This window comes from Amblyomma americanum, chromosome 9 (genome assembly GCF_052857255.1).
Source record: "Amblyomma americanum isolate KBUSLIRL-KWMA chromosome 9, ASM5285725v1, whole genome shotgun sequence".
Lineage (NCBI taxonomy): Eukaryota > Metazoa > Arthropoda > Arachnida > Ixodida > Ixodidae > Amblyomma > Amblyomma americanum.
This window is the reverse complement of record NC_135505.1, coordinates 126,258,821-126,330,909: the sequence shown is the minus strand read 5'-3', so window position 1 is coordinate 126,330,909 and position 72,089 is coordinate 126,258,821. Positions and strand designations below refer to the sequence as shown.

Below are 72,089 nucleotides of genomic sequence, written 5' to 3'. Positions count from 1 at the left end.
TTCTACTGCATATGAAGACAATTTTTCAACTCTTTTTAAAATAAACTTTTGTTATTTATTGATTTACGTGCCTAGCTTCATTTTATTTGTTTATATTTTTTTCAGAAAGAGCACGAAAGCTCGAGAAAGTCCTCATACGCGTCACGACTGAGCTGTCCTCTACGTTGTTGGCTCGGACAAATTGTTGAATCAGACGAGAGAATGTCGCACCAGTTTTCTTAGCAAGTTGTCGTCCCTATGTGTAAATTTCTGTGCGTGAGAACCAGCAAACAAAATACCATGCAATAACATGTGTTCTGCAAAAGGCAGACCTGCGCATCTCTTTGTCCTTATGAGATTTGCGCCGAAGCGAACAGACCGTTCCAACAGCCGCACGAAAGCAGATACTACAGAATGGCGCTGAATAAATAGACGCGTATAAATGTTTTAGCTTTAGCGCGAACACTCCAACAATTTCCAACCGCTCCACCCTTCCGCGTATTGAAAGCGGCAATACAGACGGTTGCGTCGCTCAGCGTTTCTTTTGCCTTAACCACAGGCATTGTTGCGCCCAAGTTTCGCTAGGGGGCGGCATTTTGTGCTTCTTTTTCATTTGTATCAGCTTTGCATGATCACTTGTTTGATTCTGTGAGAATAAATGCGGAGTCCGCATCGTATGCAGAGCACGAAGATTCACAATTATGAAGTAAAATATATTATCAGCGTCCGCTTTGATTCGGGTTGGTGGCGGAAGCTACCTTGCTTAACAAATTAACGTGGCTACTTTATTCATATGCACCCGTTTTTTCCTTAGTATGGGTTCAATTCCTTTTAACTTGAGAGCGCATGGAAATCGTTCGGTCGAAACGCCTTCGGCGTCGTAGTGGTTGTTGTGAGCACCGCGCGTCGGAATAATTCGGGGGCTGCGTAAAAATCCACTTGCACTCAATGCATACGGTCGAGGCTGGTACAGCAAATCGCTCTTACTCAAACCGCACCTAAAAGGTAGTTCACACTCAATGAAAGTTACAACCAGAGGGTCGGAACGCTGAGCGGCTCGCTGCTTCTACAGTGATTTACAATGTTACCTCTTCGTTTTATACCGCTCTTTGTTTTCGTTCAAACATTCACTGAGGTTTTGAGAAGATCAAATGGTACGTGGCGGAGGTATATATGGTTTTGCGGACAGAGTATTACCGCAGCCTCCGCAGCATTCACTGCTATGTATGAAACAGAGTACGAAAGGTATGCACTCAAGCCACAGTGGTCGCTATTTTGGCGTCCATGCAGCATTGCGAAAGTCCACATTGTGTTTCTAAACAACTTACCTCCATCCTCCTCCGGCCTGCCCCTCTGAAGCTGGGCATTGGACGCCGAGACGGCTCTCAGGACGCGACGAGAATACCTCCTATTCACTGTGTTTTCTGAAACACGGGTTTACTTTTAACTCGAGAAAAAAAAATTCTAGGACGCTTAAGCTTCGTTTTTAAGTGTGAGACGCGACAGCGTGTTGCAGCGCTGCCAAGGAGTCCACGGAACGTCTACGTCAGTTCGGCGCGACGCGTGGCCCGTTGGACAATTTAAGGAAAGGACGCCTGTCTCACATTTCTCGGTGGACACCCAAACCAGGCCGTAAGGGAAGGAAAATGCCTTCCCTTACGGCGCGGTTCAGGTGTCCGCCGAGGTGCGCCATTTTTCGCTCACGTCCAAAGATGCCGATGATACCGGCTTTTCTGCGACACGAGCTCCTTAAAGCTGTCGCGTTAATAGCGCAGTTTACAAAGTGACAAAACTGTGTCAATAGTTGACATTGAAAAAAAAGACTTGAGAAATTAGTTATCATAAGCGAAGATAATGGCAGGAATTCAAAGGAACGGTTTGGCAAAAAATGCTACGCCTGCCAGTGTATATTCATGGACGGAGTATCAGAGGGATGGGGGGGGGGGGTGCGATAAACATTAGCAAACTCTCTCTTCATGAAAACCTCCCGGGACCTCTAACAGCGGTCGTACACAGCTTTCTATGTCCTGCTTCTAAGATGTCTGCGCTGAAAGAAAAAGCTGTGTGGTTCTCGAAACCCTTGGTGTCAGCAATCAGGGATCGATGCAGTTCCACTAATTGGTGAACCGAGATACATAAAGGCACCTCGGGACTTACTCGGTGAACCAACCGTCCATTGCCCTTCTATTTCTGATGCTTGCTTTCCCTTAGCTTGCAAGTTTTCAAGGGAGTGATAAACGTGCATCCAGTACCTCCCTCTAAAAGCAATTTGAATGACATTCATGTCATTCAATTTAAGTCGCGCGATGCATCCTGCTATGTGTATAGGCTTGCGTCGAACCATTTTACCGCACCTTAATGATCGTTCTCTCTTTAAATTACATTATTACTTCTTTTTCCACCTCTGCAAAAAATGCTTTGTTTGACGGCTTTCCCTCGTTGCAGAGAGTATCCTTTTATTTGGTTAAAAAGCATGATTCATTGAATAATGTTCAGCAAACCCCCAATCGCATGCTAGTAAAGTTGCTAGAAATCTGTGCCATAGGATTTCCTCACCGCTAGCGTCGAGAGCTCCAGTTAAAGGAGCAAGTCGAGCTAGCTTCCCAAGCGAAAAATGGTCAAATTCGGCTTGAAAGCGGGGAACGTTGTATGCAACTCCTCGACACCGTTTTCGGGCACCGCTTGAATATTACATTTTCAAAACTTAATGCCCTGCAAATTCTTTCATGTTATAGTCGTTTGGAGAACCTCATGCTCATCACTATCATCAGCCTAGCAACGCCGTTCAGAGGACAAAGGGCTTTCGAAAATGTTGCCAATTTACCCTGCCCAGTGCAGATGCGACCATCATACCGCCATGAACTTCCTGATATCAGCCGCACAACTGACTTTCTTCTGCCCCTGCTGCGCTTCTCTTTTCCTGAAATTAACGAGTTGGAGACCTGCTAACTGGCCGTGACTCATAGGTAAACCGTCAAGCTCATGCTGGTGTACAGGCCGCGGCCAATGTCCAACGAACGGCCAACGACCACGCCTACCTCGACTTAGGACGCCACCCGCTAGGGCGAAGACACCACTTTCGCGTCCTCGTTTGAGCAAATGAGTTTAGTACGACTATTACTACTAAAGACCATCGGTTATTTTGCCTTCGCACCAACATCATTCAGGCGCAAAACCAAAAGCGTTTCTTTTTTTTTTGCATAGCGTACTTGCTTACTGTAATACAAGTTGAAGTGGCCAGGAGAATTAAAGGTATTTGACTGTAGGGCATGGTTTATAAGTTATAAACTATCATGCACCCAATGTAACCACTATCGCAATTGCGTAGGCCGGCAAAAATAAATTCACAAGTTTTTAGGCATGATTCGGTAGATCTTATCCACGCCACAGCAGCCAGATTCAAATGGAAGTTAACTGTGAAAGCAGCAGCTAAGGTACTGATACTTTCATGCACGTTGAGGAACCCAAAGCTGCAGAAAGTAGTCAGGCGGCCTTCAATACGTTAAGTATGATGCCCCACAGTGTCGATTTGACGAACAAATATTCATTAACATAGGCACTACCGCGAATCTTGCATCTGCTGTCTGCTGATTTAAACACGTTTTCAATGAACATTATCTCCGTGCAATCTCTAATTTACAATTTACGTGAGGCGGCATGTGGTGTGCGTGACTATCAGTTAGTTTCGGCCAAGCTTAAGCCCTGTGGTCCATGCAGCAGCTCATCCGCCGAGAGATCTGTCTCTTGTCCTGTGAACATGATTATTATTTATTTAATATTTACTTACTACTGATATCCACAGGGCCAAAGACATTTCAGAGCGGAGTGGTTAAAATGATATCAAGAGAACAAAAACAAAAATTCAACACACAAGCGTCATGTTCCTGGTTGTACAATTCAGTAAAAGAAGTAAGCATAAGTTGTATGTGCAAGATAAGAAAAGAAACAAAGGTAACAGATGAACAATGGTAATGGAGAATAATCAGTATATTTGTTGTGAGCCTTAGTATACAATTTTAGCAAACTGTTACGGATGCGTAGGTTGTCTTTAACGCTGGCTGTCGATCCGGCGAGGTGGTCCCAGTCTGCTTATGTACGGGGAGTGAACAACTGTGAACAAGCTTTTGTTTCGTATGATGATATGCCGACTTTGTGAGCGTGATGCAGCCGTAAAGAGCTTAAAGACGGAGGAAATATGAGTTCATTGCGTAGATTGGGTCAGTTGTAAAAAAATTACGAGATAAACACAACCATGAAAATTTTCGATGGGAGGCTACAGGTGGAAGGTTACGCGTGTTTTTCATGGAGGTGACACCTGCAGTAGGGTTAAAGTTAAGCAGGATGAAACGGGCGGCGTTATTTTGCACGAGCGCAAGCGCATTAATTTCATTTGTGTAGTTCGGCTTCCAAATTTTAGGTGCGTATTCTAGTTTGCTACGGACAAGGGTTTTATATAACATGAGTTTTAGGGAAGTAGGGGTATTGGAGAAATTCTGGAGTAGGAAGCCTAGCATGCTATTAGAATTCTAAATTACGGCGTTAATGTGGAGCGATAAATTTAGAGAGGAAGATTTACGAACTCCAAGGTAGTGATATCAGTTGACGGCCGGTAGTAGGTGTAGTAGGTGATATGCGGGAGTCCCGTAAAACTTCGCGTTTAGAACAATTAAGTTGCATAAGCCATAAGTTGCACCATGCAGATATAGAAGAGACACTGTTTTGTAGAGCAAACACGTCAGTTTGTCGTTAATTTTATTAAAAATTACACAGCCATCACCAAAAAAGTGTATATTAGGGGATATGCAACTAGGTAGGTCGTTCATGCAAAACTGCAGACTAAAATGATTAGCACAGATGACTGATGACCAACTGGGTGGAAAAAACCAATAAAAGTTATATGTAAGATGTGACTTCCTGTTGAACCTTCCGGAGGACTAACGATTGGGGAAGGTGTGCCGTTCTCGTTATTATCGTTTTCAGGAGCTGCAACGCCGGGAATGAAGGTTATTTCGCACCAGCCACGTGCACTAATATGTTACCGCTGCAGTTTCACATCAGTGTCTCCAATAAAGAAACATACCAGACGCATGTAGCACTGGCGGCGACGGGAACAAAAACCGAATAGAAACAGGGATTCGGACAGCTAACAATGGCGTCTTTTCATACCTAGGACGGCAGGGATACAGCGCCTAATTTGTGTAAAGCCTCCCGCGCACTGCTTGGATAAAAGAGCAGAGGAGAAGTGCCCTACGTTGGGATCGTCAAAACCTTGCCTACATATTACCACGCACGTTGATCCGCACTCTACTGTTGCTGCAAATTCCAGAAACGGGATTAGCAATCAGACGTATCCAGTGCTACTTGCGTTGCTGCTTTACTTAAGGTGGTTGTTCCATTGCCGCCATCTTGCGAGTAGTTCAGATTCTGCCGCCAGGCTACGACACTCATCGATGACTGAGGAAGTGTCTTCTCGTCTTGCCCCCGAGCGACACGACGCTGGTTCTGGTTGAGATGTTTTGATATGTGTCCGTCCTTTCTTGACCCGCGATGCGTGAAGGCTTTTCTTCTGTTGCTGCGCCTGCCTTCAGAGGATTACAAACGAACCATGGCGAGCCCGGCTGCTTGTCCTCGTCGTGCGTGGGGGTAGGTGATGGCTGGGGTGGTTCGGCATGCTTTTTTCTCTGCCTGCCCCTTGCTCGGTTTTAGAAAACCACACGCGGTAGCTGAACTGCGGCTTGCTAGCTTGCGAAATGCGCGTAACACAATTAAAGGACAAGGATCACCAACCATAGTCGGATACAACTCAAGCACAAAGCAGCATATTCCCTTCAAAAGCGGCCCTCCAGCAGAGCGCGTCGACTGAACCGCTTTCGGCGGCTATGCAGCCAAGGCTAAGCTAAAGGGGGAAGAGGGCCCTTTTGTCCTTGTCGTCGTGAGTGGGGCTTCCTTTATTCGGGCTATGGTTGTGGAAGGGTGAAGGGGAAAAGTTAGAGAGCCGGGACAAAGAGGGTACTACCGTCTTTGTCCAAACAGCATCTGAGGTGGGGTGATCTTTGTTCGGGATAAGGATGCGCGGCAGGGGAACAAAGTACCGTTTCCTTCCCTCCTTTGTTTATCCTTGGCTGCATAGCCACAGAGAGCTGTACGGTCGACGTTACTGGCCTCCTTTGAGGGTATGTCACTTCGTTCTTGAGATGTACATATATTAGTGTGGGCAAAGAAAAATAAAAAAATATTGCTGCTCAGCCTGCACCGCCTAAGGCACAACGTCGACGCAGTGGAAACTTGGGAGAGTTAGTGCTACAATGTTGACATATTTTCACAGCGCAAATTACTAAGTAAGCGAAAAGAGAAAGCGGCCGCCAAAAATAGGAAAAAAGTGATATCATGCAAATTATTTATATCTTGTTTATGTCCCCGGTGTATATTTCTGGCGTTTTTTTTTCAGTCAACCTTATAGTGCAAGTCGGTGCCCTTCTTGTGTCCCTCTTTCTGCCCTCGTCTTTTGCGCGTGCAATCAATTCGTCACTGTTGATGCATAGTAATATTAGTAGTAGTCCGAACACTCCTGGTCTAGAGTGTAACCTCCCAATTCTAGCGCTCAAAAAATTATTTTTTATCAAGTGATATTACATCTATGATAATACAACTATAACAAAGACTGCTAGACAACTTCAGTCAATGCTCGACGGTTGCCTCTCTAATCTTGGCAACTAGGGTTGGTAAAGAACAAGCTATAGAGAAGTGGGGAATTGTCAATTTCTTTTTACCCTTGAGATGAATCGACATTGCGCAAGGGACGTGAAATTTCTGCCGAGAGGGTTAGCACCGCATGGTGTCGAAATGTGTTAACCTCAGAAAAAAGTATTCGTCGTACATGTTGGCGGCATTTTGCAACCAATTCCGATCAAAAGAAAGAATTCTACCAAGGTTCACAAAAATGCAGTATAGACGCATATCATTCACGACGGGGACCCAGACTAAACATTTTACGAATGGGGGGGGGGGGAAGTGTACAGGAACGTTTCCAGAAAAGGTGTCGGATACAAAGGGATAGTTCTGTAGGCACTTAGGACATGCCCCTCCTCTCTCCCACTTGGACCCTCAACTGCGTGCTCTTATTTATGTTAGATGTACGTCCTTCTTGCACGGCAGTTAACATCATTTGGTTGCTTATTGCCTCGAGAATTTTCCATCGCGTGCTGACATGTACATCTTAAGCGCTTTGCGTCGATTTGCCCCCATTTGGGTTGAATCAAAGATGGAAAAAGCGCGCGCGCATATGTGCGTGCGTGCGTGTGTGTGTGTGTGTGTGTGTGTGTGTGTGTGTGTGTGTGTGTGTGTGTGTGCGCGCGCGCGCGCGCGCGCGCGTGTGTGTGTGTGTGTGTGTGTGTGTGTGTGTGTGTGTGTGTGTGTGTGTGTGTGTGTGTGTGTGTGTGTGTGTGTGTGTGTGTGTGTGTGTGTGTGTGTGTGTGTGTGTGAGTGTGTGTGTGTGTGTGTGTGTGTGTGTGTGTGTGTGTGTGTGTGTGTGTGTGTGTGTGTGTGTTCGCGCGCGCATACCTGTAAATTGAAGGAACAGCTGTTATTCTCACACTGTCTCTTGTCAGGCAACTATAACATGCTTGTAATCATTTTCAGACATTTTTCTCCCCGCGGTATATTGTTCGACACTAAAACGCGATGTCAAAAGTGGCACGCTATGGAAGAACGTTGGCAGCTACTCCCCTGTCTTGCTTCAGCTTCCCGTGATAATCCATGCGCTAAAAGCAGAGCATGTCTTCCTAGTTTTTGAACCCATATAATATGTGGACTACTGTTCATTATTTTATTGTAACCAGAATGTATTGTCGTATTTATTACAAAGAGAACACGCAAGAAACGTGTGTACCTTCGAGTTGTGCCCGCCCTTTGGTTTCATGGGTCGGTAGCAAATCATTTTGAAGTGGGGCAGTTGCCATGCATTCACACATTCGCACCAAAATAATCGACTTCCGATTTTTATTGCATACAACACCGTCCTTTTCTTACAAAGCAACTTTTTCTGTAAATACTAAATGATTAGACGCATCGACCAGATCGCATTCTGTCGGATCAGGAGTGTGCCAATTTTTCAATGAATTTCTCCTCACAAATGCAGTACAGCGGCTATGCATGTCGTATGCGGACAAAGAGAGAAACGAACATCCGCCTTAATTAGCTCTCGCATGCCAAGAATTGCTAGCATGTTTAGACGACACCTTTCAGAAAACAGCAAGGCGACACGCTAGAGTAAGCTTCAAATGAAAGCGGAACAAAATGGGCGCTGACACGACGGATGGGTCTGGCACCCGGATAATAATAATTGGTTTTTTGGGGGAAAGGAAATGGCGCATTATCTGTCTCATATATCGGCGGACACCCGAAACGCGCCGTAAGGGAATGGATAAAGGAGGGAGTGAAAGAACCCGGATGGCGCGAAACCGTTCTTGGTTGAGGTACGGGCCCGATTCATTCTCGAAACGCACCACCTGACGACCTCTTCGTTCGCTGCACGATAGAGATAGGTGTCAAAAAGCAATACGTTTCCCGTCTGTGCCTTTTGTACCTGGCGCTACCAGTCTACCCAACCTGCAGGATGGGCGCGCAGCTTTTGGCTAAGCTGGAAAGGGAAGGAGGCGGTCCTTTGTGCCAGTTCCGGGGAGGGGACTTCTCAGCACTATAGTCGGTTACAACTAAAGAGCGAAGCGGCACATGCAACTCAGAGGGGGTCCTCCAATCAATCACGTCGTTTTATGTGGCGATGCATGCAGCCAAGTCTGCGAAAAAGAGGGAAGGAGACGGCGCTTTGTCCCCGTGTCGTCGAGAGTGGAAGGTTCTTTGTTCGGGATAAGTCTTCGCGTAGCCTGAGCTGCATAGCCAGTAGTAATTTATTAAAAGAATAATAACACAAAAAGAAAGGAAAATATTTTTGCTGCCCCGGCATCTACCATCGTCTCTAGGACCACCTAAGCTGGGGCAGCAGAAAGGAAAGGGATAGCGAGCTGAGAGGTAGAAGGGAAATAAAAATTGGGTGTGGTTTAGCTCTAGTTAACACTAGTGTAATTGCGAAAGCTTCGCTTCCTCGGCACGCCGTCTATGCAGCGTCTTATTCCCTCCATCTCGCGAACTCAAACCGGTCTGTTCCGCATTTGAAGAGTCACCCCGGGACGTGGCACGACTTCTTCTAGCCGCATCTTCGTTACGACGCTTCTCAAGTCGTGAGGCGCGTTCTTCTTCGCTCTCTTGAGCGCGTTGTCTCTTCCTTGCTTCGTTCTTTCGCTGTTGCCTTTCTTTCGTGCTCTCCGTAACGACTAGAATCCACTGAGGTGAAGCGCATATATATATATATATATATATATATACATCCACCGCGAGGCGACACCTCCTCTCCCTCTACCTCAGCGGAGCACATCTGGTGGAGCGAGCGGTGACGGCAGCGCCATCTGTTGGAGCGCGGCTGCGGCGTTACTAGGCAATGGCGGCTCAAGGTCGTTCGTGGGCAACGGCATACGGCGGAAGTGCGACCACGCGACGAGCCGAGCTGGTTGGCGTAGTGTTGATTTCAGAACAAAATGTGAAAAGACAGGAAGAAAGGAGAGGGTAGTAGTAGGTGTGGCGCCCCCGTCTATTGTCTCAGCTGCACTGGCCATTGCAGGGGGGGGGGGGGGGGGGGGGAGGGGGTGCTCATCTTTCGCACATGTCTGCGCAAAAGCGCTGAATGTTATCGTGGAGTCGTGTTCGGCATCAGCCGGTCTTGGCGGCTTCAGTCTCCACCGCTGCTGTCGCGGCGCACCGGTTACAACGCGCTGGTGGAGACCCTACAGAGAGCTGTTCGGTTGACGCGCTTGGCTGGGCGTCCTCTTTTGTTGAGCATGTGCTGCTTCGTTCATGAGTTGTACCCCACTTATAGGTCCGTTCGATTCACCTGCACCACATGAACTGGTTTTCGCTGCGCTGCACCTCACATGGATTCTTTTCAGCCGTGGAACATGGCGCCCTTAAACCACGGCATTCATTTGAAAGAAGTGCGAGGCTAGTTCAGCAAAACTGCGCACCTTCTCGGTGGTTAGTGCCGAAATAAAGCAGCTGCAGCCGCCATGGAGGCAGATGATGGTTTGCGCGTTGTGATAAACGGCGGAGGCTGAACTAATTCTACTCGTCGACAATCTACAACGCTGCTCGAGTTCTCCAAAGAAACGGCTACGTGCAATTGACACCACTGCGAAAAGCAAAGACGCCACGGGGTGAACATGCACGCACCGAGGCTGGTTCATGGCAATATTTTATTGTGTTGTGGTGTTTGAACATTTCTTCACGAGATACGAGATGTTGGCAGCCGTTGATGTGGGCTGTAAACAGCTGGCTGCAATTCATTGGCGTCGCAAAGGATAGCAGACGATTAGGCCTGCACTCGACCATCCGTTTTGGAAGCACGCTGTGCCGAACTGCGCTCAAACTGGCGGAACTAGCGCTACACACTCGCGGCACCGCCGCAGAGCTTTGCCGAACTGGTGCAGCGAGTGCAGGCGAATCGAGCGCTCTGCAGCTCCCCCCCCCCCCCCCACACCGCTAGCAAGAACAACAAACAACCGACGGCACGAAGCAGAAGCCTGTCTCCTTCCCTTTCCTGCCTCTTTAGCAATGCCAAAGCTGTCCTCGAAAAATAAGACGACGCCCAGAATGCGTTTCATCGCGTCAGGTGAAAGAGCAATCCAGCAAAGCACTAGGGCGGAAATCTGCTTGTAAGTAAAACACATGCTCAATACACAGTACAAAAGGCAAAATGGAGGACAACGTGCAAACATCGTAGCATGGAGGAAGGAAAACTCCGGAGAGGCCCTTTCCATACAACAACATGGGAGAAAAGTGTGGAGGAAATCACGTGGTTTTTTCTCACTCATGAGGCCATCTTGTCCGGGCAGCTTAGGAACGGCGCCGAAGTTGCTGTTTACAAACCGGGCGGCAGCAGTGGGCCGCGGCGTACCTTTTGAGGTGCGGCGTTGGCGTACTTTCTTTAACTACTCGAGTTTGTGCTTTTGGTCGTCCTCACCGGCTGACGTTGACGGCGTTCAACCATATCTTTCTTAGTGCAAAAGTCTTTTTACGTGCCGGGATTTCAACGCTTTCGGCGACAACCATTCAACCACAACGTCTACTGCAGTGCGGCTCGGAGCCGTCGGGAGACCGCCGCTGTTCACTAAAAGGAGCAGTCGCGCTGTTCATTCACCAGTGATTTGAAACGGCGTGCACTACAGAGCGGTCGTCGGCGTATTGTGCGAACGTTTCGTGTCTTGTGCGTGAAGAGTGCTATTCGCGTTCCCGTTTCGATCAGTAGTGAAACCTCGTTGCTAGATATGTGTGTTCTTGCAACGCTCCAGAGATTGCAACTGGTGTTGGTTATAATACAAGAGGTAATTTTGTTTTACGACGATTGCGCTTGTGTGAGCGGCGGGGTTCATGACATGGGCGGAGAGCGATATTGTAAATGAAGCAGCTGCGCCCGCTTTGTTCTTAGTATGTAGAAACTTTGTCGCATGCCTGTTTGAAGTGTCGTGCAAGCTATATTTGCCTTTGGGACGTGCCGGGCTCGTGTGTATTCGTTCATATCGAGATCAAGTCTGTATTTCTTGTCGCGCGCTGTTTTTAGATCTGTTTCCTGTAGCAGGTTCAGCAATTGCTTTGTTGAGGTCATGGGAAAGAAGTGCGAAAAAGGCGAAGCTTTTTCACCTTTCATGACAGCGAAAATGTTTCAACTCCCCATATGGTTTCGTTTGCCACCCTTAGCGTATTAATACTATGAACGTTATTGCTCGGAGCTTTCACTGTGTAATGAAGCTCGAACTGAATTTGGACGCCTTTTCTCACATGTGTTTATTTTGCAAATGTCCTATGACAGTGTCATTTGTGGTAAAAAGTACTCAGTGAAATGAGAATGCACATGGGCATTCAATTTCAATGATCCCTGTGGTTATGCTGAAGAAAAATAATTTGATGTGTTCAATACATTGACTCATTTTCTGTATGGTGGATCACAAGTAAAGTGTGCTACTCCGCAGTGACATTACAAGCTAGTGTTTCAACAATTAGAGAAAATTTATGTGTACAGCTGCAGCTGTGCACGTTAAACATGAAACACAGCACTGAAATAATGCACAGCACTGTGAAACCTGTACTGAAGCCACTGGGTACTCCTAAACTTCTAGAAGCAGTCTGAAAAAGTACGGTCATGCATATTAATTATCACGCACTAAACTAGATCTTTGGATGTAAAACCTGCCACGTGGCAATGCTAGAAGGTTGGATTTATGGATCATTCTTAAAGGGGGGAGGAGGAGGCTGTCTCATTTGAAACATGTATTTCCTGGAATTTTTTGTTGAGAAATAGGGGTTCGGCACGGTTTTCCTATGTAAAATTTCAAGCTTTGGGATGGGGATGACATTCCGCCTCATAAATCCTTCCCTGCCGTGCTACTATAGGCACTGTCGGCACTCTATGTTTCTGATAAACTGCAATCTCCAACCAAAAATTTTAACTTTAACCCAACGTTTCGAAGCCCACTCGGCTCCTTCATCAGTGGTGACTGAGGGCAGTAACTAGCGTCTTTTAAGTACGGAGGGGGGGGGGGTGAAAAGAACGACAGCTGTGTCGCGAAAGGCGCGGGGGAGGGGGTTTAGGCTTTTAGTCACGCTGGCGCACTGCTGGGAGGTGCTGAATGGCGACTTTCTTTTTTTCGTTGAGTTGAAGAGCGAAGTCCCTGGGCATATATTGGGGGCAGGTTTCCTTTTGTGCGGTTGATATTGTTCGGGGTGGTTTGGATATGCCAGGATTCCAGAAGGCGCCTTTTGTGGTAATTTCTTTCGGTTCCGAGGATGCGGGTTTCTTCGAAGTTGATTCTATGGTCGGAGTCGTCGGAATGTTCGGCTACTGGATTGCGCTCTCTTGCGAATTTGCGGACGTCGTTTTTATGTTGTCGAATCCTTTCTTTGAAATTTTTGGTTTCGCCGATGTAGCTTGCATCGCAGTCGGCGCTTGGAATTTTGTAGACATTGCCTTGGGCACTTTCTCTCGGCGGCCGGTCTTTGGGAACAGGTAGGCAAAGCGCAACAGTGTTTGTGGGCTTGTGCGCAACCTGGAGACCCGACTTTCTCCTGGCATATCCTGGCATATCCAAACCACCCCGAACAATATCAACCGTACAAAAGGAAACCGTATATGCCCAGGGACTTCGCTCTTCAACTCAACGAAAAAAGAAAGTTGCCATTCAGCACCTCCCTGCAGTGCGCCAGCGTGACTAACGGCCTAAACCCCCTCCCCCTCCCCCTCCCCCACGCCTTTCGCGACACAGCTGTCGTTCTTTTCACCCCCCCCCCCCCTCCATACTTAAAAGACACTAGCTACTGCCCTCAGTCACACCTGATGAAGGAGCCGAGTGGGCTTCGAAACGTTGGGTTAAAGTTAAAATTTTTGTTTGGAGATTGCAGTTTATTATAAGTCTTCAGACCCAACCAGACAGGCAAATCTGTCAAAATGTTTAGTTTTCAATCTATGTTTCTGTCACCTTTATGAGTGGCTCTTGAAGTTGTGGATCAAATGTCATTGTTGGCACGGTCATCATTATGAATATGTTATGATGCTAAGTTTTGCATTCAGGGTCAAGAACTCAGACTTCTTGGTATATTTGCCAATCCTCGCTGCTGCATGAGAAAGCATTCCTGGCATGGCCAGCCACACGAAAACTTGTTACGAAGATAAATACAGTATTCAAGACCAAAAACAAAATACTGCAGGATTCTTTTTGTCCTCACTGCTGCAGCAGAAGACATTATTGAAACAGCCAGCTGCCCAAACATGCAATATAAAGATTGAAATATTCATCAAAAAGGACAGCATTAAAAGGCAGGTTGGACACTAAGCTGCGGTGTTACGATGCATGGAAACATTGTTCATGACCTAGCCAAAAGCATGGAAGTGTACACTCATTCAGCATAATACTGGGAGGGTTGTGCTATCCACCAGAGAGCGTGATTGAAGTGTGGCCAGTATACGGACCACTTTTATGCGAGCACAGCATGCAAACAACCCGACATCAAAAACATTGCTTAGGGATCTCGGGCATGAAGCTCTAAATTCATTTCAGCAAAGATAGATTTTTTTTTACAACCTTTTGAGCACGTTTGACAGCTGTCCAATTGAAAGTCATGATGCTGTCATGTACAAAGTGTTGCAGAGGGCCATTTAAATATAAGCCTCGTGCCAGCAAGCTGGACAAAGAAAGCTTCCAGGGTAGCCATGCTATAAAACTTTTCAGGAAGCTAAAATTTAAAGGCAGTACTTTACATTGCATTAAAGTGGGATAGTTCTTTCAGAAGTATCACGAAATACACAGCGCGATCCAACGCACACAGCATAAAAAAAGAATGAAAGATGACACACGGCACAGACTAACAAGTTCTATTTCAGTGCCACCATGTGTAACAGTTTATATAAAAAAGAAAACAAAAAAGCCTGCTCTTCAAAGTATATATATGCAAGATTTGTTTTTGTTTTCTTCTGCTATATTTTGGCTGCAGCTGTGTATTTATACACAATTTCACTGAACTAAATTTTTTTGTCCTTCATCTTATCTGGCAAAATTAACCTTCTAGCCCTGCTATTAACACGTACGGGTCTAGGATGAACCGGATATAAGTATACCAGTATATTTCGCAAACTGCAGCCTGGAAGGAACCCAGGGACACTTATCTCCGTCTTCGCAAAACGACGCAGGCAAAAGCGGCAAAGCACACGGCGTACCATGGGGGGCCACCGTAATAAGTTCCTTCCTGCGCTTACCAGAGTTGCGATAAGTGCTTTCGCCGAATGCTATTTGGATATGACCATGCAAGCCGGACTGTTTCGTTCGAGCGAGAGAGCGGGGACGGCGCGGAGACGGCGCGGCAAAGAGCAATGACTGGAAGGAGCTGGATGTCCCGCACGAACATTTCCGACGCCTCCCGTACATAAACAACGGCCAGAAACCAAGCGCCACTCGCACTGGAGTCTCTTTAGGCTAGCTCATTCACGTGGTTTGCAATGCGCGCGCGGAGAATCGTAAACAAGAGCGCGGATAAAAATAAACAAAAGCGCGCCCAAACCATATGGCGCCGAGCTCGTTTCCGACTTCAAAAAATCTCACTTGATGGCCTCTCCTTAAATTTTCCTTCCTCCATGCATCGTATAGACATAAGACGTTTTTAGCATGCGGATACGTATACCGGTTTACCGGAAGCCGGCGAAGTGGCTCCGCCTCACCCCAATAATACCACTGCGCATGCGCAAGAGGATTCCGGTAAACTGGTATACTTCTCCGGCAGTACGCCTCCGGTATGCTCATGAACACCTTCCGATTTTAGATAATTTTAACTGTTTGGCAGCCCCACACTCATCATTTTTCTGAACTGTGATCATTTAGTACATGAGCACTAATATAGATGGCGCTACTTACTACAATTATCGCTTGTCGCTGCGTCGTTGCTATTATTGTTTGTATTTGGAGTACTTTGTAGTTGGTAGTTGCTACAAGTTTACTAAAAGAATTAGAGCCCAATATTTTAAGAGTGTATTTACCAGAAAAAAGAAGCGGCGCAACGTTTCAAGAGCTTGTGCCCTTCATAAGAGCAACGAGAAAGGTAGCTAAAATCAACTATACAGTGCACGTTCCCCAAAAGCTATAGAGTAAAGGCGATGCTTAGCCATTGTTAAGATCGGCGCCAGCGGGTCTCGTCATTAGCAAAGGAGACAGGAACTCTCACCTGCTGGAAGCCAACACCAAGCTTCTTCGGGCTGGTCCCGAACCATGCGATAAGGATCGCTCCCATCATCCAACTCCTTTAACTCGTCGGCAGTACTGTCCTGGTGGCGGTGGTGGTCGGAGCATGCGTCCTTAGTGGCCGTGTTCCCGTCAGAGTGCGACCCCGAGCCCCACATCCAACACCATGTAGAGCGAAGTATTAAGTTTCTTCACGCAAAATCTCAGAATTGCCAAGTGCTGGTTACATGAACAGTATACCATCTTGTTTTCAGCTATTTCGAAAAAATGCTTACTTTGACCAAGAATAACTTTTAAACTAACTGAGGCCGATGAATGATATTTTCAGAAAGAAGGAGGATTACACGGTCTCAAACTGCGCGAAAAGTGGCCGCAGGACAACGCATATCCGAAAAGTTATTGCATATTACATTATTCTGTTTTCTACGTTTTCCAAACATGCGTGGCTAATAAACTATCCTATACATACATTTTTAAATGCTTAAAAACGTGTGTTAGCATCAGATCTCAAAATATGTCGAAATATTTTTCTCTAGGTGCAATAGGTTTTTCACAACATTGCATTTCCTGAAACAATTTGAGCTCAACTGCCATTTTTCATCTTTGCGTTTTCTTTTGAAAGAAGTTTGAAGCTATCGTTGAATTACATACATTTTTTGAAAGTAGAGGAAGTTCGAATTTTGCAGATACCTTTACCATATTTATGAAGCTAACCAGCGAGGTATAGTCGACGACAGCCGCTGATACGACGGACGATATGACGACCACCGCTGCATACACAGGAACACTGTTCTCAGCACGTCCTCCCTATTAATCCTGTCAGGAGCTTCTGGTCACTTCAATTTTTTATCCCCACACCCATTTCCCCCGGTGCAGGGCGGCAAACCGATTATTCTTCCGCTTAATCTTCTTCTTCTTCTTCTTCTTCTTCTTCTTCTTCTTCTTCTTCTTCTTCTTCTTCTTCTTCTTCTTCTTCTTCTTCTTCTTCTTCTTCTTCTTCTTCTTCTTCTTCTTCTTCTTCTTCTTCTTCTTCTTCTTCTTCTTCTTCTTCTTCTTCTCAAGTAATATGGCAACCTCCCTGCCTTTCCTCTTCTTCCTCTGCCTCTTCCTCCGGTCACTGAAGAAAGAAGAAAAGTACAGATTTTGAACTTCAGGAATTCGGTCGACGGCAGTGAAAAAATATCATTCGCAGTCTCATCAGCGTCGTCAATATTACAGGGGATCATTAAGACATCTCTCACCGAAATTCCTGGCGCCAACGTTTACCTGAAGATATAACCGTCTGCGGAGAAATGCTGCAGCAATGCGACGTACGGCTTCAGCAAGCAGTGTCAGAATTGGATAAATGCGGTTCTGCGCCTTCAGAAAGGCGCCCCGCCGCTTTGGCTCAGTGGTTACGGCGCTCGACTACTGATCCGGAGTTCCCGGGTTCGAACCTGACCGCGGCGGCTGCGTTTTTATGGAGGAAAAACGCTAAGGCGCCCGTGTGCTGTGCGATGTCAGTCCACGTTAAAGATCCCCAGGTGGTCGAAATTATTCCGGAGCCCTCCACTACGGCACCCCTTCCTTTCTTTCTTCTTTCACTCCCTCTTTCATCCCTTCCGTTACGGCCGGTTCAGGTGTCCGACGATGTATGAGACAGATACTGCGCCATTTCCTTTCCCCCAAAACCAATTATTATTATTATTATTCAGAAAGGCAAATGTCGCTTTAGGGTCTGGAGTGTGCAGTCGCTAGAAAGCCGCTTTGGTGAACATGAAAAGGAATGAAGAGGTGATGTAGTGGAGGTCCCCGGAATAATTTACACCACCTGGTTATCTTTAATACCCGCCGCGGTGGCTCAGTGGTTAGGGCGCTCGGCTACTGATGCGGAGTTCCCCTGTCCGAACCAGACCGTGGCGGCTGCGTTTTTATGGAGGCAAAACGCTAAGGCGCTCGTGTGCTGTGCGATGTCAGTGCACGTGAAAGATCCCCAGGAGGTCGAAATTATTCTGGAGCCCTCCACTACGGCACCTCTTTCTTCCTTTCTTCATTCAGTTTCTCTTTTATCCCTTCCCTTACGGCGCGGTTCAGGTGTCCAACAATATATGAGACAGATACTGCGCCTTTTGCTTTTTTCCAAAAACCAGTTATTATTATTAAACATGGTGGGCTTACAACAGGAGGCAAGGTTAACACCATTATGCATGTATTAGCCTCGAGAACAAAAATTATGATCCAAGCATCCTTAAGGCTGTTTGCTTTCAACGACCGCTTCTTCAAGCAAGAGGCGCAAAGTCCTCACTACTGCACATGTTTTTGCGCCAGCAAACGTAATGGATACGGAGGAAGGAGCGCCAAAAGGAAATAGTAAAGCTAAAGAAGTTACTTCGAGAATCCACGCATCTTGCTGATTGCGGCAAACGCAAGCATCTTTTATAATTACGAGAGGCTTTGCCCTGTGGTGTTGTTGCCATGTTGCAACAATTGACGCGGGTGAAAGAGGAGCGCCCTTTCCTTTTGCCTCCTGAAAGATAGGCAAAGAAGAAAGAAATTATGCTCAAGTGAACCGCGAAGGACCGGTAGTAAAATTCAGTATGTTGATCATTTTCAGAAATAAATAACTGGGTGACCTGTGACGGGTCATCACGGGTCATCACTGATTACAAGGCATTACTGAGTTGTTTGGGGCCGAAAAAGCCGCTTTCCCGAGTCCTATCACCTCACATGACGAGATGGCGAGTGAAGCTGTCCGCTTACAAATACGACCCTGTTTACAGACAAGGCAGTCGCAGCAAGAATGCAGATGTGTTAAGAGGACTGCCACTTCAAGGAGATGGCGACAAGCCATTTTTTTCTGGCGACGTGTGATGCTATAAAATGCGAAGGATCCTTAATTTCCCCCCAGTGCATCACAAGGCTAACGCGCGAATGCCCAGTCGGCAGCTTTTGAAGCTGCCCAACAAGGACAATTGCGGGCACTGAAAGGGGATGACTTTGGTGGGCCAGTATTTGCAAGGGCTTTAGGCAGGCTGTTGAGAAATGCAGACTATTGCAGAAAACCCGAAGGGCGCTATTGAAGCCGGCATTTACAAAATGGCCAAGAACAATGCAGCCATGGAACACAATTTACGTAGATTTTGCGGGACCCATCAAGGACTGCATGATCTTGGTTGTCGTCGACTCATTCAAGAAATGACTCGAAGTGCGACAAATGCGAGTATACAGTCGAAGAACCTTATTAGACATAGTTTAAACTTCTTTGCGCCCTTAAGAAAAGAAAATTGTTACCCACAACGGACGTTCATTTCTCTATTTGGAAACACACTTTTTAAAAAGAAAGGGTTTTGAAAACCACACGAACTCCAAGCTATCCTGCAATGAACTGTATAGCATGAGCGCATAATCTTTAAACTCAAGCAAGACGTTGCAGAAGACACAGACAACTTAAATCGCCTGCCATTGTCACTATTTATTTTGAGGATTGCCATAACAGTGAATGCTGACACTAACAAAACACCGTTCATGATGATTTGTGGCGGCGAACACCGAATTAATTCGCATACATGAAATCCTCAAACACTAAGCCAAAGAAGGGAGAAAAAGATGATGCACTGCGCATTCTAAACAGTAAAATCATTCATGTGAAGAGCTTCGCAGTCTACCGAGCCTGGATGAAAAGGAATAGCTAAGAAAAAGATCGTTCGTAGGTCTGTGTTGGTCAGCACGGGTAGAGCCGTCATGACAGGATACAGAAACGCATTCACATTACGAGGTAGCAAGCAAAACATGAAAACGCCTCTACACCAGAGCCACCCAGCAGACACCTTCACTTTTTGCTGCTCCCTCTATTTCTCCCAGACAGCCAGACTGACCATTAGAAAGAGGCGCCCAGTACAAGTGCTCCAGAGGGCTACGGCGCACCTGAGTCACCTCCATTTGGGCACGCTCTACAAGGTACACTACAAAGGCCGTCGAGACACAGTGGCCCCCTGGACCGCTACGGAGCGCGGTTATGATTTAGTTTTAGTTCGGAGGGATGTGTGGTGTTCGTCAGTTTCGTTTTGAAGTGTGATGCAGGCGACTTTTGTTCTTGGCAACACAAGGGCCCATAACCAAAGATCACAACAGTGTGTCATGAGCCGAGAGCATGGTTCCCTCTCCTGTAAGCACACGAAAGTATCCTCGGCGTGTCGGTAGTAAAGTATGTGGAAGAAGTGCGTTTTCAATGAATTCCAGGGCACTGCAGCATTACTTCAAATAAATTGGCCGATTTCTTAGCGTTTTTAGCCATCAATGCGCCTCTTGCCCCTCTAGTTCCAAATCGTGTCCTGCTCAGTGTGTCCAGTTTTGATCGTTTCAAACTTCTTTACAACGTGAGCCACGAACCCATCCTTTCTACAGTGGACTACGAGCGCTTAAAATTCCTATGGAGCGGACATTCATGTGCTTCAAGGCAGTGTGAGGTTTCCATGACGCTCTTGCGCTGCCGGATCCCCAGCCTCAGTCTTTATTTATCCCTTTCTGTGTCAATGTCGTCGAATCTTTGTGTGTCATGCGGTGTCGCTGAATCCTTAGATCAGTACATCTTTTCCTGCCGGTGGTTTTCACGCCAGACACTTAAATATCTCCGTATTTCCTTCCCCGGATTAGGACTACCGTTTACAACTCAAGTACTCCTCTCCTTTGAGGCAACCGTGAAATGAAATGTCCTTAAGCCGGTGTGTGAACATCTTCATAATTATATTACTGAGTCCGGGAGATTTTTTTCGTTAACACTTTTTTCCTTACTTTCCTCGGAATTTTCCTTAATTATTTTAAAACTGAGCTGTTTCTTTGGTCGATTTTCCTTGCTATCTCCTCAAAATCTTCTGAAATTCAATATTCGCCTTCCCAGATTTCCCAGTCTTTACTAATAAACCGTTAGGGATAAGTCTGGGTTAATTTTTCTACAGTTTGAATCTGCACCGAACTCTGGAAAATCCCCCACCGTGGGTACTGGGACTGGCGCTGAATCCCTGAAGCGCCAGTCCTGTCTGCATTTTTGTTCGTTCACATCGCTTTTTGGTGCATCATATAATAGGCAGAGGAAGACCGCGCTCTGTGCAACACACACGAGCGATATCTACACTGACGGGAGGGAAGACACAAAATCAGCATCGGTGGAGCCGTAGAGCAGGGCACAGCGATGACCTCAAGCTTGCGGTCAGTGTGGAGAGAGGGAATACAACTAGGGAATGGAGAGTGCGTCACCGTATCACGTCAGCGATTGTGCGTCAAAGGATGCCGCATGCAAAGAAAGGCGAAACGTGTCTGATGCAACGAATTTAATGTCACAAAAATCATTCGCGAGCTATAAACCCAGCGAACTAAAAGGACGTGTAAATACAGGATATATAACGGCATAAAATTATTAGCGAGACATAAAACCCAGCCACAGTAATGAAGAATTTCTTAGAACTCAGTCAGGCAATGCGGTGCATTAACAGCCCTAAGCATAAACTGAAAAACATCAAATCGTGAAGCACTGGACATCCTAAAAGAGGATTCTGCTTGTGCTTTGCAAGTTCCCGGGTTCGAACCCGACCGCGGCGGCTGCGTTTTTATGGAGGCAAAACGCTAAGGCTCCCGTGTGCTGTGCGATGTCAGTGCACGTTAAAGATCCCCAGGTGGTCGAAATTATGCCAGAGCCCTCCACTACGGCACCTATTTCTCTTTCTTCTTTCACTCCCTCCTTGATCCCTTCCCTTACGGCGCGGTCCAGGTGTCCAACGATATATGAGACAGATACTGCGCCACTTCCTTTCCCCCCAAAAAACCAATTATTATTATTATTGTGCTTTGCGATGTCAAGGGACGCTAATGATCCCCAGGTTGTCGAAATTATTCCGGAGCCCTCCACTACGCCACCCCTTTGTTCTTTTCTTCTTTCACTTCCTCCTTTATCCGTTCCCCTACGCGTGGTTCAGGTGTCCGACGATATATGAGAGAGATACTGCGCCATTTCCTTTCCCAAAAACCAATTATTATTATTATTATTATTATTATTATTATTATTATTATTATTATTATTATTATTATTATTATTATTATTATTATTATTATTATTATTATTATTATTATTGCAGTCATCTCATATTCGTCCCTGTAAATTAAAAAAAAAATTCTTATGTAAAGGTGACTGCAATGTTCAACGCCAAAGCTATCTTCAGGGTGCTGAAGGCTTTTCGGTTAAGGTTGACCAATGTGTTTTGTAAGGAAAAGCATAAACAATTTTAGATATGCCTTAGAAGGATATGCAATTTATTTAACGTATGACATATAAGTAAATTATGAAAACCTAGAAATATATCCTTTTAATTATTTTACTCGACGTCAGACTTCTAAAAGAGACAAAAATCATGGTTAGAAAGATGAAAATAGAGATAAAAGACCGTATTCTATTACATGCCCACTGCAGATTTATTTCCCTGCCATTGGTGACTTCAATTTACTCGCGGTTTTCAAGCGTATGCGGGAAGCGATCGAACCAATGAACGGTTCGCGATTGGACCTAATCATTGGCTGTACATCACAGGCAATGACACTTAGTGGTCAGGTCACGTCGCCTGCTGTTCACACAATGCTGCGACTCATCTCACGAGTGGCTGCGTTTGGCTGCATATTGCGACCTATGATGAGGCGCAGTTACCAACCACCGAATGGTCGGGTTGCTTCCCAGAGACGCTTGAAAGCCGCGGACGTATATGAGTGACCAATGACAGATGACCAAAAGGACAAATTGATAATGAACAACTATAGAATACGGCTCCAAGAATGAATAGGGCTGTCACCGCGCACTTGGTTTTTATGAAGCAGTGGTCTAGCGGAACACAAAGAATGGGCACAAGATTTATCACGGCCTTCGCCCTGCCAGACACAGATGAAGTTTGGCCGGAAGAAATGAATGAACCGAAAATACTTCTACAACCTGGAGCGGGCGCTTTGCAATCGCGAAACGGAAATGAGGACTGGTCTCTACGTCATTTTAAAAAGGGTACCCACATTCGCCTTCGGTTAGGATGTCGTTATGTTATTCCTTTTGAAATAGACTATTTTTAGTCTCCTTATTGAAAGTTCTCTATTTTGAAACTGGAAATATCATCAATGGGGGTTGTGCACATTAATGATTCTGAAGCGTTTTGTTCTGTGACGCCATTGATGCAATGTCGACCATCGGTCATTGCCGGTGAAAGCCCACGGCGTGTGTCGCAAAAAATACGCTTTGGGGAGCAAGATTTATGATGCTGCTTTATTCAGCCAGCCGGAAATAAATTTTAGCCTTTCTCTCCTACAAACACTCCGTAAAATTTCGGCGAGCAATCCTTGTTCATTTTGCAGGCGTTGCATTGAAACGGAGTCCTAATAAATGATCTTAGAACAAGGCGATTACAAATTGCCGGATGCTGCAAAAGCAGAAACGCCGTCGCATCAATTTGTTGTGCATTATGAGGTATCTCAGCCCTCTTGGAGACATGTCAGGTCGAGCACCTAGACACTGCCCACAAATCTTCGAACAGTACTGTGAATAGTCAAGCACCACCATATAAAGATGTTTACTTGAAAAACGTTAGCCTCTCTTGTAAAACCCTGCGTGCGAAGGGACCATTGGTTGCAATGGAGCGATTGCGTTGTAGAATTCTCTTTTTGCACCGTCTCACCGGACAATTTTCTCAGCGTGATATAGCGTCAGCTAGACCACGTCCAAGCTGCAGGCTTTTAAAAGTGGTCTCTACCATATTTAGCTGCACTATATACAAGTTTGCATAATGTCTGTCTGTATAGAATGTGAACCAATGTTTTGTTTTCTGCTTTTCCTTACACCAGGGACTATGGGACCGTCAAGCTATTCCGGGAAGCCTATCTTTGAAGCTCACTCAAAAGTTTCACATCCATACGGTAACACAAATGCGACAATTTCTTGTAATGGGCCGCTGTGAGCGGAGCGCGCTAAGCGGAACGAAGCGACCGGAGAGCGCATACAGGCGCCTCCAGATGCTACATGCCTTTTTGGCACGGGTCTCACAGGCATTCATCTCTGGTACGAGGGCTAGATCGTTTAAAGCTCCCGCGGTAGCCAACTACATAGAGACTTAACAACCATCTTCGCATTCATCTAACTCCTCCTCTTCTCAAACTAACACCTTCGAAGAAAACATTCTCGTTTTTTGTTTTTCTCAAAGAATCTTGTTCAGTTATGTATTTGTGAAAAAAGAAGTATTTGTCAGAACGCTTACGATTCACTATGTACCTGTCATATACATCAATTTAGAACTTTTTTTGCGTACAAAATATTCCTCGCTTTGGTTTCCGCAGAAAAATAAACTGCACATTGTAAGCACCAACGAATCCCCCCCCCCCTTTTTTTTTTCTACCGGGCTGTCGATGAAGCTTTAAATGCTTCTGAAATTATGGGTGCAAGTTTTTATTTGGCATAAGCCTCGCAATGCTATTGTTTTACAATTTCTAGCCTGTATTTTAGAAATTCTAAAGGACTCGGGATTGAGTTTCCCACTATAAAGTTTAAGCTTCAAGTGTGCGCCCTCTGCCTCATTGTCATAGTGGTCTATAGGTAGTGAAAAACGTAATTCGTTTCATTCTTTCCCTACTACCGCTCATTTATTTTTTATTTTTTTCCCTTATGTTCTCCTCTCCACGTGTATGGCAGCCTACTGGGCATCGCCTGGTTAACGTCCCTGCGTTTCCGTTCTTCTGTTTATCTCTCAATCTCTCTCTTAACCGGTATTTATTCAAAGGCACTGTATTTTAAATCTGGGCGTGCTGCGTTTAGCTTTGTTACCTTTAAAAATTAACTAATAATTTTCTTTAACTACGTGCACCCATATCACCATATATTTTTCTGTATTTGAAAGTAAATAATTCAGTAAATATATTAGGCAAGAGGTAATTTCAACAGAACCAGGGGCTGCTGCCGGCAGGAAAATCGCATGCAGTGATTAGCCCGAGATAGGAAATGAGCACAATATTTTATTTCCATACAAGATGAAAAGAGAGGCACATACAGATAAGATCACTTACGGACACCCTGGGAACTCGGTATAGTCTGGTTACTGACAGGACAGTCTGTAAAGCACCGCGGAGCACACCTATGACATCCTATGCGAAAATCAACTTTAATACAGGCAGCTCGTAAGCCCTCATTCTGATTAGCATTTTATTCGCGTGAGCATCGACATTTTCCAGTAAAAATGATGTTGGATCACAGAACACGAAACCGGTACACTCATATGCACATCCTCAGAATAGACGCTCGCTCAAGAACAACGCTACAATGCAAAGGTTAACTAGCTCTGCATGGTCCCGCATAACAAAATGGTGGCAGAGCTAGTCGTCAGAATGAAAAAAAAAGGTGTGTAACTGAGGGTGTCTATGCTAATCACCATAAATTAAACGTTAACCTGTTTTTCAAGCAAAGCACATTCTTTTTTTACATCCCCGCGTTAACTCGTTCTTGTGACTTCCATAGATGATGTTCAGATGAGTGTGCTCGTTCGTAAGGCAGGTTAAGCAGGTTGCTGCTCGTGCGAGTTACGGAATAGACAGAAATAACAACACCCAGTGTTTTTTCGCCCGCTTGAGATCAACTCTTAAAACACATATTTTATACGGCGGTCGAGTATTAAGCCCTGTAAACACAGGGCTCCAATACTTCTTGAATAGCACAGGGAATGCTAACACATCGGGTAGAAATCTGGGGATAACAAAAACAGTCGTGATTGTTGCCGAAACCGCTTCAGCTTAATACACTTATCCGTGTTATAAATAGAGATGGCTAAATTTTTTCGCATAGGACAAGTAAGTACGTTTTCGCCATGAATGTGCCTGGAATAGACTCATAGTTGCCTTTTAAGTGCCTGAATTAAACTGCATGTTTTTGACGATGTGAAAATTTATTTTATTTGACAGCTCTAGTGTTCTTTTTAAACGTGCATTTTGTGGTCCAGCTAAATGAATTGTGTGTGACCGCGCATTTGCTTTGCACAAATACGGTGCACAATCAATAAATGCTTAAGAAATGTTGAGGAAGCGAATATTTTAGGCGCAAAACTGTCGGTATTGTTCGCGAAATGTCTTTAAAAAAGAGACTAAAGCGAAGATACATGAGTTTACGCTCCAGCACAGAATATTTTAATATTTAAGGTTGGCACGAACCATAACATAAGTGTTCATTACGACTGCTTGGCACCAAGACCTTTCATCTTGTGAAGGATATGCACTTTGCATGCTTATACAGGCAAAAACGCGCAGAGCGCTTACTTCTAGTCAAAGTGCAGGGGCAGATAACAGTGATTGAAGGAAATGAGCTTTAAAAATATGCTAAATATGGTTTTCGTATAACTTGAAAATACAAAATTTTCCGCCGCAATACAAGATGATGCAGTGAGAAGTTACTCTTATGTTGTCTTTAAAGAAAGTTCGCTTGTCAGATAATCCTAAACTGCAGTCGTACCACGCTGGAACATCCAGATGAACACACGCGAAGTTATTTGCAGAGGTTTATGAAGCATGCTTTAACCTTTAGTTGTTCTCAATTTTGATTTTTTCTGATTTTCAATTTTTTCACGAAGTCTTGAAAATTGTGTTTCTGATTTTCAAGAGGTCCTGCTGATTAAAGGCTTTTGCAAACAAAAATTAGTTCGAGGCGACAATCGCACACAGAAGGTCCGCAAGATGTTCATGTAAGCGAGCACCCGGCAACGCACCTTTTTTTTTTTTTGCTCTTTACGGGCGCTCTGCATTCACTACGGACAGAAATATGCGCATGAAACACCTTTAGTTGCCACAACTGGATTACGCAGTCTATCCAGATTGCTGCAAATTTCACTGTTAAGTAGACAGGTGCAACAAAACAAAAATTTTATGCGCTGTTCTTCTCAGTTATTTTTGCACATACTCTCCGGTTCTATGGTTGACTGAATTCGAGTACCAGCAGGGAAGCGTATACATAGGGTTCAGCTATAATGGCGAACGTACGTCCGTCTATATAACAGTGAAGTTAATGCTCTATGTTTGAATGAATGATAAATTTTCAAAGACAATAGCAGAAATGCGGGATTTCAGATAGCCGCAACTAAGCTTCCTCGCTAGTACTGAAACGACCACTATCGACTCTCTTGCTCTTTGAACTTGTGGCCGCAAAAACTTATTACATCACAAATGTTGGGGCATGTACAGCCAATGCTAGAAACAATAAAGTTAGCACTTACGACAGCAGTATTTGTATCCTTGGACGGAATAAAAGAAAACGCAGTAGCACTATCAAGTGTTCGTGCACTGCTGTGGGATTGAAAACTCATGTTTTCTTGATATGGGCCCCTCTCTCTACAGCCGATAGCCCAATTGTAGTACGTGACCTAATCTCTGAAGTCACAAATAATTCTAAGGAATCAATTTGTATTTCGTTTTAGCTGCAGGACGTAAATTCGATGCCGCGGAAAAATGTTCTGGCATCAGATATTTCACACTGCTAAGTCTGCACTCACTGAACATAGCGTTTAGCACAAATACTTCCACATCGACGGCTCATCATACAAATAGACTTTATTCTGCATTGAAGCTTTTAGGAATTTCATGCGGCACGGTCTCCCAGTATGAGGTTCAACTTTTGTAGCTTTTGCCGCGCACGGAAATTTGCGCGGTGGGAATCGGTTATTCGCGCTTCCTGTTACACTATACATATAAAAAGTTTTTAGGTGAACTTCACTTCTCATTAAAAAAAAAGAGCTGCCAAATTACCATCTGGCAGTTGTGTTATTGAAACATGCAATTAGTTAAAAGCATCTTCCTAAATCTCTAACACGAGCTGATCACCAAAAGAGCGCCGCAGAATAGTTCTAACGGGTGCTTCGGACAAGCACGAACTTGCTTCAAAACTTAGCTCTAGCAATATACAGCCCCCTTAAAAGTATAGGTACCAAGAGAAGGGTTTGCTTCTGAGGCCTGCTGCATGCCTCGTTAAGCATCCTCTGTGACAATAACCTCTTAAGAGGATTGTCATCGCGTCCTAAATCCTCCCAAGCTTTCGAATGCCAGATGTGCTAGGGAGTCCCACTAAACCGCTGAGAAGCAAACCCCTTGGGCTGTGTACTTTTGACGGGGACTGTACAAATTGCAGTCAAAGGCATAGGAAAGGCTGCTTTTTCTACAGCATCCGAGCATACATTCTGATAAACATAAATATTCCTGCCTTCATCTTTTTGTTCAAAAATAAAAATTCACTTAGGCTTACAGGAGACTCTGAACGCGAGTTTGTTTAGCTGACCACTCGCATGGTTGTTGTGTAAATGACGCCCTAAAACCGGGCAAAAAGCTTGAAAGGACATAAAGCGCTGACTACATATAGCTGGAAAAGGGCCAAGGAGGGATGTTCGCAATTTTTATCTACGGGACAAGCAAACCCCAGTGTCATGTAACGCCGAATAAAATATAATTAAAAAGAAATTTCCGAGGAAGCACATCCATGTGAAACAAAATCTGCGCTTTTAAATTTTCAAGAGCATTGCTTCAGTCACGTGCCTCCCCCCCCCCCCCCTTTTTTTTTGGAAGCTTGGCGGCCAGTCCCCAGTTGCAAATATTCTTCCTGTGTAAGAATCATGTACATAGTATCACGAATCATTGTGTTCAAGCTTTTCAGGCTCTCGAGTCGGCATTTCAGTATTTAAAGGCGAACGCTCGTTATCATACAGCTTTATTCGCAACTGCGAGGAGTACAGTCAGGAACAAAAGTCTGTGGACCGCGCGATCTGCAACCAAAACCAATAAATTTATTATTGTCTGTCAGCTGGAGATCACACTTGTAGAGCGGAAAGAGGATGACTTTGACTCTCAGCTCGGCAATTGTGATCTACAACCTGCGGCTAATTATAAAGTATTGGCACCGTTTGCAGATCACGCCGCTCAGACAGTTTTATCCCGGACTGTATCGGTCGCTTTCCGGCTGGGTCAGCTTCCTTGTGTGGTAAAATTTAGGGATGATTAATCGGACTGATGCGAATAAAATTCAGTAGCATTTTTTTCAACTTGCCAATCTCTTCTAATCCGGATTGCATTCCAATTAAAAATTCAATGTAATTCTTACTGCCTGGTGTTTCATTGACAAAATTATTCCAAGCATAATTTTGTAATGATTTCAAATCTATTCGCATTTGATAGATAATCACAATGGCTTCTTCGGTTTACTTTTCTTTAGATTTTAGTCATTTTCATTTTCGCTCAGTCAAATTTAGTCTGGCATGCCCCTCCTTTCCTCTGCAAAGAGCGAAAGACTCGTGGGAAGAAGGGGATGGCTTGCAGATGGCAAGGGAAGAGGGAGCCAAATTCTCGTAACACCACCTGCCAACCGTGGCAGGTGAAGGCTTCACGCAGAAGCTTACGCCAACGGCGGAGATCTTAGCCTTCTTGGCCCTCCTCATTCTATACCATAAAAACATCGTACTTTCATGAATTTTTTCTATTGAATAGCACCGTATTGCCTTCTTAAAAATGCACAAAATTCAAGTTTTGTTAAGTTATGAGAGGCATATTTTTTTTAAAATTCGCAAGTTTTCAAACCTGTCTAGGAATGTAGACGTCCCATGCGATTGAACAAATTAATATAACAAAGGCAAAACTTCAATGCAATAGACTGGTGCCTGTTTATGAACGCTGATAGCACCTATGTTTAATATACCCTCCCTATCGTTTTCAACCCCTAGAATACAAGGAGCAAATACGCGACCGGTAACATGCAGCTTTATGTACAAGGAGTGTTATCATTTATACTACACAACTGCACAATTAACAAGTATATAAGCTGGTAACAACATTCGCCGCTTAGGCACACACGTGCAAGTCGCCGAACACGCTAAGCAACACGTGGACATCACATATGCACTCACAAATACTAGGTGTCCCAGCTAAGAATAACCGCGCTTTTAACAAACACGGAATGTCCTGGCCGCATGATATCAAATGAGGGTTGTTTAGAGTCGCGTGGCCTAGTGTGCAGTATTTTTCGTTTTTCAAAGTTAATTCATTAGTTAAGCCTAATTGGCAAACATTTTAATTAATAAATTGAGGAACAAGGCGCGAATGTAAAAGTTGTAGATCGTCTCAAAAAACCGCTAGCAGCGCTGTTTCCATCAAGGTACGATTTATGTAGCTTTACATATCGGCCTTAAAAGAAAGCTATCACGTGACCAGCTGCTGGGTCACATCTTGGCCCCAGTGTGCACGCAAAGGCTCATTGGGGAGAGCACTTCAGTAAAAATGGATTTTGTTCTCTAAGACGTGTCTTGGATGTTTAATGGCACCATTGTCCCGTAGATGCTTTTTTTTTGCTGGGGTTTAAGGCCGTAAAAGCTGCTTTACGTTAGCGGTATCTTGATGCAAACGTTACAGTAAACTGTTTTTAAAGTGATCTACAATTTTTCAATTGATACTTTGTTCTCCAGGGTAATAGTTAAAAAATTAGCTAATCGAGTTTAACTACTAAGATAACTTTGAAGAACGAAAAAATACTGGAGACTAGGTCACGCGACTCTAAACAACCCTTAGTTGGTCTCACGCTTGGCTACTTTCAGCTGGGACACCTGGCATAAACTCCGACCAACGTAACCACCTATAATCGAAACACTTGCAAGCACACGGAAGAAAGAACTTGTTGTTCGTTAAAACTATCACACAACGATGAGCAAGTGTGAATTAAACGATGAAGACGTTACGTCTTTTCAATGAACACAGGAATAAAGGAGGGGTATTCCGTATGTTTTCTTTCAGTGCAGCTTCTTGTTCAGCTCCTATATTTTCATTCAGCCATTGAATTAAATCTTTCATTTAGTCTAGGGAGGGAGAGAGAGAAAGATGAATCGAAAGGCAGGGAGGTTAACTAGGCGACGTCCAGTATGGTATGCCCTACACGTGCACTGACGCAATGCGCAGAACATGTCTGCATGAAATCCTAGTAGAAAAATGAGTGCTTTTCAAGGCACCACCGTCAACTGCGCTGCTGAATTCTACATCATACGATGTGCGTACCTTTTTGATGTGATATTAATTCTCAGTTCAATGGAACCAAGTTCACGATGTAAAGCTTATGAGGCAAAACAGCCTTGCTGAAATCTTTTGCGATGGAAAGTAGGTTCATGTGGTGCACAGCTGGACCACGTCCAGCACAGCAGAGGGTGATAATGGGAGTAAAGAAAACATAGATGGGCTTCTAGAGAAGTGAAGATTCCAAAGTCTCATTCCCATATAATACATTTCCATTCCGCACCGTAATATCTTCCAGCGCTGCAAGCAAAACGTATTGAACACCCCTCTTAACATACCCTTTAACAACATTGTTAGCATTGCTTGAAGTCGCTGAGCAGCCATTGTGAGCACCTTTCATGACAGTCCAGCCACTTAGAAGCAGCAGATGTCGTAAAAGCACGGAATACGACACAGTTGAGAGTCGGTCACGACCGTGTGAAATAAGTGTGGGCGTACTCGCACAAGCGTCCTGCTGCTGTAGAAGTGACCAAGTTGGAGACAGAACCATCTAGTGTAAGGTGGATTCGGTGGAGCTCTTTGTAGCACGCCAGCTCTTGTAACAAGTGCAGGTTCAAGAAAGCTCTTCGAATTCACTTCCTTGGCAAGCGTTCATTCATAATGGTTCATGTCCTCTTGAGTCCTTCCCCATTCTTCTTTAGTCGAAGAGTGTAGAGCGGCCCTGTTTAGTCGAAGTGCTTAGCAGGGTGGATGAGGTGTCAAAGTAAGCATAACTCCACGGGGCCACCTGGAATGAAAGAATGGAAAATATTTACACCACAAACACTGCTGCAATTTCCGCGCGCCAATTTTTGAAGCATTCTTCCAAGTTCAAAGTGAGGATCAAATACTGACTGTAACCTTGATCAGCAAATATAGAGAAAAGAAATTTTCACCGCTTAACCACTCGCTTGTTCGGGCTGAACTTGTGCACGGAGACTGTATTTTGCAGCATGTTTCGTTTTGCTCCCAGCACATGCCCGAATCGGTGAGGTAATGTCTGCATCGTACGCTATGATGACGAAACAGAAAAGAAAAAGTCGGTTTCTGCGTAGATGTTCCAGACACCACCTCTGGCCCGCGGAAGGTTTGAGCGGGTTCCTGGTTTCGTGCCTCGCTTTCATCGGCTTTTTGTCATTCTACTGCCAAGGAGAGGTGACGCTATGAGTACAGCTACTGCGAAACCGTGTTATTTGGACCAGCCGCGCAGTACACCGTGCATACATTAGACTATTTCTAATACTTCAATCTAGTACCCACTCAAACGTGTATGAAACAAAGCTTGCCGAAAAATCTAACTTGTGTGCGAAATTTGAGCTCGAGGAAACCAGTGGTTTGGTCGAGGGAATTTGTAGCGAGAGCTACACTGGGCTACCAGTCGAACATTTCGCGGTGGTCTGGAGTAGCCAGTTGTGCGCATGCGCCGGTACCGTGGCAACCGGAGAGGAGCAGCAGGTGTGACGTGCGCTTCGCCGTCCCCGCGGCCGCGCGCTTCGTCGCTGCCTCGCCGCACGCCGGTCTATCACCCGAACCGCGAGGCGCATGCGCAGCATTGCGTGTAAAAGGCGGAGATGTAATGAGCGCCTGCATCACAACGTTTGACAAGGATGCAGAGAAGGAGACCTCAGCCGCTGCTAAACGGCGGTATAGACAAGAGAAGACTAACTCTTCCGATCCTGAGGTTGTCGCCTGAGGCTACTCAACAAAGAGAGCATGAGCGTAAGAAGGCGAAGAGAGCAGCGGAGACGCCCGAGCAGAGAGAGGAACGCCTTGCCAAACGGAGATGCCAGACTGCCGAGCGTAATAGATTGCTCATGGCAGCCGATATGGAGCCCAATGTCTCTCAGTCCTAAACATACAGTGACCACCACAAGCTCAGCCAGGGAAACGTACCTCTTGCTACGTGTATCCTGCAAGAGCCGAGCTAAGCCACTGCCAATTTTTTTTCTTTTTTTCTGAGAAATGCAGCGCTCAGAGTTCTTAACCAGTGTCATTTAAAGCGCACAATTCATCACGACGATTATCTAAATCTGGAATTGATGCTGCTCGCGTCCCCGAGCGCTTAGAAGCTCTACCGAGAAGCGAGATTTGTTTGCATCAATAAGATGCTTTAGAATTTGAATGCCATATAAAAAAGCTTTAGTCATTATTAACCAAGCAAACTTAAAAAAATATCAGTACCAATTTAGCAAGTAGTTCTGCAAAGCTCGGAAAAACCGATCTGTGGTGAGCCAATCTGCTATTAGAGCAAATATCCAAACAATACAGCTTGCAAAACTTCCGCCTGTGACGGCTCGTTTTGAGGTCAGGAACCTGTCTTAAGTTTCCGTCGTTGCACTCATTTATTCCGAAACTGAACCTGCTCAAACGCCACTAGCCGTAACTTAGGTTTAAGAATTTCTGCTTCAATTCCACCAAAGCCTGAACATCCACATTAGGCGCCTCCAGGTTCAGAGTACACCCAACGTGCCTCTTATCACAATAAGTCCTCTTCCTCAAAGTCCTCGTGTTGCGTCAAGAGGGGTGGTAGTCCTTCATGTTTCCTGTTGCTACCATCTAAATAATCTACTGTTCATGAAGTGTAAGCCCCCCTGGCCGGCGTTGATGACGTTTTATATTCTTGTTCCACTCGGAACAATGAAGTCCGGGAAAGAAATTAGCAGTTGCTGATCCGTTCTCAGAAATGAAACTGTAATTCAGAGAACGCAGAACTGCGCAGCTATATTCAGGACTTGACTTAGGATACCATTAAGAGCGGTTCCATGAGAGAGTTTATATCGCACACTGCGCGTGGAAAATGGATAGATGCAATTAAAGAGCATCCCTTTTTATCGAAGTGGTGGCGGAAGTTTCTATCTTGGATACTTTTCTTGCTCTTGAGATAACTCTGAAGATAATTTTAAACATTGGTCAAACTTTTTGCGACAAAGGAAATCGGTGTGCCATCTGACGGCAGAATGTGGCTCTGAAGTAAGGTAGTTAATTTGTAGCTATGTCAGTGAAGATGCCGCCTTTGCTATTCGAATGTACACTCATGAGGTGATGCTACGTTCTCAAAAGCGAGAGAAATGTGAGAAAAAGACCGCGAGAAAATTCACACAACAAACACCTCCTCTCGATTACGACCTACTTTATTTATTTATTTATTTATTTATTTATTTATTTATTTATTTATTTATTTATTTATTTATTTATTTATTTATGAATACTGCGACCTTGTACACAAGATCAAAGCAGGTGGGAAACATTGTTTTAAGATGCAAAATTACCGACACATACAAACAAAACAGAATTGCACATAGAACGACCGCAAGAAAATACCGCGGCAAGGTTATCAACAACCATAATTTTAAGTGCACTTCAAACAAATCCAATGATGTCTGCCTGAAAACATTATCCGTGAGGTTATTCAAATCAGTGATGGTCCTTAGAAAAAAACAATATTTAAAACAATTAACTGGCGAATTTAATGAATAGAGAGAGAATGGCGATTTCTAGTTTGGTACCCCAAGGATTAAATAAGAAAAATGAAGGTGTCAACTTGGAAATTATTATTAATTGAAAGAAAAACTTTAGGCGCCATATGCGATTTCTGTTTCATGAAATCGCTTTCTAAGAGTTTTTTTTTTCTCTCTTTGCGTGCCTGTTAGCAAAGGGCATAAATGAGCCTTGTTTTGGGAAGCCTTTTACGGACGTTTGCCTTACAATCTCAATTAAAGAAAAATTAGTGCTGGTTGCGACTGAAACACGCATGGGTATCGCCAATAAAGGTCGCTTCAAGGGGACACCTAGTCTGCGCAAATAGGCCTCTTTTTTGTTATATCTGTGTAGATCAAAATAACTTTTGGATTATGTACGTCAGGAAAAAAACCAGCTGTAAAATAGGAAATAGTGTCTTTGTACATATCGTTACACACCGGTAAGCCTAATAACTAGACGTGAAGACAGATGGAATTTATATGCTTTAATGGCTGCAGGCCTAGCACGGGCGCTCCTGCCCTCGCCATTGCCTGCTTCGTCGTTTTCTAGTGCGTCACAGTATAATTGTAGAGTACCCATAAGTTGAATTATCAACCTCTGCTCCCGTTCCTATTTGAGTGATGAGTTCGTAGCGGCCAATTGTAAAATTTGTTGCTCCGTGAGCTGTACTTGATTAGGGCACACGATAAACGCCCATGCGAGTGTAAAGCAGAATTATTGCGGAACGCATTCCTGTCAAGAAACAGTTTTTACTTTTGCATAATTACACTTCCTTAATATCGGATATTTTTGTAAATCGTTTGGTTTATGGGTTTCAAGGTCCCAAAGCCACTCAGGCTATAGGGACGCTATAGTGAAAGGCTCCGGAAAGTTTCGATCCCCTTAGGTTTTTAACGCGTACTGACGTCGCACAGCCCTCGAGGTTCTAACATCCCGCCTCCTTCCAAATGCGACCGCTGCGACCGGGATCGAACCTACATCTCTAGTTGGCACTGCAACCACTAAAATGATTAAATTTTGCATCCTACGCCTTCGTGATGGCGATGAAGAATGCTTTAGGAAAGTGCTGCTCTACAGCCGGCTGTGAAATCATTTTGAACTCAGAAATCTTGACTGGAGGGGAGTGGTCACGAAAGCCAATAATACCGATGAAAAAAGGCAGCTGTCTGCCTTTAGCGCGAATCCGCAAAGTCAAATTGTCATTGCTGCAATTTCAAATAACTACAGCTCCTATTTGAGCCGCTTTATGTTTGGTAACTGAATAGTCATGCTTGGCCAAGAGTTAGGCAGTGAACAAAACCTTCCCATTCTGTGGCGATGATTTCTAAACTGCAGGTCGGCACATCGGGTCGTCATACTTGAGCTAAACAGTCCACTAAAGTTTTTATAGAATAGCCGCAGAATTTTTTGTGTTTACAAACTTTCCTTTTTTCATTGAATGGATGCAGTGCATGTGGTAACTCTACTGTTACACTGCCTTCAGTGAGACTACCTTGACGCCACAGTGCCCCATGCCTAGAGCACAACAAACCGGACACACTTGGGAAGACACAACGCAGCGTTTTGCTGTCCCGTCTGTGCCATTTGTTGTGCAGCCATGGAATGCTGGAAGCAAGTCGCGCTAGAAGCTGTCTTGTGAAACCACATTGCCATCACAATGAAGATCTCACTCCAGATGTCACCACGTCGTATTAAAAATACCAGCTCCGCGCCCACGCGCAAAATATGACATACCACATAAATCATGCTGCTTCTGGTCGGAGAGGAAAACGGTTGCTTCGGTTGCGTTTACTACGCCGAAGGCTAAGATGATGTCAAATAGTTTAACTCATGCCTTCGTAACTGTAGGGCTAAAAGTACAGTGGGCTAAAAGTAATGTAGGGCTGTAACTGTAGGGATAGTACTGTAACCGTAGGGCTAAAAGTACAGCAAACGTCCCATACCCCTCGAAGCCATTCATGCTGCATTTGCCGTCAAAGCTTTTGGCTAGTTCTATTTGCACCCCCCCCCCCCCCGCCCCCTCCCGATTAAGCACTGATGCCATGAACGCGGAATACTGCCAGAACCCTCACCTTATCACTTTGACGACACTCCCGCTGGCAGAACCGGAAGTCCGACTCTGAGCTTGACTTGACCGCCGGGAACCGGTAGCAGCACTGGTGCATTTCTTGTCGGTGACTTTTCAAGTATCGCTCGTTGTGGCGGGCATCGCGGCAGCCGCCACCTATCCTGCCTGCTACACCCAGGGGGAAGCAGCCGCCGCGTCCGCCGTCCCGGCATCACGTCTTCGGCGCCGTCTTGTGCCTGGGCAGCGCGTTCTCATTGGCCTTCAAGGAGGCCACGTCCACGGCTATTCCAGCGCTCGACTCGAAGCTATCCGAAACGCGGCAGATTGAGCTGATGGCGTTCCACTTCCTGGACACGTACTGCTTCATCATGCGTCTGAAGATGCGGCTACCCAGGTTGTAGAGGATGAAGTTGACGGCGAAGTTTGTGTAGTAGAGCAGCATGAAGTATCGCTGCAACAGCAGCACGTGGTCCGGAACTGGCTGATTGCTGATGGAGAGCACGAACACGTGGATTCTCACCACGTAACTGGGCAAGTTGAGGATGATGAACACGGTGCACACCAGGAACAGCATGCGGGACACGCTGATCTGGCTCGGGTGCATCAGCAGCCTCTCGGGGTTCTGGTGCTGCAGGCGGGTGCTCCCGTTAGCCGACACCGTTGTAGGAATCGCCTTGTTACTGGCCGTCGGTGAACAGCCGCTTGAGGTGTTGCGGTTGTCTGCGGGAAGAGAGACTTTAGTTCGCTAGTGAGCTCTCGAAACGAATTCAAGTGCGTTCGCCGAAGATAAGAAGGGCATTAATAAACAGACCAAAATAGACGGCGTCTTTTCTTTCATTCGTGGCCCTTAATGTCCTTGTCCACAAGATTAGCATGCCCCATGATTCCGAACAAATTACCTTCATTTCAGTTTGCTAGGTTTGCCTCAAGCGTCCACAGAATCACCACCGTCATCATCACCCTGACTACACCAACTGCTGGGCAAAGGACTTTCTCATGTCTCTCAAATTAACCCTGTCCTTTGCCAGCTGAGCCCAACCTATGCCAGCAAACTTCTTAATATCATCCACCCACCTAACCTTCTGCCGCCCCCGACTACGCTTGCCTTCTTTTGAAATCCACTTCGTTACTCTTAAGGATCAGCGGTTATCTTGCCTTCACTTTAATGTCATGTCTAAGCCCATTTCTTCCTCTTGATTTCGATTAGTATGTCATTAACACGCGCTTGTTCCCTCACCCATTTACACTGCAGGGTATTATCCGTGCTAGGAGATTTCAAACACGCTGGACTTCAACGAACAAAATTTGCAAGGCATGACCGAGCTAACCTGACGGCACGCCTCGTCAAACCAAGGCATCAGTAAGATATTTCTTCCGAGGAACCGTTTGATCCTGACGTTATGTACACTTATTTCCCCAGTGCTGACAAGATGTGCCGGACACGCCTGTTCTCCCCCGTGTGGCATATGCAGTGATATACACTGATGGGGTAGGGCTGGCGTCTTTTGTCTGCGCTGTGGGACGCAACCGAGAGTAGGCAGGGAAAAACACGTGACCAAAGTCATGTCCAAGATGACATACAGGATGATTACACCGATGTTTAAGCGGGTTTTACCGTTAATGGGCAGCTCTGCAGTAGGGAATTCGGGGCACAGTTTCTGGTTTCGGTGAGCATTTTTAGGGATTTTCAAGAAGCTAGATGGCATACGCTGAAAGCTATGCGAAATACAGAAGGCGAAGAGTTAGAGTGGTCCGGAATTATAGGTGTTAGAGCATGGTAGCATGTTATCTACTTCTTGAATATTTAGATTTCTCTGAAATAAATCTTTAGCTTCTGAAATGCTACAGCGAGACTGACGGGAGGTGAAAATAGCAGCTACTCAGACGACCGTAGCGCTCCTGTTGTCCTCTTCAGTTGCATCCTTTTTGCCAGCAAGCCCGTCATTTCTGCCCGGCATTCAACAGTTAACATAGTGTTCTCTTGCGTTACTCCAAAGAATAATATCAAGATGCCAAAAAAATATACTTTTACAGGTTACTTTTACGACAAACGATTTTGTATTAAAGCAAAGCTTTCCTAGCAAAACACGTCGTTTCTGAACTTGCCTGCCTATCGGGCAGTCCACTATTAGCTGTCGTTAAATTATAAGTTTGATTACTTTTCACTTTGTTTATTCTGCTTCGCTCTCATCAACCTGACGGGTGGTTTTCTTGAAAAATATCAACAGCATTTCGGTATTGAAACCTAGTAGGCACACCGATCTTCCAAGTACTGCATAGAATGCCCAGAAAACGAATCCGCACACAGTTAGCAAAAGCCCGAGCTGACACGCTTCATTTCAAACACCGCGGCCAATGTAACTGAGGCCGGAAAGTCTCAATCTTAAATAGACATTAAGAAAAACCGGAACCAATTTTTGTGTTCAAGCATTTGTTTTGTGGTTTCTTCTGGGAATGCTCGTGTTCGGCCGGCAGCAAAATGAGCCTTTATTGCCGAGGAAATTGCATTCAAAACGGTTTTGCAGCCACTGGATGCAAACCTGAGACGTCTACCTCAGGCAAGAATCCGTGATTATCGTTTTGAAATGAACGGTGGGGAGCCTAATCTCTGAGAAATGCGGAGAAAGGTGTTTACGCGCTTACTTGATAAATAGTTCGGTGGTTGCGACACGAGTATGTAAGGTTTTCTTCAGTTCCACTTGTGAATGCTCCGGTTTCAGCGAAAGTGGCGTCCTGATCGTCGAGTGCGGTTTTCAGGCGATACAGGCTAGCTCCACTGGGTCCTCAGTATGGTTTTTATTCTCTCGACTAAGAGAGGAATTAGTTTTACGGTGTTCCAAACGAGGCGGGAACACTTGCACAAGAAAGTGAAAAGCAAAAACTGCCGTAATTACGCCTTCTTGGAGAAACATATGCATTAGAGGATGACTCTTCATGAAACTTAAAATTTGGGCAGGTCGACCATTTGCAATAAGTTATATCGCTCCTAAGTCCCGATTAGCCATGCACGTTTTGCGACGAAGGGTGAAGAATTTCTCTAGTAAATGTCTTGCGTTTAACCTCATACAGGATTTGTTTGACGTTTAAATTCTTATATAAGAGCACAAACAGATGCGTCAATTTTTGAATGATGTAGTATTGAGTGTCAATGACAAAGTTTAGCCTGTGAGGCATGCCGAAGTTAAGAGTTCCAGCTTATTTCTGACTTCTCTGGGTAGTATTACAGGATAACATGGAACATGACAACTAGACTAGCAGCAAATTTTTGCTTATGCAAGACTTGCTTGCACTCAGAACTCCTTCGTGTCTTAAGACGTCGCTCGAGATGTCGTGCCCAAGCACCCTCGTTTCTGGCCGCAGAGAGATTGATCGGATGTTTTCCGCATGCCGTAGCTGTCCGCGCCAAACCAGCTAATCGATTCCTCGGACATGGCGACGCTATCTTGCCAGCATGGCTTTGTTGTCAGTATGCGCCGAAATTTGCCTTTCATATTAGCTGGGACATGTTCAGCGGCGGCTTCTTATTGACACAGCCATCGCGTGAGCTGCAGCAGTGCTCCGGCTTATTTGTTCCCTGCTCTGAATTCCCTAGTTGGAGATGCAGCAAGTGCAGTCACTAGGCAGGGCCCGGAAGATGAAAAGGATTCACCGGAACTCATTCTGGATGCATCAGTTTAATTCGAGCCTGGCAATCCTCTTCAGCGGAAGTAAACAAGCGACACGTTGTGGTGGCAAGTCGTTGTTATTATTTCCTCCACCTATCGTTCAAGTATTGCGCTGCCATTGTTGTTGATGTTGTTTGCTTTCTCCTTGTATTAATGGATTAAAAACAACGTTGAGACGCTGTAAGTTTTTTTTTATTGTTTCCTTTCTGTTAAGTTTTGAGCCATTTCTTGTCGTTGAACTCTCATTTTTTCATATGTTGCTTCATCCTTATACGATTGGGTATTGGACAATACTTTGTTATTGCACTCCGCATGTTGTTTATGATGCTCCCTCTCACTGCAGCTGCATTGTAAAAAAAACACGTTCCTGTTGTTGCACTGTTATATTGTTCATGTTATTTCCTCCCTCTACCGTTGGGTTGGGAAATACACCTTAATATTCAACTACCTTTATTGTTAATGCTGTTTCGCGCCTGTATCTTTGGGTCGAGATCGATATGTCGGCGTTACATATTCGTTGTTGTTTATATTTTTTCCTCCTATATCGCCTGGCTTGTGAACAACACGTTGTTGCATAATCGTTGTTGTCAATACCGTTACGCGCTATCGCAGGGTTGGGGCACCTTATAAGATTTTGTTTTTTCCGCTACGATATAGCAGTGTAATCCCCATACATAAAAAGAATGAACTTGATATAGGAATGCGATAGGAATATGCAGTAATACGATGGATACACGCCTATGCTTGGCAAGGGAGCATGCCATTGCGATGAAGGTCCGAGAAAATAGAACTGCTAAACCGCATCACGAATGCACCTCCTCTCATCGACTTATTTCGCTCATAAGACACTAGTGTTGGCAGGAAAATCAAATAATAATGGGCTATAACGTTCGAAGCGACACATTGTTTATAAATTAGTTACTGCCGCGAATTGAGCGTGTTGATGCATAAACTAGAAATACCGACAGCAGCGTAAAAGAAGAAAAATGGGCAGAGAATAGAGAAAGACGTGCACTTGTCTACTCTCTGGTTGTCTTGACTTTCTGTTGTTTCTTGTTTTTTTCTGTTGTCTATCGTCCGCTTTTTTTTGCGCTACTGTCAATATGTCTTGTTATAAGTTATGGGGATGCTGTACTGGACGGCTCCGGAATAACTTAGATCATGAATGGTTGCATAACTTGCGCAGACCTCGCATAGCACACCAGAGCTCTTCTGTTTAGCCTCCATCGATACACAACTGTCATGCTTACACCGTGAGAGCTGCCATGGATGGGATCAAACATACAAACTTGAGATCACCGGCCAAATCCCAAAGCTACAAAGCCACAGCGGAGGGTTCCAACTGTTTTCGATTCTTGAGAGTGTACTAGTATATTTACAACAGGGACTGCAATACTGGTCCTCTGGGTTAAGCACATTTTCGAAGTTTTGAGAGCAAGAAATCAGAAATTTTGTGACGAAAGTTTATATTTCTGAAGTCCACAATTTCTGTTAGTCACAAAAACAATATATTGCGCTCTTTATGTTCAGCCCTGGTTTTCAAGTACCCTTGTTTTACGTTGCGCTGCCGTTATTTGAAGGAAAGCCGCATTTCAGCGTGCGTTAACGTTTACAGCGTCCCGTTAAGAGACCACGTTGTATATATGAACGTTACTTGTTTAAATTTACTGTACAGTTTCTACAATTCTTCATATTTACCCATCAGTACTCTGCTCAGAAACCATGATTTTGATAACGAATATGCAAAATGACACTGCAGTACATTTAATACGTCATTCAATGCCTTTTAAATTACTTTTCTTTTTGCTGCGTTTAGAGTTTTCGTGCTCCCAGTATGACACCTGACGGAATGACACAATTTATTGACACAGGCAGTGTCAGGGCATATCAGTTGTATTTATTGCAATATACGAAATTTTTTAACTACAAATTTTCTATCTCAGTTTCGTGAGCAAAGCTCGAATCATCTTCATCCCTTAGACTAGAGCCGATAAAAACAACATCACACATGATCTGTCAGCTCTTCACGCATGTTGTCTGCGAAAGCTGCATTTGATCTGACAGAATGTTTTGTACCACCTATGTCAAAAGTAACCAGGAAATGCTGTTTGTTACTTAACTCTACAGCGGAGCTCCTATACAGCACTCCTTAACTTGCATAATGTAATACAAGTAGGGCCCTTGCTTCAACATTTCGACAACTTTTGATTTGTAGCAGTGCTCCAAGTGGCCACTATACGGCTGGGAAGCAATGTCGTCGGGTTGTCCTGACAAAGACGGTGAATCTCACCTATACACGCAAGAAGTATACTTTGAAATTGGTCAGAAGAACCGGATAGTGTATCATACAAGCTTTATATAGAACTAGACTCATAACAGAAATTCACTCAGCTGTCCACTTAGAGACTACGGAAACGCCATTATCACAACAACCTAGAGGACGATAATGTCCTCCGCCGAAAGAGCTTCCTCTTTGGTGTACTCGCTATTTTTCCAAGCGCTCAAACAACAATACCGCCCCTCCAGTACACTGTTGCGAGGGAGCACCCCCAAATCGTGCCCGGAGGCTTTATCTGCCCTGAACGGTGCTTGTCACGCACATATGCGGTAAAAATAGGAGGCGACAGCGAAACCTTGGCGTGACCAACGTGAGTATCCCGCCGTCGTGAACCCCAGCGAAACGGGATCAGAAGCTTTTTCTTGAGAAAAACACCTCTTGCATTGTTCTTCTTTGTCAGAGAGCTTGTAATTAGTTCATTTCCGGGGTACGTCTTCATAATCGGCGTCTCTAGCAGAGCAATCGTTGCACCTTTTGCAGTGCCCTTCATTTTGATTACACAGACTTGGTGCTACGTGTCCTTCCTGTTCACATATGGTAAGCGAGACTCACATCAGCCAATGGTGCGACCCACCGGGGCGATTCAGTGGCTGTGGGAAAGAGCAGCTGCACTGAAGGTCGCCCAGTGAAATCACGGCCATGATAGCCGGATCTTGATGGCGGCAAAACACGAAACACGCGTTTGAAGCGTTGGGGTGCCACCGTGGGATTGAGAAACCATAACTGGTCAAAACTATTCCGGTCGAAAACAGGCTGCTGCTTGCTCCCACGGCTGTAAAAAAGTTTTAGATATTTTCTACAAGTCTCTTCAACGCTGCTCCTTATAGAACACACACACCAGACGAATAGGCGAATCAATAAACAGAGCGAGCCGCCACCGCGTGAGTACAAAGCTCGTGTGTTGAGAGGCCCTCAAATATTTAGAAGCAATCTTCTACGTTACTAGAGGTTAAATTGAAACACGTTAGAATAGCTGTGGCGCTCTCCAATGCGGCGCGCCGGCAAGCATCCGGAACCTCCGTCCAATTCAGTTTCGTGGCCGTTGTTGTTTGAGCACGTGCAGGAAAAGCACGAGAGACAAGCTTTACTTACCAGGGTCACCGGCGGAGTCCATCTGAGCGCTGTTTGCACGCTGTAATCTCCTCCGTGCGTTGAACAGGTACAGGGCACGTCCAATCATGAAATTCATGATGACGATCAGTATGAACGGCACAATGAGCGTCACCACTGTGTCCATGATATTCGTGTAGTGCAGAATCCTTGAGGCAAGGGGAGGCAAAGAAGAGAGAGAGAAAATAGCGGAAGGCAACATTTTGTAATTGAACTCAAACTTCAGCTTTTATGCACTCAACAAAAACTCTTTTCAAGGAAGTCGACGAAAACACGATCACAGGCCTGTCTAAAAGTTAACTTCCGATGACGTATAGCACAACACAGAGAGCTATGTTCCCAAGCATGCTTCTAAACCGTCGAACCGTAGTAGAAAGAGCATGAAGATTGGAGTAAAAAAAAAAATTGGACAGACAGTGAACAAAGAATGAACACAAAACTATACGAAGCTCTGATGTCCAGCCAGCGCTGTGCATCGTCTCGTGTTTCGGCTTTCTCTACGCGTTCCTGCCTTCTGAGCAGACATGCTTCCGATAATTACGCTGCTTAGTATGTCTTGCTGTTTTGTAGTAACTGACGTCTGAGATTTACGACCAGTTTCCAGTGTCGTGAAACTAGCACACGGGAGAAGATTATTTATTCTCTCCAGTAGGCTATTGAGAACTAAGTTTAAACCTTATTCTGTGTTGGGTGGAAGACCGCCCAGTTGGAAAGCCAATTTTGAAGGAGCCTAGCGAAATACAGCATCTAGTCGCAAGTACTAGCCGTCGCTTGGCCAACGACAGCCCTATATGACAAGAGAAAATCAGAGACAGTAATGGTCATGCTGCATGTTTTTTTTTGTAATAAAATGCCCCGTACACACCCAACGAGACTGCTTGCTTTTTTTAAATGCTTTAATATATAAAGCCTTTCAACCCTGCATTAGAGTTTCCCGGTTCTCTAGGATGATTTGAAAAGCACTTTATCTGATTGATGCTCACACAGAACCAGCAGTGGGCGGGCTTCGTAGAAGCCAAAAACAGGCAAATGGTCGACTGCACTGGGTCTGTGTTAAGTAGCATTTTGTCCGAATTTATCAATCCACCCTGCCTATGCAAAGTTTTGGTACAAATATTTTATTACAAGCTTAATACCACTGTTTTGTACAGCAGCTCAGCTGCGCGCATCTATCTTTCTAATCGTCTCAACGTTAATGCTCTTGTTTCTTTATCCTTAACATATTAGCGTTCGCCAGCCCCTCACGCATTCCTGACACCATTTATATTTAGGTGTAATGCATAATGAAGCATTATAGGTCAAGCAGGAAAGCTCTTTTTGGGCTCCTAATCTATGCAGATATATGAAATTAAAGGAATATTTCTGTATACTCCGATGACGTTTAGTTTGGTTGACGTTCTGAAACAGTTCTCTTTGATAATCGATATCTGCCTAAGACCTTGAATTTGTATTTTGCGTCGTAGAGCACGTTATCACATGTATGTATTTTACCGACGCCCACAGGTCCTTTCCGACAAATCCCGGTCATTATATATGTATTACACGAAACATAATGAAGTAGAAGGCTTCGTTAATTTGTCTCTGCCTTGTTACAGTAGAAATAATAACTAGTTGATCTAGAGTTCTCTCATTGGATGAGCAGCGGTAATTATGCTTATGTATTTATTCTCAAGTGATTCACTCTCTAGTGACACTGAAATGAGTTAGTTCCCAACTGGTTGAAACATACTGATAAACACAGTATTAGGCTTCATGGCGGGTGGCTTATTAAATTGTTTACATAGGCGTCGTTGTATGTGGAATTAGACAGGTATGTCGTGAACACAAAGTGGTTTGGTTTCTTTTACGGGGGTTTAACTTCCCAAAGCGACTCAGACTATGACGGACACCATAGTGAAAAGCACCAGATATTTCGACCACCTGGGGTCCTTTAACGTGCACTGACATCGCCCAGTACACAAGCCTCTAGAATTTCGCCTCCATTGAAATTCAACTACTGCGGCCGGTATCTAACCCGCGTCTTTTCGACGAGTAGAATCACCTTCCCGCATCGCTGGCACTAAATAATGATGACCGTTTATTTCGAGAATGCATTCGCTAACATTGTATAAATAGCAACCTTCTGTAAAATTACGTTCGTATTTCTATTTTTAGTTACTTTATGTAAACATTCCCCTCAATAATGTCGTATGACCCTGATGGTATTTTAGATAAATAAATAAATAGACTCTCGTCGCGAGCTAATCATACGAAAACAAGATTAAAGTTTGCATTATTTAGCGCCTCTAACGCGCGTTCTCTTCGCAGGAAGACAACTCACTGCTCGAACTCAGGCCTGTGGTGGCACTCCGAAGCGCCGTCTTCCTCGACAATGACGTCGGTGAGCAGAAGCAGGTAGGAGTTGAGCAGGAGAGAAGCGGCGGCCGTGGCTCCGACCGTGACGCGAGCTCGGCACCGGGTGCCCAGCTGCAGCCGCCAGAGGGGGCACTGAACAGCGAAGCAGCGCTCCGCCGTGAACGTCACCGTCAGCCACACTGACCAGAAGCTGAACGCCGACGACAGGTAAAGGATTCCCTGGCATACGCCCTGCTTATTCAGCATCTGCATAAAAAAAACGCAACGGAGAATATGCCAGCGTTCAGTATCCGCACCACTGGCTCCTAGGCCTCCGCAAGAATTAGATCGTTATCATCATCATCATCATCATCATCATCATCATCATCTTCATTTATTTTCTCTTAAAGACCCCTAGGCGGTGCATTACACAAAAGGGGGAGCAGAAAGAAAGGCCGCCACCATCTGGAAGACGTTGAGGTAACGAGCGTTAGCTTATTGCCCATGCGTAAAACGAAAGTCCGCATCCAGCGGGGCCAGTGAAGAAAACCCGGAGCGGGCACAGCCAATTTTAATGACCGCCATCTTGAATTCGAGGAACCGAAACTATGGCACCATTTCGTCCCCTGACGTCATACTCACATAGTTCGACCTCTATCCATCATATTGGACCGTGACGTCATCATTGGCACGTGGCAGGTGATTGTCTCTACAGTGCTATTGTAGATGACGCCACAAGTGTCAATGCGAGATGTTGTTTTCTAGTTGCTGCCACAGATCGCGCTGTGATCTCAGGGTGGAAGCAGACCCCACGAAATCTCGAAACATGAGGAGTAAGAGCTGACGCTCTTAAAACAATAACACAAAAATTACAACAAAAATTGTTTTTTAGGAAAGTAAATGACGTAGTAACTGCCTTATATAACTCCGTGGACACCCGAACCGCACCGTAAGAGAACAAATAGAGGGATGAAAGAAAAATGGAGGAAAGAGGTGCTGCAGTGGAGGTCTCCGGGACAATTTGACCACCTGGGTATCTTTAACGTGCGCTGACATCGCACACCTAGCACACGGGCGCCTTTTGCGTTTCGCCTCCATCAAAACGCGGCCGCCGCGGTCGGGTTCGAACCCGGCTGTTCTGGCTCTGTCGAAGACCGCCTTAACCACTGAGCCACAGCGGCGGGTCAATAGCACGGAAAGTACAAAAATTTGGAATATAACAGCGAAGAAGGCAAACAAATTTTAAAAGGTCAGTAAATAACAAAACTGTGAACAATCACTAATGCACTTCCTTTCTAAAAAGTTAGCGCACTAATGAAAAGGAACCAGCGCAGAAAAGAATGCAAAGAACGTTTGCCTACTTCTATATTCGTTTAATACATACTGAGATTTTGACGATAACTTTCTGTTAACGGCATATGTCAAGCAAGAATAAAAAAAAAGTAACAAACAATGTTGGGCACCTTTGTTTCGCACTTGCGCATTACGACTTAATGTGGACAACAGAAAAACTAGAAAACAGGCTTAACAAGGTTTTGGGCAGTTCCGAAAATAATGGTCCTCAGATTTCTTTTGGCTACCTCACTATTTTGTGTATGCTCAAGTAACTGGTATCCGTTCAGACTTTTGCGGGTTTAAGGTAGGGGTGAACACTTCGCGCTGGAGCTGTATGCATGTTTCGAATATCGCAAATATCAGACGCGAGGATCCTAATATCAGAGAGTAATGATATTTTGGACTGTCAAAAAAGTGTATGCTTGGCAAGAGGCATTAAAAGGCAGCCGGATAGATCACAAAATTCGTAGCAGTGAATAATCTGCGTCATTATTTTAATCGACCTGTGGCCAGGAAAACATTTATTGCGCGCACATGTGGCAAACAGGAACTACACTATTTGCGTTCAGATGCTCTATTCAGTAGAAAAAATCATCTGCCGAGCTGCGGCCAAGAACATATTAGTCCTACACCAGCTTGATACCAAGCTTCCCCGAAAATTTGGCGTATGCGTGCTGTCAACTGCAATGTTTTTGCGCTTTATTACTGCACAATCAGGGCGCACAGTCCAACGCATAGCGTGCAATCTTTTATAAGCCTCATGCCTAGCAATTTCACGATGAATCAAAGCTTTGACGCCAACGTACCTTGACGCCCTGTTTGTCGAGCCAGACGAAGGCCATGAGGAAAAGATAGCCAAAGTCGGAGAGCGCCAACGTTCCCAGGTAGAAGCTCGACGCTCGCACCTTGAGTCTCGTGAAAAGGAATGTGACGAAGGACAAGCCATTCCCGACCAGGCCAAGCACAATGAGCAGAGGAATGAAGAAAGTGTACAGGTGACCCAGCACTGTCACGGCCCGCTGGAAGTTCTCCGAGAACTCCTCTTCGTAGATGCCTTCTTGGGGCCACCCTTCACTGGGGTGCAGCGGCACGTCGATGTTGGTGATGTTGTATTCGGTGGTCGCCGCAATGGAGGACGGGGCTATTATTACCATTCCGTACTGTGCGTCGGTCATCCAGAAAGTTGGCAATGTCTCTTCGGGGTGTCCAGAGGATTAAAGAGGCGATCTTTCTTGCTCGGGAGCTCCGGTTATCACTGCATGTACACAAACACAGAAAAGTATTTCATGATGCTTGCATTCCAAAAACAAATGCTTTGCTGATGAACTCGCAATACTCTCGCCCACAAAGATGCTCCCGTCTCTCTTCACGCCACAAAAAATACATCTTGGAGTAAAGATGAATAGATCTAAACCTAGCTCGTACAATTTCAGTAAGTGTGTGCAAGGACATGACATCTGGTATCAACAATAAAATACTCTGGTTAACTGCACCGCGGCGTTATTATAGCTGAAGTACGATAGCAACGAGTAGTTTAGTCACTTGACGACCGAAAGCAAAACCTGTGCTAGATTTCCGCTTACAACTAGAGAAATCATTTCATGTTTCTGCCCGTTTTTGTTTCGTATTCTTGACTTATCCTTCCGACACAGTTCCTGCTGTTGACATGCATTTCCTCAGATAGATAGACAGATATAATAAAGAGGAGGAGGGAAAGACAGGGATGTTAACCAGAAAGGGGTTCTGGTTGGCTACCCTGCACTGGGGAAGAGGGAATAGGGGGCTAAAAGGAGGAAGAGAGAAGGGGAAACAGGCATAACACACACACGCACAACGCTGTCACAATTTGTCACTCAATCCAGTCGCTCTCAAGTAGGCAAAGAGTGCCTTGTATGCCTTGAGGGCAATCGACTGCTGTGGCCACGGACCGAGGATCTTTTGCTCTGTTAATGCATTTCCTCACTTACTGCGAAACCTATGCGCATGAAAATGATTTTGAACAGAAAACCCGCATGACTCGAGCAAGGCGATTTTGTTGCTGCTGTTCTGTTTGCTATTGGAACTTTTCATTTTTAATTATTTTACTGAAACTCTTAGGAGCATTAAAAAAGGCCGGTTGTAGGAATGTACATGCGCAGAAGCAGCATTAAGCGAAAAAGACGTAATGATAGAAAATTTCAATATTACAAACAATGGAACTCGCTGACAGCAAAATCACAACTGACAAAAATTGAGAAGGAACTTTTAATACCAAAAAATAAACACCAGAACACATTTGGAACTGCAGCGTAGAAATACAAGCAAAAAGAACCTTTTTGAACAGAAAACCCGCATGGCTAAAGCAAGGCGTTTTGTTGCTGTTCTGTTTGCTATTAGAACTTCTCATTTTTTAATTCTTTTACTGAAACTCTTAGGAGCATTGAAAAAGGCCGGTTGTAGGAATATACATGCGCAGAAGCAGCATTAAGCGAAATAGACGTAATGATAGAAAATTCCAATATTATAAACATTGCAACTCGCTGACAGCAAAATCACAATTGACAAAAATTGAGAAGGAACTTTTAATACCCAAAATAAACACTACAACACTAGAACACATTTGGAACTGCAACGTAGAAATACAAGCAAAAATAAGCTGCGTCAGTAAATAATGCAACAGTACAGCAGACCGCAATAAACTGTAAACACATGAAACACTGGTAAGAGATGTCAGCGTAAGTATTCGCTCTGCAACTTCTGCCAGTTAGCGTCGAGGTTAGCTATGAACACGCTAATGCTGGGAGAATCTTTCCACTGTGATGTGGCTCGAGGGAGCGTAGAAATATTGAATGTCCGAATGTAAAACTGCGTTGCTTTCTGGAGCAGTAGTAAAGTGCGTGAAGGTCTTTTAGTGGTGACGGAGACAGAGAAGTGTTGCGAACGCGCCTCTGAAAAAAGCAAGAAAGAGAGAGTGGCAAAGATCGAATGATTGAAAGTTAATATCACTGTTTATTGTTTTGTCATTTACACTATGAGTTATTTCTGGAATACGCATCTTGCGGCTCGGTTCTGAACGGTTTCAGTCATGCTCGATGAGTACAGTTTGTGAGGACTTCACATAGACGACACTAACTAGGGTGGGGCGTAGAAAACTTAAGTAGGCCAACTTGCGAATTTTAAGAGGTGAACTGCGTAAATTCTGACGCAAATATTCGAGTTTTGTAATAGCTTTAGCGCTTATGGTTCTGATGTGAAAAAAAAAAGATGAGCTGTGCTGTGAAATTAATAATTATGTATTTGCAAACATGTGTGGTAAACATCCATTTGTATCGTTTATAGCACAAACCGCCTCTTAAACAAATCGCCTCTTAACGTTTAAAACGCGGCACCATGAAGCGCTGTTATAAAAACAAAAAAATTCAATCGACAGCTCGCTTATGCTTTCTGAATGAACCGTTAAAAAATGTAGCCACGTTGAAAATGAGTAAGCATGTTTTTCATGTTCCTTTTTTGGAACATTGGCGTTTCCTATATACAAAATGAGAATTTCATCTGAAACTGATTTTAACGACTCTGCAGAGAGAGCTTCTTTTTCGTCCTATATCAAAGCTATCTTGTGGCGGCCCGCATTATTATCGTACAGTATAAACAGCAAATTATAGAAAAAAACAACTATGCTTGAATAATATTTCCTCTCACAGTTTGAGCTGTATAGTACAGAACTCTCTGGCCAAGGCAGGCAAGAAAGCGTTTCTTGAGCAGTGGATTTTACAGCATAGAGCTGTGATTCGCATATCTCACTACAACCCACGCGTAGCTCCGGTCCCCGATCACGTGGCCACCCTCTTGCGCGTGCCTCGCGTTGCATTCCTCGTATTCATGTCTTCATGTAGGATGCGCGCTAGGGAGGTAAGGAAGGTGCATGACCACACTCCATGCAGCACAGGTAATAGGCCCAATATTGGAATGCGATGATTTCACTCTGGTCCTTTGTAGCACCGGCTTTTACCAATATGTGTCCAATATTGGGCCGATTACATGTGCTGCTTGGGACGCTGCATGCGTCCCGCCACTCCCTTAGTGTAGTCTTTGCCATACTCAGGCGGGAGACGGGGTCGTGACGCGCCCCAGACGTTTCGAAACGCCTCTCAGGCGCAGCATGTAGCCGGAAGGTGAGAACCCGGAGACAAGCTGCAGCTCCAACGTACATAGCATACGCCTGAGATGCTGTCCAGATATGCGCTGTTCAGTAGCCTGCGCAAATGTGTGCTCACATATTTTTCATACTGAATGGGACAGCGTTTATTCCAACCAGCATTATACGGGACAACCTAAAATACGTCTGTCTTTAAATTCTGCTATAGTCATACACCAAAGTTCCGAAAATGATACATTTGCACAAAACTCATCGCTAGGGAAAGTGAAACAGCCTTTAGATTTTTAGTTTTTTTTTTTCCTCATAAATTACCAACTATTTGTCGTTTCGCTTGCACTGTTGTTCATTTCAGCATTACTTTTTTCCAGGGAAGGGGTTTCAAAAACACTCGGCTGTGATAAGGCATGGATTACAAGCGTTTTCATTTATACTTAATTTTTTTTAAATAAGTTGTTAAAAAACATTGTGGTGATGTTTTGCGCAATCATTATCCAGTTTACGAAATCAAGAACTTGAAAGAAGGATGTATTTTGAAAGGAAAAATTGGTTTTTATATCTCTCATTTTTGAAACACTGGCAAGCAAAACGTTAATAAAGCCAATTTTACGCGCGAGATCCTAAGAACTTACAGAAGCAACAAGGCGGAATTTTCTTGTTCCTGACATCTTCATTATTTTTCTTCGCTTGAAAACACTCTAATCTCCCCTTCTGTCGTCTCGTTCTTCCTTCCTTCTTTCACTTTTCTTTTTGGCATCGTCATGGCGAGGTGTCTTTCCAAGAAAAGGGTGGGTGTATTTTCACAACTGTTGCCTCTGAACATTCAATTTTTCACCCTCGGCGAACAAGGCCTTGTTCCAAAAACTACACACGTTATTGCGAAGCCCCAGGCACCCGACTAATGGCCTTGCCGATGGTTTGCGGCCAAGTTCGCAGAATCCGCTTCCAATTCCACCTCTCCTATCCGCCTGATGTTTCTGACTCCGGCAGCAAAACACGGCAATCTAGACTAGCTTCCTTCCGCTAAGGGCTTATTTTTTCAGAACCAATTTTTTACAGCCTTAGAGCGAACCTTTCCGCACTGCATTGAGCCCCACTTTGTGAACGTGTGTGGTTTCACTTCTGGGCGAGCGTTCCTGCTTGATTTTAACCGCCAGAACTGTGTGCGACGAATTAAAAGAAATAGCATTTTCTTGCTATGCATTCTTCTTACTCTTCCGAGTGAGCGCAGCCCGTGAAGGTCCCAACTATGAAGACGAGACATTTGCTCTTCAGAACTAACAGATGAGGAAATTGAAAAAAAATTTCGAAGTAACAAAAAAATAATACATCGCTGTATTTGCGCTTGGGTCATGCGCTCATTAGCCATGTGTTTTTTTTCTGAGCGTACAAGAAATAATTTGGTTTATTATTTTGGTAGGACTAGACAGAAGGTTTGTGGAAACATGCGCCTGTTGAAAGAAAAGCGCGATAATTAGCAGCTAAGATAGCGATTTGTTAAAGCTACCTTTCGCTTTCAGAGCGAAATTCCATTACGTCATGACTAAAGGCTGAAACACAGTACATGCAAATTATTCTAGAATGTCTTCTTCCTTTTGGGGACTAAAGAATATGACGGATTATCAGCGGATTTGTGTCACATAGAACAAGCAGATAGAAAACGATATTCTTAATTGTTTCTTTGAGGCAATAAGTTAGCTGCGATGGAACCCGCATCTATTCAGCTATGAGAAGACAAAGTCGCGGAAATGTCAAAGAAGAAACGGGCTGGACTGATATCTTTTGTGTACACGGTGTCCTACCTAAGACTACACACAAGTTTTTAACATAGGCTTTTTGAGGTACAAGAGCGCTTGTAGGAACTACATTGTCAGCGGTAAAGTACATACATCGGAGTACAGCTAAGATGTGCTGAATAGCAGGCTGGTAAACAAATATTCAGTAGTTAACTTTTAACTATCTCTGTTAGACTGCTTAACTATTAAGAGGCGTGTAGCCCACCGGCAGTGATATTCATATCAGTTTTAGAATTTCGAAAACGCAGTTATTCTTGGCGCCAACAACTTTTGAATGCATCACACTATAGAATGTATGGGCTTTCGAGAACCTTGCAGTCAAAGCAACCTCTCCAGTGCGCGTGGATCATCGAAATAGCCAAAATTTGTTGGGTGACAGCGGCGACGGTAACCGAATTTTTAAAATTGTAAAATCTGATATTACTTTTGCTTAAGGTGGGCTACACGCCTCTAAATAATTAAAGAGCCTAACCGTAATAGTTAAAAAGTTAACTGTTCAATATTAGTTAACCAGCCTTCTAGTTAGCGCATCTTATATTTGTTCTAATGTACTACACGGCTGACAATGCTGTGCCGATGAAAGCCCTCTTCTAACCTAAGAAGAGTATTTTTAAGAAATATATAAAGTGTTAGGTGCAACACCCTGTATATAAGTTTTGAGAGAGTATTCTGTGGCCAGGGAAGATCTGCACTTCTAACCAAATTGTATACAGCTTAAGAGAAAAGAGCGGCCGGTTCACAAGACGAGGGTACGCAAGGTGTTGTGAGCATACAATTTTTATGAAAGCTCATCATACTTCCATGCTGTTTGATCAAAACCGATGAAAGCGTTTTTAAGGAACACCACGCGGGGACAGCAAAGCAAACTTCGTCAGTATCTTTTGGAAGTCGCCAGGTGTTTTCAAGACAGGCACACCCAAACTCGTTTGCAGTGTAGGAAAACGTCTTCAGCATGGGTTCAATTTTCTGCTAAAATACTACACTTTTGCACTGCTTAAGGCACTGCTATACTCTTCTAATGCTGCCTTCGAGATCCGATCAGTGGTTTAAATAGCCGGTACCCACAGGTCCGCAATATCAGATAAGATTAATAAAGTGAGCTTATCTCAATATATACCACAAAGTCTCGTTACGTTATCGAAGGTATCCTACATATGCGTAAGGTGATTATATTAACTTTAAATATGTACACTAATTCAAGTGAATAATGCGCATATGACAGACACAATCTTGTGCGCCGCAAAGTTTCTGAGCCATACAAGTCGTTGCCGTACAAGCCGCAAATGAGAATAGCGAGAGCGAAATAACTACAAACATAAGATTGGGGTGGAGCGCATTTGGCAGCTTCTCTGAGATTATGAATAGCAATTTACAAATCTTCCTCAAGTGAAAACTACACAACAGCTGTATCTTACCGGTACGGAGCAGAAACGTGGATGCTAACGAAAAGGGTTCAGCTTAAGTATGGACAACGTAGTGAGCTGTGGAAAGAAAAATGATAGGTGTAACGTTAAGATGCCTGAAGCGGGCAGAGCGGGTGAGGGAACAATCGCGGGTTAATGACATCCTAGTCGAAATCCAGAGGAAAAAATTGTCTTGGGCAGGGGATGTAATGCGAAGGCAAGATAACCGCTGGCCCTTAAACGTAGCAGGGGGTGGCAGGTTAGGTAGTTGGATGATATTAAGAAGTTTGCGGGGATACGTTTGCGCAACTGGAAGAGGACAGCGTTAATTGGAGAGACGTCGGAGAGGTCTTTGACTTCCAGTGGGCGTTTCCAGGGTGGTAATGATGATGACACCTTGCTGCTTTTTCTGCAGATAGACTGTCTTCTGTGCGAAATTTTTCGTGCAGATTTATACAAAAATTTCAGAGCAATCTGGCGTGAGTAACAAATATTACTTGGTTTTAAGAGGACATTGGGGTAGTGTTTAGTCTCATGAAAGTAAGGTTAACGGATGAATAGCTATTGAGATCAGCTCAATAAGGTAAGAAAATATTCAACAGAACATGCAGATGGAGGGAGGAGGTGAAAATCGATTTAAAGAAGCGTACACAATGAAGCAAAGTTTGTCTCTTCGTTTGTGTGTCCAATAGACGGCACATATATAATTGCAGGGGGGCCAGAAAGGCTAATATCGCTACTCCTACAGAACCAGGTTAACATTAGCGCACATCCTTTCATCCACTTCAACATCTAAGACATCTTTATAATGGGACACTAATATTAACAACATCAACGCAGTCGTTTGCGTGGATTTCCGATGTACCCCTTCTGACAGTTTCGCCATAGTGTACGGAAAAGAACGGCACCAGGACCGGCATCATATGTGCAGAGCACTCAACGATCCCCTATTAAAGCGTCCATGTATTCAGTTTATATTATTTACACTGAAAACGGCGCAGTCTGCTTTCTTCTCACAAAAAGAACTCGGTTAATAGTACAGTTTTATTTTCAATGGTGGTTCAATGGAAATCCTAATGAAGCCCTGTTCGAAAAAGGCTGTAAGATGCCTGCAAGGAAAGCCATAAGTTAAAAAAAAACAGGATTTACAAGCCCTGTAAAGGAAAATCCGGTTCAAACTCTAGCTGATACAAGTACAGAAGGTCGTCGCTCGTCAAATTTCATGCTGCAGTGAGAATGCGCTGTATCTGAGTTAGCATCGAAGCCCTATGTATTATGAGCGTAAATGTATTTAAACAATTTACACTACGTCAATAATACTGTGGTACACATTTTATGGTGGCGAGCATTGTACTGCTGCGCAGCTAACTGCTGCAAGTAGTTAGGCTATGCAGCCAGTAGCTGGTCTTTGGGCTGGCACTAGCCTCGACTACCAAAGCGATGAAATGATTCACGTTGTGTAAAAAGTCTCGCTACTATAAAACCCCCTCATTCTTATCACTTAATGCGTGCCTAATGGGATCTGGGAAGCAGCAGAGTCTCCCTTTATTTTTTCATGTTCGTCCTCCTCATGCATTTAAACAGCCTTTCGCATCTTGGTATTCCGATTATTATTTATTTTCCCGACATTTTTCTCGCAAAAGGTTGTGCTCTGCCCAGCGCAGTCTCACTAATTTATCGTTCATGCAACAATCACTTCTAATGCATAACGCACTTTACAACTAACCCTTGTTTTGTAAAGCTCAGCTAAACAGCTGGTGTGGGACTTATGCCAGTCTATATTGCGCAAATGTAAAGAAAATGTTGCATATTGGGCGGGATTCCAAATAGTATTAATAATATTGGGAGTGCCGGAAGGCATGAAGATGAAGACCAGATATAGAAAAAGTTTTCCGAAGTATGGATTTGTGAAAGGCCTAAACAAAAACACAAAGAAATATCAAACGAGGAATTTGAGCAAAACTTTCATGTCTGTGAAGACATAAATGCTTTTAGAATTTTCGATTGTGAATGAGAATATTTACTGAATCCTTCATCGGTACTTCACCGATTGATGCCCGCGGGCAATAAATCTCGTAACAAAATACCGCTGCCTGCACTGCACAGTTCATCTTTCAAGAAGCGTTGCTGCAGATGCTTTGAAGTTGAGCGTGGATTTGTCGTCTGCTTGTGTCTTCAAATATTCAAGAACACTTTGAATAAACTGCTGACAAAGCGTGTTCCATCAGACGGTCGCGCGATTACTTTCATTCCTGTCAACACTGCCGATGACAAATGCGGCATTGCTTGCTGCGTAAAAGGCAAGTTCTGATAATAAAGAGGAAGAGAACTATGGCAGTATTGAGAACATCGGCAATGTCGCAGAGACCCGATTGTGATGATATCTTCTTGTGTACTGGTCGATGTATGGAGTATTTCCCTAAAAAAGCACGACTGTGAGATGTTCAAAGACTTGCCATCGCGAAGGGATTGTTTCTATAAACGAATACTAGGCACGATAATTACAATTTCGCTGTTTGCGAGACCTCTGCACGAGAAGCCACTAACTGAATGGGGGAAGATTTGTCAGTCAGTCAGTCAGTCAGTCAGTCAGTCAGTCAGTCAGTCAGTCAGTCAGTCAGTCAGTCAGTCAGTCAGTCAGTCAGTCAGTCAGTCTATCAGTCAGTCTATCAGTCAGTCAGTCAGTCAGTCAGTCAGTCAGTCAGTCAGTCAGTCAGTCAGTCAGTCAGTCAGTCAGTCAGTCAGTCAGTCAGTCAGTCAGTCAGTCAGTCAGTCAGTCAGTCAGTCAGTCAGTCAGTTTTTATTTGCAGGAAAATTACATCATCCTGCGGGTGGCAGAGACTAAAGGCATGGTGGCCTGACGAGGTCTCTGCCCCCGTAACAAAAGGAGCAACCTACAGCAGTACAGCAGAGAGCTGGCACAAAAAAGAGAAGCTGCGTTACAGATAGTACACGCATACATACAACATATGGCTGTACTTAAGCACTATAGGCAGTTTTTTTTAAAATAACATTGAAGATTCACTCAAATATCACAAAAATCACATCACAAATATCACATCCAGATTCTGAACAGCACAAGGATTTAAACGGCTATTAGTAACACCTAAGTTGCGATTGTCACCATGTTGGCCTAGGAAGGACAGGAAGGCGGTAACAAGGAGGGCTGATTATGGTAGCAGCTAAAGTCGCAAAATAAGGTGGCTTAGTATTGGGACTGGCAAAGTGATTTTTCAGGTTAATTTAAGCGAGAGAAACGTTGCTTGTTGGATCATCTCATCGCATCTGCACACAAATTTAGAACCATAGGCTGCAGAATTCCTGCGGATGATTGAGGGGGCGTGCCCTCATCTTCCCTCAGTCACATACAGAAATATATATCATAGGGCTCAGTTTTCTTTGCGATTCCGGAGGAAACAACTTTAATCGCCTGTCACTCTTTACGTGCATGAAGTGTCACAAAATGTTTTCGCACTTCTCAATCCTGCTTGTCTTAATCCTCAAAATTAGAAATCCTTGAGACGTTCTGTTTCTTCATTATCTTCCCTTTTTTTGGCTCAAATTCTCCGAACACAAAAAGTAGCTCTATGCCATTATTCAGGGGCTGTTTAGAACTTTATTCAGCTGAGTGACATTGAACATTCTAATCTGAAAGGAAATCGCAGGTTTGTAAACCGCGAGCGGCGATAGGAAATTGATCACGCCTTTGCAGAATCATCTCGAACTGGCGAAAACTGTTACGAGAATGCGTTTTTACCAACTAGTTAGCGACCACTGCGTTTCACTTCGCAGCAGCTCTCCAGCAGAAGTGACTAAAAGGTCTTTTTTTTTTTCATGCCCACTGTGCTCACGACTAACGTGCTAAAAATTTAAAAATGTTAGACTTAATTTATAGCTCCATAATGGCCAAGACAAGTAATGGAGAGGGGCCCTAGGTACTTGTTCTATACTCTGTGTGATATAGTACATATAGGACAGTTAATTCATGGACGACGATGTGCTGGTGGTGATGGTCAAGAAAAAAATTAAACTTCTCGACAAAGTAGCGAATGCGGCTAGGTGTTGCTTGACTTGCTCCCAACTGGGTCGTTACTTTGCTTAACACGGTTAACAACGGCTAACGTTTCGCTTAATACCCCGTCTAGATTACAGCCGCGGAGAAAATTTGATGAAGCACTAATATACTGTAACCATTAACGGCTCCTCAAGCCGTGAACGCAACTCCGAACGCGGCCGAAATATTCAAGGTGAGCTTGAATAGCCTTCTTATAAATGTCTTCTCGCACATTAAAGTCCAGTCGTTGGTGTCTTATGCACTATGCATCAGGAGCGCTCGGACTTCGTTATGCAGCCAGCCGAATGAGTTAATTCAAAACACGGTTTACAGTCTTCCGAATAGCATCTTCAGTTGCGGAAACGTGGATATTATTCGCCTGTTGAATTTTAATGGTTATCGGCAATACATTGATGAAATGAGTGAAGACGATCTGAAGAAACTGAGGAAATATTACTTCGAGCTCCAAAATTTTTCCGCCACACGAGCTTCGTCATTGAATAAATTGTTTTCCATCTTCACATGCAGCGTACTTATTCAAGCGCTCAGCCGGTAAGAAGTTTTTGCAAAGACTGAAAGTCGTCAAAAAGAGAAAAGTAATATTTATACAGATATTTACTATCTTCGGTTAATATGGATTAACACGACAGACTAATCAGTCCACGGAACACCGCGGACTAGGCGTCACGGGAACATTCCACATCTGATTCGTTAGGTTGGCCCGTCAAGTTGGCGAATGCTGCCTGACGAAAGACTATGCGCAAGCATAATCCACTTACTGCCACCTGCGAAGCGAAGTTCGGAAGAGGGAACGGTAATCACATTAGTCAAGCGGACCACTTTTTTCCCTCGGCCGGTCGGGCGCGGACCTCATGCAGCGGTAGGAGGCGTCGCGTGAGGACTGCTCCGCGGGAGGATTGTCTTAGTGAGAATCCGCCTTCAAGGGTCTCGCACGGCAACGACGAGCAAAAGCAATCCCGTCTTCTCGGCGCTGTAGCAATGTGACCAAAGTTTCTGGCTGCAGACTCGTGAACGTCGAATCAACAGGCACTTCTGCAGTGTTAATAAAAAAAAATTACTGCAAAACTACTGTCTTGCCACACACTCGCGCAAGAGCCTTGTATTCTAGCTATTACTGATGCATATTGGTTTTGCTCGCGCTCTAGTGTCTTGAGCATGCGCAGACCTCGAATACCCTAAGTCCATCACATGAGCCGGTGTTTATGGCCCAGTCAAGCGCAGTGCTGCTTTTTCGATGTGTTCCAAAAAAGTCACCGGGTTAAAAGCGAATCGGTCAAGAACAAAAGAAACAAATAAAGAACAGCTACTCGCTCCGTCACCTTTACCTACTAGATTTCCACATAGGCGCAACTTTTTTCTCAGACAGGCATCAAAGGAATCATTCATGGTTAATACACAAAACTTTCGAAAAAAGAGATAACGATTGCTTTCCCGCCTAAGTTCTTCCTCTTAGGAATCCATTTTACTCCCACATCAACCGACATTTCGTGGTCGCAAGACGTGATCAAAAAGGGCGCAATCCGGAGAACAGCAACTCATGAGGCAACTAGGATGATACACAAGTGCTACGGAGCTGTAAGTGTGTAGCGTCTGCACCATGTGCGATGGTGAGTGCGTGTTTATCGGTGTGTATACCCGACCGGAGATAACAAAACAGAGGCTTGAAAGTCAGCGTTTTCTAAAGGCTTCCTACACAACTCTGAAAAACGTGACTCCTTTGAGATACAATTACGGAGACAACCGGGTGGGTTATATAGCGGTAAGTTCGTCACAAATAGCAGCTAGCCTTGATAAACTCTATTCTGCCCAGTCCGGCATCATAAAACCATCTGAAGACTACATCGTCTTCGAGGTTAGATATAAGCATAAAATTTATTCCAGAAACGTTGTAGAAGAATATGGAAGACATCATATTCGGTGGCCGCTCTCGCTTTTAGCCAGGTTTTATTTTGTTTTGTTACTTACTTATTCATTTATTTATTTAGATACGTACAGCGCCCTGGAATGGGCTATATTGGTGGGGGAATGCATATAACAATGGTACAGCTAGCACAATTCAGCAATAAAAAAAATGTAACGCTATGTTCAAAAGATAACGCAAAACACAACGTATAAAATCAAGAAAGTGGATACAAATGCTATAAAAATAACATGTTCAAAACAACGTATATACAAGAACTGGATGCAAAGACCACCGTTGCGTATTCAAAGCAAACGAATAAAATGTTACATGGCACATATGTAAACAAAAATTCTTCTATTCTATTCTTCGGCTCGAGGAGGGCGCGTGTCTTTCACGGGTCCTTTCCAGAGCCACCTCAATCCATCACTATTTTTTTTCCAGCGAAACAGTTCAACGTAAGCATTTGCATTTCGAAGCGAAAAAGAACTGAAGAAAGACGACGAAGACAAAGAATTAGAGTGGGAGCACGAGACAAACACATGCGTTTCTTCTGCCTTTATTTATTGCTCTTTTTCTATTTCAGGCAACGTAAACCGCCAGGCGAAGAGCAATCTAAGCCTCTCGGGTATTGGCCTACAGGCCAACATGAGTATGTGCAATCTCTTAGCCAACAAGCACAAGCGCTCCAAACACGGTGCGACTGAGGTTGCAGACATGCAACGACGGCCGGGGGTTTTGAGGAATCGGGAAAAAAACTCCTTTGTATCCGCCTGTCGGGCTTCGATTGCGAATCGAGGATAAAGTATTGGCCTCCTGTATACCACTAGGACGGAAAACTTTTAAAGTTTTGCGAGAAGTTCGTCCTCAGCTTCATCGCAGCTTCCGTATTGGCTGCTTGAAATTCCGTAGAGTGGGACCTAAAAGTGTTTTATCATTCAAAAAGACCATTTGTACTCTCGGACTGCGATGGAGCGCAGAAAAGTGTCGCTGTGCCACTTCCTGAATCGAAGCCCTTAAGACACGAAGTTTTTGCTGTGAGGTTATTCAGTATGCGCGCTCCTTCTCACCTTGCACTCCCCCCACCCGCAGTTTCTACACTATGTTTGCCTGAATTTTCTAAGAATGGGCGCTGAAAGCACTTTATGTTTTGCGAAAAGAAATGCTAGCGCCCTGTGGGACTTTGTTAGCGGGCTGAGCATTGGCATTTTGCCACTGCCTCAATAGAGGTCAGAAACAATTTTGTTGCCGTTGAGGTGACTGCGTGTGATCGTGACTACCGCCTCGGCACCGCTCTGTGCATGCCGTTTATGTAGGCGAATGTTGTTTTGCGGCACCATGCAGTCGAGAACACGTAAGCTCTAAAATCCCACGCACACGTTAGACCTCGCGTGCCTCTCTCATGCGATACCCTCTGCGTTCCGGGATTCCGCTCGCTTCGTCGTTTCCCCCAAGGAGCGGTTGGATTTCACGCCTAGAGAAAACCGGTCATTGTCGTCATAACATGCTTCTACGAAAGTCCGCGGCTTAGAGCACCACGTGCTTGAGATTTTTTTTTTATGCTAGACTTTCTTCTACTATAGGGCGGTGCGGAATGCTTTCTGCCAGACGTCTTCATCTGCCCCTTAAAGCTGTAGCGCATGCGGTAGAAAGTATGGTACACTCATGCCGGAACGACACGCGAACGGCGTATGACGACAAAACAAAGTATTTTTGTTGTCTATTTTCAGCTGTAATGGGAAACTGCTCTGGTTCATTTTTTCTGCCCGAATGGTCGGTCAAAGTACGTATCTGAAGTCAAAGTACGTATGTGAAGGAATATCTCGCTGCAAACTTGAAAACTACCGCATATGCGTGTTCGCGTTTCATTTTAGCTGAACTACTAACAGTTTTTTCCTTCTTTATTTATTCTAATATTGTATTGTCACGCAATTTATTACATTGTCACTGATTTACTGTAAAATTTTTCCGCCCCTTTTTTCCCCCTCTTTTCATTGTCATTTTTGCTGTCAACTCCGCCTTCTCTTCATACATTGATGAACTTCTATGCTGTTCAGCGCGCGGTCACGGTAGTGACCATTACATTTGTTTTTTACCCGGAATGGTCTTGCAGTTTCATTTGTTTTGTGATAGATTGTACTTGTGACTCATTGGAGTTAGTTTCTGGTGTTTGATTTATTGTCAGCATTGTCTTTTTCTCTCTCTCTCTATCTATGCGTGTGTGCGTGTGTGTGTGCGTGCGGGCAAGCGAGCGGGCGGGTGGGTGGGCGGGCGGAGTGCTCGTATAAGGATTGATTAGAAACTTGTTATTTTTTTTGATGTCCTATTTTCAATTCCACCACCCTTCTCTGAGTAGCATATTGCTAAGTCCTGTACAATGGCTCTTCTTTTAGTTTCCTTTTTCCACTTCTTTTTTTTTAGATTAGAGGTCCCGTTGGCAATCCTCTTTACTACCCCCCTACCAGGTTCTCTTGAATGTCGCCTCGTCGTTGCACTAGAGCTCAAGCGCTTCACGCTTGTCACCAAAATGCGGTTACGAGTGACACCTCCGGGGCCTTTCTAAGGCAGCCCTGAGGTGGCTGGGAGGAGAATTTTCCTGGCGTTCTTATTTTTATTTTTTAGTTTATTTTTTAATTTTTATTTTTTATCCTTCGAACCTTTGGGAACACCTACGTCCACGTTAGGGGATCGCCTTTTTAATTTGTAATCGATTCTTTCTCTCCTTTTTTATTTTTTCTTCCTGGTCTTTTCCTGCCCCCTTCCCCTCCCCCTAGCTGTTTGCACTAGTGCTTGACGCTACTTTGGTACCTCGCGCACGCTTTATAAAAGCTGCGTGCTTTCAAATGCTGTAGTACACTCGAAAAAGGCTGGTCCTCCAGCCGGAACGTCTTGAATTAAGTCCTGTTATGTTTTGCAATTTCAGGTGATATATATATATATATATATATACATATATCATTATCCCTATCCTTTCTTCCTGTTCAACACCTCTTTGTTTTCTCCTGATTAAAAACTCGTTTTCTATTCTTTCCGCTGGCCCCAACTAAGGTGCTTCTAGTCCCGATATCAGATGTCGAGGCTCGCAGAAATCTTTCATCTTACGTGTTTATTTTATTTTAGAATAAAACCACTAGATATTATTATTCTTGCTAACCTAAAATAAGTAAGGCGAAATTGCTGCCGGAAGTTTTTCTGCAGAACCCCACCCCCCGGCCACCATGTGCTACTGCATTATGCGACATGTGTGTTACCGACCCCTTTGTGCGGGGCAGAGGAATACGCTTAACTAAGCACGCATTGTGCTGAGTGCTTCGGTGAGAAGAAACCAAGAGAAGCTTCCAGCCAGAAAAGAGCGTCGTTTTCAATATTACTTCATTCTGTGAACGCAGATGGGCAGCTGCTGTCGGCTGGAATGATCCCAGATGTCGATGTTAATGTTCCTAACCTCAAGCTTAACTTTCGCTCGGCCGAACAACTCCAGCTTCGATAACTTCGCTTATGCCTTATGCGTTTCTTAATTACAACGAAACAAAATAACCGTCATAGAGGAACTTCTACCACGCTGACACACAAACGCTGTGGTTAAAGAAGAGAACGTGTCTAGCTCCCCGCCTGGCTTCTCTTACTTATGCAAACAGCACCGAAGGGGAAGCTTAGGGTATAATCAAAACTTAGGTTGCATAAGTAGTCAGTAGTAGCGTTTACTGCAGCGCTATGCAGCAATGGCAGCTTTATTTTAACATATAAATTTGTGCATGCTTCCCTCGATGCCTTCATTATGCTAATCATGTATTGGTCACGCCCGATCGGTGGAAAGTTACGCAGACAGGCTTCAAAAAAGAGAAGCTTCAGTTTCGATTGTAATAACACGAACAGAATACTAAATCTTCATGGGAGCGTGGCGGATTCTAAAGAGTTAAGAATAACGGACTTCGAGCGCTCGTGTGGTGTTATTATAGAATAAATAATTAGTTAACTTTGCAACGGCACCCATCGCGTTAAGAAAGCACAGCCAGTACAAGTAGGGAAGTCAATATGCTGCGTATTTTTCACAGATACTTACGCTCATTTTTAAACGAAGAGAGAAGACAAATTGATGTCGCGGTGAATTGGTAGACTCCGGTAATCTCAGGACAAAGAGAATACTTTCATTAAAACTGAGGTTTTGATAAGCAATAACAGACCTGAAAACGATATGCAGGTGTTTCCATCACCGGAGTTTTCGCGGCTAACTGCGTACGTCAACACCGAATTGTCGGCGCTGTTCCCCGAGCCTACGGTACAGAGCCAATCCCTTCAAAACGGCGCTAATCACTCCGTCACAGTGTGAATGTCAAGGTTTCGAATGGCGCGCCGGGAAACTTTTTAAAATTTGTATTTCTCACCCATAAATGGTTTTTGTTTTCAGAAGGCCGAACAAACGTTAGCACACCCAGAAAGAACCGCTGAACCAGGATTTACTAAGAGCACTCATTTGATGATGTCTTTAAAGCGCCTTCTTTCCAAACCTTGAGCTGATGCGTCCCCCACTATCTCACAAGTCCCTCCTTCTTGCGGTGTCATTTTTTTTTTACTGAGCATATTATTCGAAGTGAGTTTCTATCATTACCCCTTTAAGCCATTAATGCAGTTTGCTTCGTTCTGAATATTTAACACGCCAAGACGGTGTTGAGTGATTAAACGAGTTTTATGCGCAGAGTCACAGTCCGCTACGAGGCGTGTCATAGTGAATGTTTGGTGTCAATTTAACTAATAATCTGATTACAAAACGACTATCACTTTTTCTTACATTTCTGGTGCGCTGAAATGATTCCGTTGGTGGCAAAAATTACTCGTTCCTTTTATTTTCATGTATGTGAATGCCAATTTCGAGCTGAGCAATTAAGTTTTTGTATTCTGTGCTAAGAATGATGGATTTATAAGCCTTTGTTAGGTATAATTACTGTCTTTTGAGAAGGTAGCCTTGCTTCTGTGCCTAAAGAAATAAACATCAGTTCAATTAAAAATTTCACACGAAACTAAAAATGATTTTTCTTTTTTCGTGCCTTAGATTGGTGCAGCTCGGAGTATTTGTCTACAATATAATAGCAGCGAAATAAATTTCCATTAGAAGAACTTAATATCGCCACCTGTCGCTCGACTCACGAACTAAGCTTAATTCACATACTTCTCGCGGAAACGCATAGATATGAAGGAAAAATGGCAATGTTTTTTTCTGATTCATATTTTATAGCCTAGGTAACCACAACGCCGGTGACATACTACTCCAGGCAAAAAAAAATGGAAGAAACTGCAGCCTTAATTGTGAACTAACAATTGCTGAAGAAGCACAAAAGTATGTTTTGAAGCGGTGACTTGTTATGAAAAGGTGAGCTCAGATGGTGACAAGTTTAGATGTAAAGCACACAGACAGAAAGAAGTAGAGGGAAACATTATGTCATTATTTCAGCACACCGCACATCTCAATAATGGAGTTGCGCGCTTAAAAGACGCACCTAATTAGAGATTCCTGGCAAGCGTGATGTAAGTGCGACGGTGGAGAAAACCGCTTCGCCCACTTGGTAATTGTGGTTGGAAGCCCAGCCTGATTGTGACTCTAATTGTGAAGCGAGGAGCAACGTTTGCAGTAGCCTACACTGAGCGTTCCGGAGTACCGGAGACATCCCATTTGTCGAAAACCTTTGATGCCCGGCTCACGCCGTGGGCGGAGAGAGAATCCGCCCGTCTTGTGGACAAACGATTACGGGAATTAGATAGCACGATGTAGAAATCAAGTATAAGTTTTCTCCTTGTCTTCTTTGTTCTCGAAACCAACAAGCGAGCGCATTCGGCGCGTGAGACTTCTAGCCCGTATACGAATTCGCCGTGTGGGTTGGGCCAACCGTATGCTTGTTACAGTCGACACTTTGAAATAAAACTGCGGCGGATCTGTCAGGACCAAAAGTTTTCTTCTTCTATTTCACCCGCTTCTATTTCACCCGCGAAGTAAAACAGGGGGCAGTTGATATATTAAATACAAATCTGGCAGGCAAAAAATAAAATTCGGGAGAGGTGAGACGTACAAATCACATCACGTACAAATCACGTAGACTGAAGGAAGTTTAGGACAGCTCTGCAGCGCTGTCCTAAACTTCCTTCAGTCTACGCTCCTCCTCCTTTTGTTACGCTCATGGGTGGTGCTTGTCAGCATCGGGTACATGGTAGGTGCAACTACTGCCCTTACAATGCGACGGCTACCACTTAATTGCAGCATTTGTGCTGAATGTCGTTAATAATCTCGGTAGTGACCATAATTCCACGACAGACATCGTTTTCATTGCATTCTATTTGATGAACTCTCTTAGAATAAACACTCAGCAAGTGTAACAGTTAAATAGAAATCAAAATGTCAGCATCCACTGGCGACAAAGCGTTTTCGGTTTAATCTGAGAAGCTTCGCTGAATGTCATGGACTGCCAAAGATAACGTTACGGTTAAGGACATTGTTATTAGCTTGTGCTATAGTTGATGTGATGGCGTACACAATGCTTCAGCTGGCATATATGTTTCTTTTGCTTTGTAATGTCCTTCAGTAAGGAGTTCCTCGGCGAAGAGATTCAAATAATCTCGGTAGGAATCATAATTCAACGACAAACACCGTTTTCATTACCTTTTACTTGATGAACTCTCACAGCCTAAAGACTAAAAAAGTGTAGCCGTTGAACAGAAAGCAATATTTCAGCAGCGAGCGCAGACAAAGCGTTTTCTTTTTTGCTTTATCTGATAAGCTTCAGTCAATGTCATAAACTGCCTGAGATACTGTTACGGTCCCGGTTACGGATCTTGCTATCAGCTAGCTTAATAATCGATGTGACGGCGTAAACAATGCTTCTACTGATTGATACATTAATTTTTCTTTGTAATGCCGCACGGTAAGAAGTTTCTCAGTGAAGAGATTCAACTAAAGAAAACTTATCGTTTGCTGAAATGCGTCGCGATTTTACAGTCTGGACGCAATGGGGTCTTACGGGTCATTATTATATTCAAGGCACCTAATACACAGTAAAAAATAAATGCGGCAAACCATAGAAATTGTTTACATATTGCCCGTATCTTTCTAATCTTCCTTCTTTCATGCTCAAAGCCGCCGGCTGGCGGCTTCATTATTTCATTTGTGACTGGAGATGCGACCCGACTTCTCTCGAGTCATCGTGGCCACGCGTAACTGCTTCCACATTTTATCAGGTTGTTGCCGTTAGTTTTGTTTCCTTATCTCTAAGGGCCCTTGACAACATTAAATTGAGCGCGGTCAAGAACTGCAGGGATTCTGTTTGACGACCACCGAGCATGCCTGCTGCTTTCGCCGCCGCTTTTTAGCTCTCTTCCAGCTCGCCTGACTGCCGTCACCACGACAAGATAGCATTCATCACCTATCCTAGTTACCAAGACGAAGTGTTACAGTTTTTCAGAATTCGCAAGACCTCTCACTGCAAGGGAACAAAGAGAACACAATGAAGGCTGAAAAATGGAAACCCGGAATGTGTTGTCAGTTGTATATTAGGAGTGATTACAGAGATTACAGACTAATTGTGTACTAGGAATTGTTTTTGCGGACGTGCTTTAATTGTTCTACCAAAGCAGGTCTGCGAAGACCGAATATAGCACAGCAACAACCAGCGAGCCGTGGCACTCGTGAGCAGGAAACCTCTTAGCGGCGGATGTTTTCGTTCGATGGCAGGCGATAAAAAAGGTAATAGGATTGCACCATCGCCTTTCTCTCCAGTGCGTAGAGATACGAGAGCGCTGTACAGCCAGGCTTCGAAGAATGCTCGCCTGCCCTCACGTTCTTTGATGTGCACTTATTTTGTATTGAATTTTTATGTCGGTGTTATTCCCCCTAGCTGTATTTTTTACAGACATTAGCGCAACCTACTATGCTAAGTGTTTAAGACGCATGCGCAACCTTGATATACAGGTTTCTAGCCTGTACTACACATGGGACGAATAGGGCCCCTGTGTTTGAGCGCCTGTTGCGACGGTGCATGCGCCGATAAAGCGCGCTTGAAATAGCAGAACTTTGATCACAAAAGCATTATTTTTTTAAAAGTTATAATGAATACGCAAATATAGGGTTAATGAAGCTGCAGTTCAACTTAGAAACGTAGTGAATTAAGCGCTAAAGAAAGCTGATGTTCGTGCTAAAGTTGTTCTTCACACATCCCACTGGCCAAGTGGTTGAGCATCCGCCTCGCATGCGGGAGGTGCGGGGTTCGATCCCCAGTGCCGCCGGGTACCCACCGGTGATACAATGGGTACAAGCTTTCCCCTGGTCTGGTGCTCGGCTTATTTAGGGTGAAATGCTTGGGAAATGGGTCTTCGACCCCACCTTGAGAATTTGAAAAATACCTTGTGCCATGGCGCTCTTTGGCCATAGATGCCCTTGCTCCATAAAAATCCATCATCACCACCACACATCCCACTCTAATATCTTTTGCCATGAATGACGATGACAACAGAAATTTTAAGCCACCTAAGCGTTGCGCGCTATCAATGGACGTTAAAGAGCACCAGCGGCTGGAAATTAATCCCAAGTTTTCCACTACAGAATCACTCGTTGTAGATGAGCTGTTAAAAGAGACAAGGCTCCTGATATTTATCTGCACCGCGATTAGAGTTTTAAGCCACTTATATGCGCGCACTTTACAATTTCAGTTCGTATGGCACAATACGTGCGCAGTTGTATGCAGCAGCATCTCAGAGTACACGTTGAAAAATTGCAGAACTTGCGTCTCATGGCTACATAGGTCTGATATCAACGCCCGTGAAAATGAACTTGAACAGCTTCATTACATCTGGTTCAAGCACCTAGTCTGTCGCTAAGAAGACATTGTTATTTTAGGGTTATAAATAATAAGATTTGTTAGGGCATGGTTCGAGGTGCACTTTTTTCTTTTTGTCAGCCATGGGCGTACTATGAGCAGTTTTTGTAACTTCATTTGAACGTCACATTTCGTATAATAAAAAGCGGGTGCTTTCTTGAACAAAAGGGGAAGAAGTACAAATAACGTTAACCATTACTCATAGGTGGTAATTAGTGGAAAAGCAGAACGAACGAGAAAATATTTTTTTTACATCACACAGTCCTTGAAGTCGCTAGAAGCTCAACGAAGAGAATACAGTGCAACACGAGCACAATCTAGATGCAGATGTGCTCACAATATTATTTCATTCCTTAATCTGCGCTCTAAGCAGCCATACACATGCATTGATGGACATGTTCTTCTCAAACGACTATCTGTTTTCTTCTTAACTATGGTAGCTACTTCTGGGCAAAGCTCTTTCGGGATTGCGCTGTAAAGGTTTCAGTAAACTGCGGTTGATGTCTTATTATCCAGTTAAAATTGTTTCTCCGATTCCCGAAATTTTTGTGCTATTTGTCGTAATGGAGCCACTCATCAAGGTCCAAAAGGGCAAGATCTTTTCATTACTTACGTTAAACATAAAACACGCACTTCGGTTTTTTTATGTTTGTTTCTTTTCAATGGCATCACTGTATCGAGAACCCGCCCACGTAAAGAACAATTTCAAAACCTTTACAACCAAGCACGCGATGCTCAAGAAAAAAGAGATTTCTAAGTCTTTGTCATGGTTATGTCCACGGGTAATTAAACACTGAAGCGTTATCATATGCGCCTCAGTGGAAATCAGTAACCAGGGTACTGTGGCATGCCCAATTTCGGCCACATTTACATAGCAGACTGATAGCTGACTGATAGCCCAACGAGTTCTGTTTATTTTTGAATTTCGCTCAGTAGCCACAGCCTCATTCAAGAACGCGTAGTACCCTGGCCTCGAGCATGCGCAGGCTCGCAACGTTCAGAAAACATCTCCCAGATCCAATGGCAACGATTGCCTCACGGAAATTGCTCAAGAATCAAAGATTCTGGGTTGAATTGAACTAGTGGCTTTCTTGCTCACCCAACCTTAGGTTAAGAAGCACAAACAGCGGTAAATCCGCTTAGGTTTGCAGCGCCGAGCGGGTGTTCTTCGAAGTCTAAGAGAAACCGAAGACTTTACGAATGCTATGAGGTGTCTTGAGGTCCGGCGTCAGTAGAAAGCCTTCGGACTGTGTTCAGACCGCGTTTTCTGCAGGGAGCCTGTTTCGTCATTTGTAGGCAATAAGACGATATGTAGGTCTTGTGCAGCTTATATATCAGAATACGTCGGTTAGTAAGCCTCCGAGTTCCTCCCTCCAGGATTGGCTTTGGCACCGGGAGCCCTCGCTGAAACTCCGAATCTTGTAACCATTGTTTACCAATCCTTCCCTAATCCCCGGAGCCGACAGTAGGCAGAGGGTAATGCGCCTCTTGCGTCGAGAGCTTTTTTCAGGAATAACCGGGGATCGCAAGCCCCCATGGACTTCTCCGGGAAGAAAATGCCGGAAAGAAATGAGGATGCCAGCCCATACAGGGTCCCACTGCATCCCACGAACAGGCTAGGTAGCTTAGCCTAGCTTAGTGCTAGCTAAAGAACCCAGATCCTGTTTCGAGATACCCGCGCAATGATTCCAGGCCCAATCTGGCCCGTTGTCTCCTCAATGCTTAGTACGATGCCCCTATGAGGTTTCATGCGGTTCATTCCATTCCCCGGCCTTTTTATGAAACACGCAATTTTTAGTGGCAGCGGTTTTTTGCTAAAGCTGGACACGGAAGGTGTTTCTTTCTTATAGAAATAGGATTGGTCTCTTGAATTTAAGACACACAGAAAAATTACAGATACAACGCGGAAAAACTATAATAGACGAGCGCTGATTGGAGGCCAAACGAGACTACAATATTTCAGAGAAAAGTAACGTTTCGGAAAAGAGTTGTAATGGAAGGAATAAATTTCAGAAATTGTTTAGTGTCTGAATGAGTGGGAAGAGAAAGGGAAAGATTTCGAGAGCAGATGGAAACGACGTGGATATGTGGGCTCAAAGAACCTCGAGAAACAGGGGCTCTTGCAAATGATGCTGAGTAGGAGTGGCATATCACGGGCTTTTGCGAAACGTTTTTAAAAGATAACCTCGTTATCTTTCGTTTGCCGCTGATTAAATGCCTCTAGAAGTGCGTGAACCAAATAGGACCAGCTTCTCTCACCGTTCCTTGAGATTCTTCCCAAAAACACGTCACTTAAAGGACGAAATGTAAGTCTGCGAGTTTCACTTTCACTAACTTCTTGGCGATTGCTGGAACCTTTTGCAGTAATATAATGGTTAAGAAACATCCGCTACGCCGGTTGAATGCTTGTGTCGTTCGAATGCTCACTAAAATATAGTAGATTCTGCTACCCACATCAGAGGGCGTAATTTAATAAAGGCGATGGACACGAATTACACTTAAGCTGACATTCTGGTTCGCTTTCAAAAGACGAGAGGTAGACGGATTCAATTCACCAACGCCGCTACGGTGGCTGAGTGGTTATGGCGCTCCTCTGCTGGCCCGAAAGACGCGGGTTCGATCCCGGCCGCGGCGGTCGAATTTCGATGGAGGCTAAATTCTAGAGGCCCGTGTACTGTGCGATGTCAGTGCACGTTAAAAAACACCAGGTGGTCGAAGTTACCGGAGCCCTTCACTACGGC

The 72,089-nt window shown here is 44.4% G+C and overlaps 1 protein-coding gene across 1 annotated transcript; it reads right to left on the bottom strand.

The window, feature by feature from the left end:
* Nucleotides 1-30,444: 30,444 nt before the first annotated feature.
* Nucleotides 30,445-48,338, bottom strand: LOC144103657 (uncharacterized). Its single transcript, XM_077636319.1, has 5 exons — nt 47,991-48,338; nt 45,836-46,116; nt 43,498-43,664; nt 36,407-37,122; nt 30,445-31,602 (listed from the first exon to the last, which is right to left on the bottom strand). Exons 1-4 carry the CDS (start codon nt 48,336-48,338, stop codon nt 36,614-36,616), a joined length of 1,305 nt encoding a protein of 434 aa, XP_077492445.1. The 3' UTR covers nt 30,445-31,602; nt 36,407-36,613.
* Nucleotides 48,339-72,089: the final 23,751 nt, after the last annotated feature.

Bases quoted from the DNA above. Each gene is read 5' to 3' on its own strand.
- LOC144103657 (XM_077636319.1), bottom strand. From the start codon at position 48,338: ATGGTAATAATAGCCCCGTCCTCCATTGCGGCGACCACCGAATACAAC. The intron at 46,117-47,990 runs GTACGTTGGCGT...TTTTTTATGCAG, and splicing joins TCGACAAACAGGGCGTCAAG to ATGCTGAATAAGCAGGGCGT. The intron at 37,123-43,497 runs GTAAGTAAAGCT...CTCTTCCCGCAG, and splicing joins GGACTCCGCCGGTGACCCTG to ACAACCGCAACACCTCAAGC.